This window comes from Coenobita brevimanus, unplaced genomic scaffold (genome assembly GCF_032717465.1).
Source record: "Coenobita brevimanus isolate Jiangsu-jjx unplaced genomic scaffold, ASM3271746v2 jjx.HiC_scaffold_2567, whole genome shotgun sequence".
Taxonomy (NCBI): Eukaryota; Metazoa; Arthropoda; class Malacostraca; order Decapoda; family Coenobitidae; genus Coenobita; species Coenobita brevimanus.
The window spans coordinates 96,736-168,824 of NW_027643508.1; the positions used below are offsets into that span (position 1 = coordinate 96,736).

The following is a 72,089-nucleotide window of genomic DNA, read 5'->3' on the forward strand; positions in this document are numbered from 1 at the left end:
ACCATCTCAATGTACCTCTCCCAACACCCTCCAGCGCATCCACATCAACACCACAGCGTATCTTTACTTTTTCAGATTAATACAGACGATTTGGCGCAGCGGCGAGAACTCGTAGCTATCAAAGAACGAATGAACAGTATCCTCGCTTACCCTTCTGTACCTCAAGAAGACGGGGAAGCTGTTTACACACTATAATCCTATCACTGAGTTAATACACACACAACACCTGCGTACTACGCCTTTCTCGGTTAGAGGGTGACTGATGGGATTCGGAACTTCAAGGGTTCACAGAGTTCCAGTTAGAGACAGAAGACTCATTTCAATCATGCTCGGTAACATTTGCTTTACTGTATATTTCATTTTAACTATACTCTTTTCACTTATGTGTTATATACTTAAACATTATCATTATCTATACATTAACCACTTCACTCTGAGAACGTCTCTTTGCCTCTGTTCATATTACTGTCAGACGATTTTAATTATCTAGAGTAAAACCTGTCGAAAATGATCGCTTATAGCATCATCATCCATTAACCTCTACGTAAGATGCGCATTTTTAATTATATCTGCCACCGAGTCTCAAGATATTAATATATATATATTTTTTTTATTATGACATGCATATTAACATCTGACTGCCAGAATATATCTCAGCTGAATGAAATAATCTTAGTAAGTATTTAGGTGCGTTTACGCTACCCATAAGATCCTCTCAGTATCCCACACATCATCTTGGCTCATCATCATCATCATCATCTTATCACCGTTATTATAAGATTACCCATCATATGACTACAACATGTGTGCCCATGCGTGTATTACTGCATGTGTCTGCAGATATAAGATGTGTGAGTTAGAGAAAGAACAGAGGAATTAGTTGGAGAAGAACAGGGAGGCTTTAGGAAGGCAAGAGGTTGTGTAGAGGGCCGGTATTAATAAAAACTTCTAGGAGTACTTCTAAACTTATTACTAAATGTGGTTGTAGATGAGAGTTGCTTCTAAAAGTTCCTCCTAGGAGGACTCGTAGTAGTAATTTCGCTCCTACCATGAAGTGTTACCAGCACAAAGAATCTATCTATCTATCTATATACCTAGGCTGCTTCCCCCAAGGAAAGGGAGTAGCCGAGACAGGACGACACACTCCCCATTTACTCATCCATTCAAACACAGTCATTCGCATCTTAGCCCCAAAGGGGAAAAGGGACAGATCCTCACCGCACCACACCACACATGGGTCAACTGCGCAGTGCAATCAGTGACATCCGCAGCAGGGCCCGACGGCAGAGCTGGTTTGCCCCTGCCACATTATAATAGACCCATCTCTTTACTCGCACCTGACCTGACTAGCTGATCAGACCAAATGCGGGAAAATATTCCCTCAGGGCTGCGTCATCATATATTCATTCACAATTTCTCTCCATTTATTTCTGTCACGCACAGCCACTCTTCCTTGCTCAACAAACATCCCTCTCGCATCCAGCGCTCTGATCACACTGTCCATCCATCCTATTCGTGGTCTCCCTCTCAGCCTTACACCTCTCACATCAGATCTAGTTATCTTTTTCACCAATCGCTCATTATCCATTCTCTCCATATGCCCAAACCATCCCAACACCCTCTAATCAACTCTACCAGCCATCTCCCGAACAACTCCAGTTCTCCTTCGCACTTCATCATTTCGCACCCGATCCATACGCGTCACTCCACACATACTCCTCAGACACTTAATCTCCATTACATTCAAACTTTTCCTCTCTGCTACACCCATATTCCATGTTTCAGCCCCATATAACGCAATCGGTACCCCAACACCCTCATACAGCCTTCTCTTTACATCCATTCTAAGCGAACGACATCTAAACACTTTTTTCATTCCTCCCAGCACCTTTCCTACTTCATTTATTCTAAACTTCACTTCTGCATCTATTCTTCGATCCATAGCAACATGAGATCCTAAATATTTAAAACACTCCACCTCCTCAAGCAACTCACCATTCAAAACTATATTCATCCCCCTACCATCTATCAACCTACACTTCATCACTTTACTCTTATTCTCATTTACTTTCAATTTCCTCCTTTCACACACCCTTCCAAACTCCTCTACCTACTGTCTTAATCTCTTCACTGAATCAGCCACCAGTGCAATATCATCTGCAAACAGCAGCTGCTTAAGATTCCACTCTGCTTAATATATTTAATAAATTACCATTAGAAAGCCTTAGAGTATCGGTAAGTAGTTTAAAAATGAAAAACTACTTTTCATATATATATAAACAACATCTATTTGATCATATATTATAATTCTTTACGAATGTCGATAAAATGGATAAAATGTAAACATTATCGTGTTGGTTTAGGCGACGTAAACAGAACCTGCCCAGCGAGGCGTGCGTTATGTGGAGTCCAGCATCCAATGTGAACAGTACGAGGAGTGTTATGTACAGGATATTAAGCCCCAAAAGACTGTTATTGCTGTTCCCAGAAGTGTGATACTGTTCAGAAAGGACTGTAGGGAGTGTAAGAGGTAAGCGACATGCGGAAGTAAAGCGGTTGCTTGCGAGAGGTGTGGTATCACGTGGCGTGCGAAAGACCAGTGGAAAAAGGAAAGGGGTGATAAAGTGAAGGATACATAGGATGCTGAGACCCCAGAAATTGTGATTGCTATATAGTGGCCTAGAGAACAGAAGACATGGTGGGCAAGAGAAGGAGAGGGAAGGAGAGCACGACCATTCCTATGCATGAAAAGAGGAAGATATCAAAAAGAAGAGCCAGAGGAGAAAGAAGAGGATACCCAACAACCGGTAAGCTAAAGAGAAAGTTGTGGTTGTATGGAGACAGCATCCTGAAAGGAGTAGGCAGGGAGATCCATTTTTTAACAGATGGTTATTATAGAATTATGGACAGAACAGAAGGAGGAGCAGGCATTAATGATATTAAAGAGATTGTGAATGAGCATCTTAAGGAAATAGAGCCAGATGACTATGTTGTAGTGGAAGGGGGAGGTAATGGACTTATAGAAGTGCTGAGGGAGATAGATCAGATCAGATCAGATGATTGTCGTAGGTAATGCCTTTTCAACGGCACCTCCTGAACTCTATTCCTTTTCAGTCATTCACTACGTTGTGTTTTGCTCCATTAATTTCTTTTTTCTTATTTCCCAGAGGTTATATAGGATACTTTTTTTCTGTTCAGTGTTTATGTCACTAAATAAATAATTTCCAATTATTTCTTCTTTATTTTCAATGTAGGGTTTTTGTAACTCCACAGCATTCAATCTCTGTTCATTGTACACTGTGCACTCGAGCATAAAATGTTCCAGATTTTCTTTTTCTGCACCGCATAATCTGCACTCTGTATTTCCATTTTCATGTCTCTTTCTATCGAATAATGGCAGGCAGTTTGTTCTTGCTCTATAGAAGATTGTTGATGCTGGTCTGTTATCATATACTTGTTCTTCTCTGATATTCTCTTTCCATTCTTTATATATCTTCAGGCTTGTTTTCCTAGATACTTCCTCCTTCCATTTCTGTGTGTCCCAATTCATTGTTTTCTCCTTTAGTCTGCTTTTTGTCATAATCATTAATTCTCTGTCAGCTATTCCTATTAATTCCTTGTACTTATTGGTTTCCTTCATCCAGTTCATATTCTGTATATTCATCATTTCTAGTATAGTTTTTAGTAATTCATTTTTGCCCTGAAGAATACCCCTGGTGTACTCTAATCTACCTGTGATTATTCTTCGTTTAACTAATAATGCTCCAATCTCTCCCCTTAGTGTGCAGTTTGCTGCATACTTGGGTGCTCCTAATATTTGTCTGTTTACTCCGTTCTCTATCCTCTGTAGCTTTTCAATTTCTGCTTCCGTGTAATTTATGATATTTGACCCATGAAGTATTGTAGGTACGGCTACATTTTTCCAGTAGGTTTGACCTATCATGACTTTATTACAACTCCTTGCTATTACCGAGTATGTAATATTTGCCATCTTTTGAGCTTTCTGTGCCATCATTTCCTTCTGTGTTTTGAAGTAGTTTCTTTTGTTATCTATCTGTAATCCAAGGTACTTTATATTATCAGTTACTTTTATCCCTTCTATTTCATCTGGCTGGTTTTTCATATTATGGATGATGATATTACTTTTGGTTCTATTTATGTTTAGACCACATTCTTGACTATATTCTATTACTGTTTTTAGGCTGTCTTTTGCATCTTCTGTCGAGTGTGCCATTAGCAGTCCATCATCAGCAAAGAATAGTACTCCTATTTTCAGTTTCTCATTAATGAATCCAATAGTTTGCCCTTCCAATTTTTCTATTATCAGGTTGGTTATTAATTTGAATAATATTGTTGAACCTGTGCAGCCTTGTCTAATCCCGCTAGTTATGTCCATTTCTATTTCAGAATCACCTACTTTTATTTTTGTTTTGTCTTCTTTATATATGTTAACAATGGTATCTATTATCTTTGGGTGTACCTTGTATCACATTAGTGCCTGTACTATTTTCTCTCTTTTAATTGAGTCAAATGCTTTTGAGTAATCAATGGATATTATTATAAGAGGTTTTCCCTTCTGGTAGCTATCCTCTATGCAGTATTGTAAGGTTAATAAGTTGTCTTCTATTTTAGCTCCCTTTGTGAAGCCTGCTTGTGTTTCTTTAGCCTCGTTATTTATGGTGATATGGCTATCCACAAAGTTTCCTATCAGTGACATACATATTTTGTACGAAACATTGGTCAGCGCTATTGGTCTGAGCTGGTCTGATGTAGGTTTAGTTGTTTTCTCTATCATTTTTGTATTTGACCATACCCATTCCTTAACTTCTGTCCCATCATCTATAATGTGCTGAAAGCAGTTTGTAAGGCTTTCTATACACTGCTCACTTTTTATCAGGACTTTGTAGAGTTCAGGCTTCTTTTGATCTGGTCCTGGGGCTTTTCTGTTTTTTTAACTTTTGTATGCAATGTTTTACTTGGTCTTGCGTAATATTTGGATATTCCATGGGTTTTATTTTGCTTTGTACTTTGCAGCACATGTCCATATGTTCTCTTATACTAGGAGGGAATTCATATGTTCTCTATATTGTGTCCTATTGGTATATCTATATTCATGACATTCAGATTACTTTCTAAGTCCAGCTTGTTAATGTATTCTTGCCTTGTGTCACTATTCCATGCTTCATTTATTTCATGCTTTTTATAGATTTTGTCCCAAAATTTTATTATTTCCTCACTAGCCTGTATATCATTTAGTTTGTTACCTTCTTTGCTGTATATTGCTAACTTGTCTAATTTTTTGTCTATACCTCTTAGTTTATTAACAGCCTCCCACAATTTTTTACCCTTTTCATTGCTTTCTTTTATTTCTTTTGTGAGCTTTTGTTCATGTTTAAACATCTCCTTTCTAATGAGGATTTGCACCTTCTGTTTTTGTTCCCTATAGAGCTCATATACTCTGTCTCTTTCATCCTGATTTTGTATGTTTCTTTTTTGCCTATTCAATCTTTTCCTCTCTTTTATTTCCTTTCTTATTTCATCGTTCATCCAAACAGGCTCCCTTATTTTATTTTCCCTTTCAATTACCTTTCTTCTATATCTTGTTTTTAGCGTTTCGCTGGCAGCTTCTTCTATTAATGTATTCATCTGTGTTATATTGGAAACTCTGACTTCATTAAGTTTTTCTTCCACTCTATTTGCATACTGTTGTAGTGATATCTCATCTGTCCTATAATACTCCACTGATTCCCACTTTCCTTGTTTGTTGAAGTTTGTTGAAGGTGACATTTTAACTGTAAAGATTACTGACCTGAAAGAAGAATGGTGGGTGACGATAGTTTACATGGGAGTGGAAGGAAAAGAAAACTATGAAGAAAATAAAAAGTTGTATGAAGTACTAAGTGGATAATAATGGGGGACCTGAATGCCCATATTGGTTTAAATAATGAGAGGGTGAACAAGAACGAACAGATGGCATTGGACTTCACAGAAAAGACCCAGCTTAAGATAAAGAACTGGGAGCTGGAAGACCCAGTAACATGGAGTGACAGAGGTATAAAATCAGCAATTGATTATATAATAATAAGTCATGAGGTTGAGACATATGGATGCAAGATATGGAAAAATGAGAATGTTGACATTTCTGACCATATAATGATTGGGATTACATGTGGAAAGACAAATAGGCGAAAAGAAATAAAAAAGACACAATGGAGAAAGAAATAGGATATAGCTAATGCGAATTGGCAGAAATACAGTCAGAATCTAGATGACCAGATACGTGAGGAAGAGAAGAGAGGAAGGTCTATTAATGATTGGGAGGAGAAAGTGTGAGAGAATGGGAGTATGGATGGGGTATATGTGCAGGAGTAGGTGAGAATGAGAGGGCAAAGGAAGGAGTATGTATAGTTGTGAGTAAAAGATGGAAGAGGAGCATAAGACAGTATGGATCAGTTGGGTCAAGGATTGTGTGGGTAAAGTTGAAAGTTGGAATACAAATGTGGGCGATTGTGTGTGTGTATGCGCCAACGCAAGATCGTGCTAGAAGAGTGAGAGAAGAGTTCTGGACAAATGTAGAAGTGTGCATGGAAAAGTTTGGAAGGAAGGAGAGAGTGTTTTTGATTGGTGATATGAATGGTAAAGTTGGGAATGTGAAGGTGGATGGAATAGTTGGTGAGTGGGGTGTGCCTGCTGAGATGGATGAGAATGGGAGTGCATTAGTGGACATTTGTGCTGGGAGGGGGTTGGTGATAGCCAATACCCTCTTCAGGCATAAAATGATTCACAGGTATACATGGCGAGTGATGAGAAGGGTGGGTGGTGAACTGAATGAAAGGAAGGCAATGATTGATTATGTGTGTGTGGATGAAAGGATGCGAAGATGTGTAATGGATGCAAGAGTTTATAGAGGTTGGGGGAGTGGACTTTCTGACCACTACTTGGTGATGGCCAGAATTAAAGTTCAAGTAAGTTGGAGGAACAGAAGAAGGGAAAGACGAGAGGAAGGAGTAGATGCAAGGAGAGTGGAAAGGTTACAAGAGGATGAGAAAAAGGTAGAGTATAAGAGAGAAGTGGAGGAACGATTGGGCAAATATGAATTGGAGCAGATGGGAGACGTGGAAGGTGTGTGTAGAATATTTACAGAAGAAATATGTGCAGCATGTGATGTGGTGTGTGGAAGGAAGAGAAGACGGAGGGGGGTGCAAGGAACAGCGTGGTGGACTGAAGAGGTGAAACAGGCTGTGGCACAAAAGAAGAAAGCATACAATGAATGGATGAGAAATAGGGGCGTGGAAGAGGTTGAGAGGCGGAAGAGAGAGTTATATGTAGAAAGGAAGAGAGGTGAAAAGATTAGTAAGAGAGAGTAAGAAAAGAGTGGATGAGGAATTTGGAAGAAATTTGAGTGTAAAGTGGAGGGACTGTAAGAAAATGTTCTGGAGAGAGGTGAAAAGAGTAAGACAGGGTGGAAGTGAAGTTAGCAGGGGAGTGAAAGATAAAAATGGTAGATTACTAGTGGAGAAGGGAGAAAAAGTGAGCAGATGGAGAGAACACTTTAAGGAATTGTTGAACGTAGAGGATGGAAGTAATGCGAGTATAAGTGGCTGGGGAATGGCTGGGAGAAGGAGGGAGGTGAGAAGACAGGAAGAAATCAGTAGGATAGAAGTTGTGGAAGCAATGAAGAAAGTTAAATTGGGGAAAGCCCCAGGAATTGATGGAGTGTGTGGTGAAATGCTGAAGCATGGGGGAGAGATAGTAGTAGAATGGATGTGGAAGATGTGCAGATTAGCCTGGGAGGAAGGTAGAGTCCCGGAGGATTGGAAGTCAGGTATAATTATTCCCTTGTACAAAGGAAAAGGGGAAAAAGAAGTGTGTGGTAATCATAGGGGCATTTGTCTTCTGAGTATAATAGGAAAAGTGTATGGTAGGATACTTATTGACAGAGTTAGAGAGAGGACAGAGAAATTAGTTGGAGAAGAACAGGGAGGCTTTAGGAAGGGAAGAGGTTGTGTAGATCAGATATTCATTCTCAGATCCTTAGTTGAAAAATTTTTAGAGAAGGGAAAGAAGTTGTATGCGGCATTCATGGATTTGGAGAAAGCATATGACAGGGTGGATAGACAAGGATTGTGGAAAGTGTTAAGAATATATGGAGTAGATGGAAAGTTGTTGAATGCTGTGAAGAGTATGTACGATGGTGCGAAGGCTGCAGTGCGTGTGGATGGTGAACTAAGTGAATTTTTCTCTTTGAAGGTTGGGTTGAAACAGGGATGTGTCATGTCTCCATGGTTGTTCAATCTGTACATGGATGGGGTAATAAAAGAGGTTCAAGGTAGGGTAGTGGATGTTGGAGTGGCCATGGTGAGAGAGGGTAGTGTTTGGAAACTCCCTGCACTGTTGTTTGCAGATGATACTGTGTTGTTGAGTGAAGATGAAGGGGAGCTGCAAGGCTTGGTTGATGAGTTTGAGAGAGTGTGTAAGAAACGGAATCTAAAGGTGAATGTAGGGAAGAGTAAAGTGATGGTCTTTGAGAGAGGTGAAGTCAGTGAATGTACAGCGAGGTTGGATGGTGAGGAATTGGAAAATGTGAGTACGTTTAAGTACTTGGGTAGTGTGATGAGTAAGGATGGAGGTTTGGAGGGTGAAGTGCTTGAAAGGGTACAGCAGGGAAGAAAGGTTGCTGGTTCCTTGAAAGCAGTGATAAGAAACAGGGAAGTGAGCATGGAAGTGAAAAAGTTACTGCATGACAGTATTGTGATCCCAACTCTAATGTACGGAAGTGAAGCTTGGACATTGTTGGAAGGACACAAGTCAAGAGTGAGAGCAGTGGAAATGAGTTATTTAAGAGGAGCCTGTGGAGTCACATGGAGAGACAGGCTGACGAATGAGGATATAAAGGAGCGTTGTGGTGTTGATGTGGATGTGATAGGAAGCGTTATGAGGAACATACTGAGGTGGTTTGGCCATGTGGAGAGGATGGAGAGTGAAAGACTGACGAAGAGAGTGTATGTGAGTGAGGTGGAGGGGGAAAGAGGGAGGGAGGCCGAGGTTGAGATGGTGGGATGGGGTGGAGAGGTATATGAGAGAGGGGGTGTGAGTTGGGAGCAGGGGAGTGAAATGGCGGGGGACAGGGCGACTTGGAGGCGATTTGTTTGGAGAAAGGGATGTAGAACAGTGTATTACGTTAAAAATAAAGGGTAAAGAAACAGAACATGAGGAAGAAATTCAGGAGGCAAGAGGGACAATAGGAACAAAAAAATTGAAGATAACAACGACAAGATTAAAAGGCTGGTGGGACAGGGAAGTAGAACTAGCAATTGAAGACAGGAAGAGGGAAAACAGGGTACAGAGAAAATGGGGGAAAATGATAAATAAACATGGAAAACAATATAGACAGGACTGGGAAAGAGCATGGAAAAGATACACAGAGGCAAAACAGACAGCAAAGATAATAATCTGTAGAAAAATAGGAAAGTGGGAAGAAGAACAAGCTCAAAAACTAAATGATATGCCCTGAAGGGAAAGAGAAAGAGAAGGGTGGAAAAGGTTGAAGAGAAACCTTGGAGAAAGGGATGTGGAACAGTGTATTAAGTTAAAAATAAAGGGTAAAGAAACAGAACATGAGGAAGAAATTAGATCCATTGTAGAAGGATACTGGAAGAAAGTAATGCTAAAAGACAATGAGGAAGAATCCACAGAGAATATTTGGATATATAGTGATAGCAAAGAAATGGGGAATGTAAGGATAGAAAGAAAAGATGTAGAAAAGGCTGTTAAAGCAATCAAGAATGGAAAGACAGGAGGAACAGATGGAATAATAGGTGAACTTATTAAATATGGTGGGGAAAAATTGACAAAGGCATTGACAAATCTGTTTAATCGTATCCTGGAGGAAGGGGAGGTACCACAGGACTGGAAAAGAAGTAGGGTGACACTTATACATAAGGGTGGAGGAAAAGCTAAGGAGGAAATTGGAAACTATAGGCCCATTAGTGTCATGAATGTATTAGCTAAGGTGTTTGGGATGATAATAAATGAAAAACTAATATCATGGGCAGAACAGTTCAAAATATGGGGTGAGGAACAGAGTGGGTTCAGGAAGGGTAGGGGAGGCCTTGAAAATGTTTTTGTAATGAAAGAAATCATAGAGAGGAACAAGAAGCAAGGAAAAGAGTTATACCTAGCATTTCTAGACTTTGAAAAAGCTTACGATACCGTTGATAGATGTAAATTGTTGAAACTATTGAGACATATTGGGGTGGATGGCAAGATAGTAGAAATAATAAAGAGATGGTATGAAGAAAATAAAGTGAAATTCACAACAGGAAATATAAGCACAGGGTGGGTTAACAATAACATCTGGGTGCGTTAAGGCTGTGTGTTGTCCCCTACGTTGTTCAACATTTACTTGGAAGAACTTTTAGTAAGAATCAGGAAATCAGGCAAAGGAGTGAGGATTGGAGATTGGAAATTAGGATGCCTGGCTTATGCAGATGATGTAGTACTCTTGGCGGAAAACAGGAAAGACACGGAAGACCTTATGGAAATAGCTGACAGATTTGGGAGGGAATGGAACCTAAGATTCAGTGCAGGAAAATGCAAGGTGATGGAATTTAATAACAGGGAGAAGAACCAGTGGGTGATGGGGAACAACGTAATGGAAATAGTAGATAAATATACGTACTTAGGTATAGAAGTGAGTAAGGAAGGAATAGGAGGGGAGAAACAAAGAAAGATTAATGAAGGGAAAGCTCGGAAGATGGCAGGCATGATTATAAATGGAGGGTGTAGAGTGATTAACAAGTATAACGTGGGTAAGAGTCTGTGGAAAGGAATAGCAGTGCCTTATTGTCTCTATGGATAGTAAATAACAAACTACCGAGATGGAGTTATCATGAAACTGGAAAAAGTACAAGACATAGTGGGTAGATGGGGCCTGGGGGGCCCCAAGAAGTACGGCAGTAGAAGCCATAAGGGGAGACATGGGCTGGAGCACATTCAAAGAAAGAATTGTGAAAGGAAAATTGGGGTTCACAAAGAAAATAGAAAAACTCAGTGTGGAAAGATGGGCTAAGAGGGTGCTGGAGGAAATAGGGGCAAGATCATCATGGGGGAGAGAAATTAACAGATGGGAGAGGAGAGAAAACCTGGCAGAGGTTTGGAGTCATATAGAAGGCAAACATATTAAGAAAAAGATTGAAGAGAACGGATTGAACAGATGGAAAGTGGGGTTAACAGGAAAAGTGACTCTGAAATGGTATAAAAGAAAGCAAAAACCAGAAGGGTTAAACTGGCATGTAGGAGACTGGGGAAGTAGACTGTTAGTTAAAGCTAGGACAGGTACTCTGGAAGTGAATGGTAGAAATAGAGAGGAACAGGACAAGAACTGCAAATTTTGTGAGGGGATAAAAGAAACAATAGAGCACCTAATTGTTGAATGCAGCAACTACAAAGAGCAAAGGGAGAAGTTAATAGCATCAGTAGTAGCGGTGATAGGAATGGAGGAATGGCAGAGAAGACTTGAGGAAGAAGATGGGGGGATTTGTACAGTACTGGGACTATATGGGGATGAGGAAGAAACAGGGAGAATAATGAAGTTTGCTAAAATATTTCTAACACAGTGTTGGAAGAAAAGGCAACAGCAAGAAGGACAGTAAATAAACATATAAAAAAGGTAACGAAAATTGAAGTGTGATCAAGAAAAGAGAAGAGGATAAGGAGCAAGAAGAGAAGGAGGACCTACGAAGCGATACAAAGCAACAGAGGTCACAAGAAGAAGAATAAGAAGGACCGAGAGGCTGAGGCAAAACGCTATTGTTTTTGGAAATTAAAGATGGAAGGAGAGGAGATAACAGGTAGAGGAGCAACGAAGAAGAACTGCAAGAAATGTGGATTTATTGGGAAAGTGAATTACAAGGAACTCTGCAGAAGGAGTGAAGAAGAGGAAGAAAAAAGGAGGGAAGTATGTCACATGCAAGAAGAGGGTATAAAGGTATGATGTTTATCTGTAATGCCTGCAAACCCAGGGTAAGAATTAACATGGACCAATGTGAAGAACTGAGGGAAGAGACCCAAGCTATGAAGGAAGAGCTACAGAAAGTGAGAGAGGAGCAGGAAGAGATGGGAAGGAGAATGATATATGAAGAAGGATTGGAATGAAAGAGAGGGAAAGAATGAAAGTACAGTGGGGATGAAAGAGAAGTTGGATGAGGTGTGGAAGAAGCACATAGAGCTGCAGGAAAAGATGAATGCCATTTATGGAAGATGGGAGGAAAAGGAGAAAGAAATGAAAGAATTGGTAACTAATATTACTGAGAAGGTGCTTAAGAGTGTAATGGAAAATTTAGAAGAGAGGGAGGATAAGGTAAAGAGAAGGAAGAATTTAGTTGTGTTCAATGTGCTAGGAAGTGATAATAGGGAGGCCAGAGAGAGAGAGAAAGAGGGTACAGAGGTATGTGCTAGAATATTTAAAGAAGTATTTATCCTTCTTTTTCTGTGCCTGTCCTCCTCTCTTCCTATTTCTCCCATCTTTCCTCTCACTTCTGACTGCTTTTCTTTCCTTTACAGGTGGCTTTACATTGAGTGACAAGCCTAATGGTTTCCTGCATGCCAAGAAACCATTTACAACCCTGGGTGGTAACCATATAACCAAACCATACGTGCTCCCTACGTGTCAATAAGTGGGTTGGCGGAGGGTTAGTGCCCCTCCCCGTAAAACAAATAACTCAAAGTCAAATGACCACCCCTTACGGGATTATGGCGTCTGGCAATAGATAGATAGAAGATCGTAAGATTGGACACAGATGATAATGAGAACTGACGGGACCGGAGAAATGAGAACATAAACAGTGAAGAGGGGGAATTTTTATTCAGGGTTATTAACATACAAGGTTTGTCTAAATGTAAAAGTAAGGAAGTAGAACAATTAGTAAATGATAATAGTATGTGATGTGATGTTGTTGAGGTATTGCCTTTACAATGGCACCTCTAAACGATTTCCTTCTTTCTCTTTTCTCCTTCTTCTGTGTCTTTCTGTGGTCACACTTCCTCTTCTCTTACTACGTGTAAGCTATAATCAGTCGCCTGAATTTCCGAGCTCCTTCACTTTCCTTTCTCTTTTTTTCCAGCATTTAAATATTATTAATTTCTTTTTTTCAATACCACTTGTATTAAATAGGAGGTTCCCAAGTATACTATTTCCTCTATATATGGCTGTTGTAATTCTACCAGTTGTGTTCTTTCTTCCATATATCCTGTGCAGTCTAATAAAAAATGTATCAAGTCTTCTGTTTCTGCATTACATATTGGACAATTTGTCTCAGTTCCCTTGAATCTATTTCTGTTTGCTAAATTTAGTGTATTAGATCTGCATTTAAACAGGATTATGGAGGCTGGTGAATTATCATATATTTCATCTACTCCACCTATTTCTTTCTTCCATTTTTTATATACTTCTAAGCTTGATTTATTTTCCATGTCTTTTCCCCACCTTTTTGTGTCCTCATCATATATTTTCCTGGTTAGTTCATCTTTTGTTATATTTTTTAACCCTTCTGTATTTAAGTCAAGATCTTTTAGTGCCTTCTCACATTCCCTCATCCACTTACTCTTGCGTTCCCTCAGCTCTTCTACAATTTCAATTAATAGTGCATTATTTCTTCTCTTTAAAATACCTTGGAGATATTGAAGCTTTTGCCCTCTTTAATTTTGTTTCCATTAGTGAGGCTCGTACTTCGCCCCTCAGGCAGCCTACTGCAGTGCTCATATTACCTCCCAGCATTGTTCTATACACTCCATTTTCTATTTTCTGTAGTTTGTCTATTTCTTCTTTATTAAAATCAATTACTCCTGCAGCATACAGAACTCCAGGGAGTGCTAGGCTCTTCCAGTAAGTTTTACTGATTAAAATTTTATTGCAGCTCCTAGCCATAACAGAGTAGGTTAAGTTTGCTGGTCTTTGTGCTTTCATAATGATGTTTTCTCTATGTCCTTTAACCCGCCCAGTCCCGGCCACTTTTTGACCACTGGTACCCCCCAATCCCGGGCAATTTTTGACCTTTTTTTTTTTTGCTAAAACTTTCGCTTTTGGTGAGAAACATCGAAAATTCATAGAGAAATCGCTCACCTGAGGTTTAAAATACTCATTACAGGTAGGAGAGCCTCCTTACTTTACTGGGTTTTCTATCAGGCTGGCACCAAAGAAAACGAGTTCTATGGGAGGATAACTATTTCACACCACTCATAAACGGTATTTATTTATCTACTGTTACGAATTTATATGTAGTACAAAAGTATATTGGTTTTCAAGCAGTAATATAGGCATTATAAGCATTGTTTCACTCGCTAATACCTGACCTTTTTTTGCCACATTACCTGATCATCATTTCTAACTGTTTCTTCCTCTAATGCTATGTAAAGTTTGTCCTCCACATTGTCATTGATTGGGGAATCACTCTGGCCCTGAATTTCGTACCGTGGCATGACATGGCTATACTGGCCAGGTCACTGATAACAGGTGAATTGCTGAGAAAAGGGCATGCAGGGGGGGGGAGGAGGTCATGCTGGGTAAGGCATTCTCTCTGCCTGGCATCTTGTTGAGGCAGGTGTCCCGTGTATACGTACCAAAAATGACTCGCGAAAATTGAAAATTGTGGAAATTATGAACCTTGCAATTGCAGGACGTTGAAGTACGTCCTCGGGATTAGCTGTGACAAAACGTGAGGACGTGGAAGTACGTCCTCGGGACGGCACGGGTTAAAGCAGTCTTTAGAGTCCACTATTGTTACCCCCAAATACTTAATTGAATTTACCACTTCTATACCCTCTATTTCTGTTGGTTTCTCCTTCATATTGAATATAATGAATTGACTTTTGGCTTTATTTATTTCTAGTCCACAGGTTTTACTAATATTTATTAACCTTCTAATGTTAGCTTTGGCCTCGTGTGCCTAACAGAAACACAAAAGAAAATTAGCAGTATAATATTTAGTCAAAATATATGTGTTGTAGAAAATATGAGAGATTTAGAAGAAAAGAAGGGAGGGGGGATAATGATTCTGTACAAGGGAAATCAAGGGATAGAAGTCAGTAAAGTCTATCTATCTATCTATCTATTGCCAGATGCCATAATCCCGTACAGGGTGGCCATTTGACTCTGAGTTATTTGTTTTACAGGGAGGGGCCCTAACCCTCCACCAAAGTAAACACTATAAATACTGATATGATACATGCTAAATGTTCAATAAGAGGTTGGGAGATGAAACTGATAGTGGTGTATTTTGCTGTACATGATAAGAATAGAAACAAAGCAATGAGGGAAGAAATAGAATCTATCATTGAGAGAAGTGAAGAGCCATTAATGATAGCAGGAGATTATAACAGGCATGTAGGGTTTAAAGGGGAACAAAGATTAGATGATAATGGAAGGATGATACTAGATTGGATGGACAAATATAGGCTCATAATGTTAAATGAAGATCAGAAATGTCTATCTATCCACATATCTATAGCCCGACGCCCTAATCCCGCAAAGGGTGGCTGCAGACAAAACGCCTCCAAGTCGCTCTGTCACCCACCATTTGACTACCCTCCCCCTCCCTCATATACCTCTCAACTCCATCCCTCCACCTCATCCTCGGTCTACCTCTCCCTCTCCCTCCCTCCACCTCACCTACATACACCCTCTTAGTCAGTCTTTCATTCTCCATTCTCTTCACATGTCAGAAATATACAGGAGAATTTGCATGGTGTAGGGAAAAACGAAAATGCACTATAGATTATACCTTGGTCAATGATAAATTATATGATAAGTATATAAGTATGAACATTGATGAAGGTAAAGAGTTTTTTGATTTGTCAGATCATAATTTAATGGATATAAAAATAAAAGCAAAGAAACGAAAAACAATTCAGAAATACGGAATGGATAGTAAGAGAATATTACAAGTCAGATAAAAAATCAATGAAAAAGTTTGAAGAAGAATTGGAAAAAAGAATAAAAAGAGAGAATATCAGAGACATAAAAGATTTGGAAGAAAGGATGAAAAACTCCCTGTACTGTTGTTTGCAGATGATGCTGTGTTGTTGAGTGAAGACGAAGGGGAGCTGCAAGGCTTGGTGGATGAGTTTGGGAGAGTGTGTAAGAAACGGAATGTAAAGTGAATGTAGGGAAGAGTAAAGTGATGGTCTTTGAGAGGGGTGAAGTCAGTGAATGTACAGCGAGGTTGGATGGTGAGGAATTGGAAAATGTGAGTACGTTTAATTAAGTACTTGGGGAGTGTGATGAGCAAGGATGGAGGTTTGGAGGGTGAAGTGCGTGGAAAGGTACAGCAGGGAAGAAAGGTTGCTGGTTCTTTGAAAGCAGTGATAAGAAACAGGGAAGTGAGCATGGAAGTGAAAAAGTTACAACATGACAGTATTGTGATACCAACTCTAACGTACGGAAGTGAAGCTTGGACGTTGTTGGAAGGACACAAGTCAAGAGTGAGAGCAGTGGAAATGAGTTATTTAAGAGGAGCCTGTGGAGTCACATGGAGAGACAGGCTGACGAATGAGGATATAAAGGAGCGTTGTGGTGTGGATGTGGATGTGGTAGGAAGCGTTGTGAAGAACACACTGAGGTGGTTTGGCCATGTGGAGAGGATGGAGGGTGAAAGACTGACGAAGAGATTGTATGTGAGTGAGGTGGAAAGGGGAAGAGGGAGGGGGAGGCCGAGGATGAGATGGAGGGATGGGGTGGAGAGGTATATGAGAGAGGGGTGTGAGTTGGGAGCAGGGCAGTGAGATGGCGGGGGACAGGGCGACTTGGAGACGATTTGTTTGTGGCCACCCCAAACGGGATTGAGGCGTCTGGCAATCTGTACTGTGATTCAATCAGCCATACAAGTCACAAGAGTTAGCAGTGATTATAATGACTTTGTAAATGGCAGAAACCCAACTTTGGTTGAAGTTCTTTATCTCTCATGTACATTAAGATCTTAGACTCATAGTGTCTTTCTCCAGGTTATTCATGTTGTCTCACTAGGAGCCATATACTTTCAAACTAAGGAGAGCCACAACACCTTCCTTTTGCAAGTTTACCTTGTGTATTGTGCATTAGTATAATCATTTATGTTTGTCATGTGGAGTTTTGATATTAAAAAGGTATAGGATATAATAAAAAGGCAGTAAATTATTAAACCTTTTTTGGGCAGGGAACTCCTTCAGCAAGAATAATTCATGAGGTGATAGCCAGAATCCCTGTGAGGATTAATTGAGATAGTTTTATACCCAGGTGTTGGACAAGGATCTCCTTCACTTGAAAGATTGTTGGCAGTGACTAGAATTAAATATTTAAGTGTCATCCTGTCCCACAGTGGGTTAAGCTTCAATATGCAAAGTAAATGGCTAAGGAAGAGATGTTGGGGAGCTCCTAAGAGCCCCTGGTACCTCACATTGTCTTGCTATGCAGTCTTTGCAGTTAACTTTTACCATGCCTATGATGTGATTTTTTTTACTCTTTTTTTTTTCATTTCCGTGTATATATACATAACAGCCCATTCATTAAGACCCAGTGGCCTTCCCATAGCCCGGCAAACAGCATGACATACCTTTACATATCACAGTTTGGTAACACAAGGCTGTTTTGATATATGCTAGAGGTATCCCATGCAGTACTGATGTGATGGAATTAGCTGGGATCTGTTCATGAAATTTCATTAAGTTTTAATCTACACAAAGAAGAACTGTCTTTCCTACTGTATATTCAGATCTTCAAACTACAGTATTAGCAGTGACTGAACCTAACAAAGGCAGTTTTATTCGAATTAGAAAAAGGCTCATGTACTGGTGAATTGAGTGAAAGGAAGGCAATGATTGATTATGTGTGTGTGGATGAAAGGATGCAAAGATGTATATTGGATGCAAGAGTTTATAGAGGTGGGGGGAGTGGACTTTCTGACCACTACTTGGTGGTGGCCAGAGTTAAAGTTCAAGTAAGATGGAGGAATAGAAGAAGGGAAAGACGAGAGGAAGGAGTAGTTGCAAGGAGAGTGGAAAGGTTACAAGAGGATGAGAAAAAGGCAGAGTATAAGAGAGAAGTGGAGGAACGATTGGGCAAATATGAGTTGGAGCAGATGGGGGACGTGGAAGGTGTGTGTAGAATATTTACAGAAGAAATATGTGCAGCATGTGATGTGGTGTGTGGAAGGAAGAGAAGACGGAGGGGGGTGCAAGGAACAGCGTGGTGGACTGAAGAGGTGAAACAGGCTGTGGCACAAAAGAAGAAAGCATACAATGAATGGATGAGAAATAGGGGCGTGGAAGAAGTTGAGAGGCGGAAGAGAGAGTTATATGTAGAAAGAAAGAGAGAGGTGAAAAGATTAGTAAGAGAGAATAAGAAGAGAGTGGATGAGGAATTTGGAAGGAATTTGAGTGTAAAGTGGAGGGACTGTAAGAAAATGTTCTGGAAAGAGGTGAAAAGAGTAAGACAGGGTGGAAGTGAAGTTAGCAGGGGAGTGAATGATAAAAATGGTAGATTACTAGTGGAGAAAGGAGAAAAAGTGAGCAGATGGAGAGAACACTTTAAGGAATTGTTGAACGTGGAGGATGGAAGTAATGCGAGTATAAGTGGCTGGGGAATGGCTGGAAGAAGGAGGGAGGTGAGAAGACAGGAAGAAATCAGTAGGATAGAAGTTGTGGAAGCAATGAAGAAAGTTAAATCAGGGAAAGCCCCAGGAATTGATGGAGTGTGTGGTGAAATGCTGAAGCATGGGGGAGAGATAGTAGTAGAATGGATGTGGAAGATGTGCAGATTGGCCTGGGAGGAAGGTAGAGTCCCGGAGGATTGGAAGTCAGGTATAATTATTCCCATGTACAAAGGAAAAGGGGAAAAAGAAGTGTGTGGTAATCATAGGGGCATTTGTCTTCTTAGTATAATAGGAAAAGTATATGGTAGGATACTTATTGACAGAGTTAGAGAAAGAACAGAGAAATTAGTTGGAGAAGAACAGGGAGGCTTTAGGAAGGGAAGAGGTTGTGTAGATCAGATATTCATTCTCAGATCTTTAGTGGAAAAGTTTCTAGAGAAGGGAAAGAAGTTGTATGCGGCTTTCATGGATTTGGAGAAAGCATATGACAGGGTGGATAGACTAGGATTGTGGAAAGTGTTAAGAATATATGGAATAGATGGGAAGTTGTTGAATGCTGTGAAGAGTATGTACGATGGTGCGAAGGCTGCAGTGCGTGTGGATGGTGAACTAAGTGAATTTTTCTCTTTGAAAGTTGGGTTGAAACAGGGATGTGTCATGTCTCCATGGTTGTTCAATCTGTACATGGATGGGGTAATAAAAGAGGTACAAGGTAGGGTAGTGGATGTTGGAGTGGCCCTGGTGAGAGAGGATAGTGTTTGGAAACTCCCTGTACTGTTGTTTGCAGATGATACCGTGTTGTTGAGTGAAGACGAAGGGGAGCTGCAAGGCTTGGTGGATGAGTTTGGGTGAGTGTGTAAGAAACGGAATGTAAAGGTGAATGTAGGGAAGAGTAAAGTGATGGTCTTTGAGAGAGGTGAAGTCAGTGAATGTACAGCGAGGTTGGATGGTGAGGAATTGGAAAATGTGAGTACGTTTAAGTACTTGGGTAGTGTGATGAGTAAGGATGGAGGTTTGGAGGGTGAAGTGCTTGAAAGGGTACAGCAGGGAAGAAAGGTTGCTGGTTCTTTGAAAGCAGTGATAAGAAACAGGGAAGTGAGCATGGAAGTGAAAAAGTTACTACATGACAGTATTGTGATACCAACTCTAACGTACGGAAGTGAAGCTTGGACGTTGTTGGAAGGACACAAGTCAAGAGTGAGAGCCGTGGAAATGAGTTATTTAAGAGGAGCCTATGGAGTCACATGGAGAGACAGGCTGACGAATGAGGATATAAAGGAGCGTTGTGGTGTTGATGTGGATGTGATAGGAAGCGTTATGATGAACACACTGAGGTGGTTTGGCCATGTGGAGAGGATGGAGGGTGAAAGACTGACGAAGAGAGTGTATGTGAGTGAGGTGGAGGGGGAAAGAGGGAGGGGGAGGCCGAGGATGAGATGGAGAGATGGGGTGGAGAGGTATATGAGAGAGGGGGGTGTGAGTTGGGAGCAGGGGAGTGAAATGGCGGGGGACAGGGCGACTTGGAGGCGATTTGTTTGTGGCCACCCCAAACGGGATTGAGGCGTCTGGCAATAGATAGAGATAGATAGACTTAGAAGGACAATACCTCTTCATAATACGTCTAATTTTCATTGAGGGCAGGAGAGTGGGCATACACCTCTGCAAGATGTTGAGGCAGCCATCAACCATGTGGGAGTGAGGGTGGTGGCCTTGTAGGCAGTGGCAGTCTTTTTGGGACGTGGCAGGAAGGGGTGGAGAATTTGGCTGGCTACACACTCGCGCCGTCCACTTGACCAGTTGCTCCTTCTCCACCGTAAAAAGGTAAAGACAAAGCATGTCATTATCATCATCATTGTTGTCATTTTATCATCAGCCTCGGCATTAGCATCACTGTTGTCATCACCTATGCCATCATCATCATTGACATAATCATCATTACCCATATTATTATTAACTATACTGTATATGGTTTACTGTGCACACAGATAAATAAATAAGTAATTAAGTAAAAAATAGATAAATAAATAATAAAACAAGAAAGCTCACATAATGAAGATGCTTTAAAATGAAAAAGACACGTACAGTATTTGCACTGAAGGAGTTAACACCACCTACAGATCTCAGTTGACTCTGGAGTGGACATTGCCGAGGTGGGAGTAAACACCTGCGTCAAACCAGCACTAAAGCAATAGGACGGCTCTGGTTACTCCTGTGCTCGTGACATCAAGAAGCACATGCGCTTGCCTCACCTCACATGTGCAACTGTCACCCCACCCTCAGGCCTCACCACCAGCTGAGGCACAGCCCAGTGTGGCAGCCATCACACACCCTGTTTCTTGCAGACCCAACCCCTGTCTTAATGGAGGACGCTGTATATTGCATAATAGACGTCCCAGGTACAATTTGCAAGATTTTTTTGTTTTCCCTTTCAGTCCAAGGATGTTAAAAACAGCAAGTGTCAGTACTGTTTTACTTCATTAGTCGTGTAGGAGCCTGAGACAAGGTTATCATAATCTATCTATCTATCTATCTATTGCCAGACGCCATAATCCCGTAAGGGGTGGCCATTAGACTGTTGAGTTAGTTGTTTTAAGGGGAGGGGCACTAACCCTCCGCCAACCCACTTATTGACACGTAGGGAGCACTTATGGTTTGGTTATATGGTTACCACCCAGCGTTGTAAATGGTTTCTTGGCATACAGGAAACCATTAGGCTTGTCACTCAATGTAAAGCTACCTGTAAGGGAAAGAAAAGCAATAAGAAGTGACAGGAAAGATGGGAGAAATAGGAAGAGAGGAGGGCAGGCACAGAAAAAGAAGGATAAATACTTCTTTAAATATTCTAGCACATACCTCTGTAGCCTCTTTTTCTCTCTCTCTGGCCTCCCTATTATCACTTCCTAGCACACTGAACACAACTAAATTCTTCCTTCTCTTTTCCTTATCCTCTCTCTCTTCTAAATTTTCCATTACACTCTTAAGCACCTTCTCAGTAATATTAGTTACCAATTCTTTCATTTCTTTCTCCTTTTCCTCCCATCTTCCATAAATGGCATTCATCTTTTCCTGCAGCTCTATGTGCTTCTCCCACACCTCATCCAACTTCTCTTTCATCCCCACTGTACGTTCATCCTTTCCCTCTCTTTCATTCCAATCCTTCTTCATATATCATTCTCCTTCCCATCTCTTCCTGCTCCTCTCTCACTTTCTGTAGCTCTTCCTTCATAGCTTGGGTCTCTTCCCTCATTTCTTCACATTGGTCCATGTTAATTTTTACCCTGGGTTTGCAGGCATTACAAATAAACATCATACCTTTATATCCTCTTCTTGCATGTGACATACTTCCCTCCTTTTTTCTTCCTCTTCTTCACACCTTCTGCAAAGTTCCTTGTAATTCACTTTCCCAATAAATCCACATTTCTTGCAGTTCTTCTTCATTGCCCCTCTACCTCTTATCTCCTCTCCTTCCATCTTTAATTTCCAAAAACAATAGCGCTTTGCCTCAGTTCAGTTCAGTTCAGTTGAATGGTGGAAGTCTTGCCTTGGTATCGGCACTTCCTGATGCAGTCTTATTGTGGTCTTTTCGTGGTCTGGGTCTTTTTCTTATGGCATTGAGTCCTTTATTTTCTTTTCCCTTATTTTCCAAAATCTGTATAACATTGATTTATTTTCTTCTGTGTTGCTGTTATCGAATAATAGTGTTCCAATAATATTCTCTTCATCTTGCTGGTACGGACGCTGTAATGCAGGATGTTTTCTCTTTCCTCGTTGTAGGCAGGGCAGTGTAGGATGTAGTGGTTCAGATCCTCGGTGTTGTATCCACACATAAAGCATTCTGTTGATTCATTTCGGAATCTTCTTCTGTCTCTCAGGTTCATGTTATTACTCCTACACCTGAAGAGAATGACTGATGCTCCCCTGTTGTCATATACTTTCTCTTGTCCACCCATCTCTTCTCTCCATTTACTATACATTCTCAGGCTCACTTTTTCTTGCATCTCTTGCTTCCAAACTTTTGTATCCCAGGCTTGCACTTTCTTCTTTATCTCATCGTTTGTCACATTGCTTCCTCTTATATCCAACATTCTTCCTCCCTCTATTAGTCCTTTTATCCATCCATTCTTTTTAACTTGCACACTCATCTCTCCCACAACTCTTTCAATCAGGTCATTCCCCTCCCCTCTCAAGATATACTGTAGATACTTCAGCTGACTTTCCATAATTCTTGCTCTCATACTTGATATTCCTATTTCTCCCCTTAAGGCTGCTTGTTGTGTATAGCTTGGGGCTCCTAATATCTTCCTACACACACTGTTCTCTATCCTCTGAAGTCTATCTATCTCCTGCTTTGTGAAATCTACTACACTGGAGCCATACAGTATTGCTGGGAGGGCTACGCTCTTCCAGTATGTTTTTCCGATTAACAGTCTCGAACAGCTCCTTGCAACTATTGAGTATGTCATGTTTGCCATTCTTACTGCCTTCTTTATCACTGACTCTTTCTGCGCTTTGAAGAAGTGTCTACTATCATTAATTGTAATTCCTAAGTATTTCAGCCTATCACTAACCTTTATACCAGCTATCTCTGTTGGTTTATCTTTCATGTTGAATATTATGATATTACTTTTCTAGTCCGCATTCCCTGCCTGTTGTCATCACCTGTTCCACTACTCTTTCTGCATCTTCTACATTGCTTGCCAACAGCATCCCATCATCAGCAAAGAACAGAGATGTTAGTTTAAAAGCCTCATCTTTAAAGCCCCTATCTAGTTCTTCTAGTCTCTGAATTATTTTGAAGGTTATTAACTTGAATAAAGTGGTTGAACCTGTACAACCTTGCCTTATACCACTACTTACTGGTATCGTAAGGTCTTCTCCCTCATCCAACTTCACCTTGGTTTTGTCCCCCTTATATAGTTTTGTAATAATATCTATTGCTTTTTCACTTATCTTGTAATCCTTTAGTAACTTTACCATCAAGTCTCTTTTAACACTATCAAAAGCTTTGGCAAAATCAACTGATTTAACTATTAAAATTTTTCTATTCCTATATGTCTGTTCTATACAGTACCGGTACCTCAGAACAAGAATGTTGTTTTCTACTCTACCTCCTGTTGTAAAACCTACTTGAGTATCTTTTCCCCATCCATTTCTCTTTACGTGTTCTTCTATGCTCATTCTCAGTACTGCCATCATTAGTTTGTAACCTGGATTTGTTAGTGCTATAGGCCTGAACTCATGAACTTTAGGCTTCTTAGCTTTAGGTATCATGACCGTATTTGATTCCTTCCAACCTTCTGGTATGTCCGCTGTTTCCAGTGTTTGTTTCATTGTGTCGATTAATGTGCGTAATAATACATTACTTTCTAGGAAAACTTTGTAAAATTCTGGTTTTCTTCCATCTGGGCCTGCAGCTTTCTTTGTCTTCATTTTTCTTAGACAGTTTTTCACATTTTCCTCATTTATTATCTCCTCTTCCATATAGGACACATCACTTTTAATTTCTAATGCCATGTCTAAGTGCTCCCTAATTTCTTCTCTACATAGGCCTATATACTCCATGCCTCCATTTTCCTCACCTCCTCTTCTAACTACCTGGCACTGTTTCCCTCTCTCTATCCTCATTTTCATAGCATCCCTGTCTCTAATATATTCCTGCCTTTTTTCTCCATTCCACTCCTCTCTAATGTTATTTAGGTATTTTCCATATACAGCCCTCCAGTATGTCTCAACTTCTTCTTTTACCCTTTCTCTGTCTAATTTCTTGTTATCTTCATCATATACATTGTCCAATAGACAGGTTCTGTTCTTTTCCTTCTCTCCTTTCAACATCCGTATATATTTCCATGTGTTCTTACCATTGCTTTTATCTTCTTTTATTTCCTTGGCTACCTTTTCTTCATGTATGCTCATCTCTTTTACGATTTTTAACTGTACTTTTTCTTTTGTTCCATGTACAGGTTTCTCCATTTCTCCTGCTCTTCTCTATCAACTGCATTCCTACAATTCCTATTTAATCTTCGTCTTTCCTTAATCTCTTTTCTAATTTCTTCTGTGAACCACACTGGTTCTTCTTCCCTTTCTTGTTTCCCTATATTCTTCCTCTTATATTTACCTTTGAGAACACTCTTTGGGATATTAACCATCCTCTCTTCCAAATCCTTTATATTTTTCACCTTCTCATTTACAATATTTTCCTCTAATTCTATCTATCTATCTATCTATTGCCAGACGCCTCAATCCCGTTTGGGGTGGCCACAAACAAATCGCCTCCAAGTTGCCCTGTCCCCCGCCATTTCACTGCCCTGCTTCCAACTCACACCCCCCTCTCTCATATACCTCTCTAATTCATCTCTATATTTCTTCAAAGATTCTTTATCTGATTTGCAGTAGTCTCTGCATACCCAGTCTTTCCTATCATAGGTTTGCCCTGCTTGTCTAACCCTAAGTTGAATTTCCATTAAATTATGGTCTGGTATATCTATTTGCTCCTGCTCTTCATCTATCTTCATACTTACATATTTATCATAAAATTTATCTGAGACAAGTGCGTAATCTATCACACTTTTTGGTTGTCCCTTGTCCATGTGTATTCTCCTTGACAATATATGTCATCATTAAGCATTATTAATTTATATTGCTCCATCCAATCTATGATCATTCTACCATTATCATCCATCCATTGTTTTCCTTTAAATCCAACATGACCACTGAAGTCCCCTACTATCAACAGTGGCTCTCCTAGGCTATTTTCTAATGTATTTTCTATTTCTATTCTCATGGAGTGATTTCTCTGCTTATTGCTAACACTAAAATATACTACTATTATCTTTAATTCCCATCCTCTAATAATTCCTTTACATATAAAATGTCTCTATTTTTTGTATTTACTTTGTTGAAGGATATTTCTTTCTTATCTTGGTGCAGCATCATTATCCCTCCACCCTTCCTATCATTCGTCTCTCTCATTTCTTCTATGATATTTATTCTGTTACTGAAGCTTACATCTCTAATTTTCTTTTGTGTTTCAGTTAAACAGAGTATAGTTCTGCCATCTGCTAATGCTTCTGCCTCTTTAGCCTTTACCTTTGATAATCCTTGAATGTTAATCACCTTAATCACGATCATAATCCAGTAAATTTAAAGGTAGATTGCCAGCCTACTTTCTATTGTGTGTGGAAGGTGGAGTCACCCATAATCCATTCATTTGATGTGCTGCCTATTTCTCCCTTCAACTTTATCATTACTTTTCTGTGTCTGCTCTCCTCTATACATATTTCTTCCCATCCATCCTGTTACCTCTTAATTTTTCTTTCACTTCAGGTAACTGTACACTGAATGACTAGTCTAATGGTTTCCTGTAACCCAGGAAACCATTTACAGTGCTGGGTGGTAACCATACAGCCATATAACCAAATAGTGGGGCCTACTATGATGCCTCCTATAACTGGGGTGGGTGGGATGCAAATGCAGTGTCCATCCAGGAACCAAACCTCCACTCTCATCCCTACACCATGCTGTGATGAAGTTCTTAATGGAACATTGATTTGTAGCATGGGATGACCCTGCAGGGCCAGTTGCTTGCCTATGGTTGAGGGTTTACTTGGCCAGACAGACCAGGGTTACTTAACAACAACAACTTTCCTTTGTAACATTATCTGATGGAAAAGCATACAGTCACCTCTTGGGGTTCATACCTATGGAATGCCATCCTTCTGGTTCAAGTGTTCTAACTCCTCTCTAGTCATTCAGTACAGTGACACTTCTTCATATTATTATTTACTACCACCAGACAGTTATATTTACTGTAGAAGAAACTTTTCAGCCAGAGAGGTAAGATATCATTTTTTAACTCCTACACTACAAGAGATCTGTCTTTACTAAACAGTAGTCATCTTGCATTAAATATGATAAAATTCATTGACAAAAATGTACTGAATGAGTTACTTCATCAGACCAGTGATATGTTATTTGTGTTATTTTTGTTACTTTCAGATTATTATATTTGCCTTAGGACACACTTTCTGAGCTGGAGGGGTTAAATATACCCTTCATTGACACTATTTACAGTGGAACTCAGCCAGACTGAATGCAGTTGTCTGGAAGCAGCAAAAAAGTACTGTATTATAAAAAGATGTTACTCTGCAGAAAGGATAAATAGAGATTGTTTCTAGTATAATATTTTAGCTTCTTGCACATTCTCCAGATGTGTCTGCCCAGAGGGAACCAGCGGGTCGGCCTGTAAGCAGCTCAGTCGGAACTTTCGAGGTAAAGGGTGGGCATGGGCAGTTCCTATCCAGCCTTGCACACATGCACACATCTCTGTTGAGTTCCGCACTGGTTGGGCCGATGGTCCGTTGCTGTATGCTGGACCAGCAGGGGAGGCAGACCACAGTAATGCAGAAACAACACCCATTCAGGTGGGTAAACAGTAGTAACAACCAATTTTATATTGTATCATTCAAGGCACAGTACTGTACTTTGAAGGGGCCTAAGTGTAGGCTACCATTGTTCTACACAGGTTAGGCTGAAGTTATGTTATTGTATGCCGGATCAACACATGGGGTGGACCACAATGACACAGAAATACCCCCTATTTAAGTAGGTTTTTGGTGATATATTTATGGCCTGATTTGGAGAATGGAAAACGAGTCAGGGGTATTTAGGATAACCAGGCAGCTCCATCATCTGGGTCTGTTTGTGTCACCACATGAAGGTATTCATCTCCAATGCCTTCAGGTAATTAAGAAAGTGATAACAGCAAATCCCATATTACCTCATTCAGGATGCGGGGGTCCAAGGCATAGCTATGCTTGTGCAGTGCATTAAAGAAATATCAGTAATCTCTCAGCATTCCAAATTCCACAACTCCTAAGATCCAGGATCATCGGTACACTTTTCACCAATACTTGGTCACTGCTTCCATCCAATAATCTGAATTTAAAATGTCTCCTTCTCCAAGCATAATTTCTAGACAGAACATCTTTTTTGGGGATACGAAAGAGAGAACGTTCAGACAAATTATGAGTTAAAAAAAAAAAAACTTTAATAGGTGTTAAAGCAAAACTTTTTCAAAATATACACTGGCAGATCTTGTTACCACTTGCCTAGTTTACAAATACCTAACACACCTGTTGTGATACTGAGGTAAATGAATCTCTGAGTCCAGAAATTCAATTTTTTATTTGGGATTGATTATGAATTGTTCTGAGGCATAAGGAACTTGCATTTAACATCATTTGCATTGTCTCGGCGTATTTTGATCTGTACTTATTAATATTGTATTATACAATTGTTCCTTTTTTTTTTTTTTTAGGCCATTCAGTTCTTGTATTTAAATCTCAAGTGATATCTTGTGTTCATTTATTTCTTTCATTTTTATTTTTAATGAAGCAGCCACACACATTATTTCAGTTCTAGACTTGTTTATGAAAGTAAAAATTTTTAAAAATGCTATTTGTATTGAGTCTGTCTTTTTTTGGAATTCTGAAATATTTGACAATGAGAAGTTGCTGAAGCACTTTTTGCATATTTTATCACTGCTTAATATCATCATTCAAATTTTTATTCACAAACTTCCTCCTACTCCTCCTCCTCTACATCATCATCATATCATCATCACCAGGAACTTCATTCCTTAAAGTAGTGCTTGCTACAGGAGGATGTTGTGAGTGTGCAGCTGGTGGGGGGACGGCCTCAGGTGTTACTGGACTCAGGCAGTGGACCCGTGTTCCTGGCAGGTCCACACCTTCCTTCACTGGCAGACTGGGAGTGGCACAGGCTGGATCTCATTTGGGGACCACAGGTAGGATATCGTAATGGCTTACCATACATTTAACAATCATAGATAGATGAGGTACCAGGAAACTGAGTTAGGATGATGAATGAAAGATTTTGAAATACAGATGTGCAGTATATTACAGTAATCCTTTGATTATCTGACATAATAGAGCTAAAGGCATGTCCGGGTAATGGTTCCATCAGGATAATGGACTTCTCCCCTGACCCCCTTTCGTACATAACCTAATTTTGGAAGCCAGTGATAGGTCACTTCAGTACATCGTACAACACTTGTTCATGTTGTTTAACACTACTCAGTCTGGTCGAACAGACCTAAAAATGCAGTGTGCACACAAAACATAATGGTAAAATGAAATAGAATCATGGAATAATAGAACAAGAGCATGGTACAGTATACTGTAGTAAGCTAGAAAAAAAAATCGTCAACACTCATGATTCGACCATCCCACATCAGTCTTACCCAGGATCTCCTGCTTCTAAAGAGTCAGCACTACCCTCTTCCTTTTCCTTGGTGAAGGGGCCATCATCACACACCCTAGGAAGAGGCATGCAAGGAACGACAAGGCCTGAAGCAGGTAGGGAACAACCACAAAAACCAACATGTTCACTGCCAAAACAACTGTCTGGGAGGAGCTGTTTACTACACAATCGCCACCTAGCAACAATGATAGCACCACCAGGCTATTCCTGCCCAGTCAGATGCAAAAATGTTCATGCAGCCATAATTTCCATCTGGATGCAAGCATTTTGTCTGGATATTATGGAAAAATGTACAAATAATGGTTTCTAACAGCCAGATCACAACATCCAGGAAATGGATTGTCAGGGTAATGGCCGTCCGGATAATCAAGAGATTACTGTATTTATTTATTTAGTTATTATTTGCTTATACAGTATTTATTTCTCATTTTCAGAAGGTAGAAATTGTTGTAGATCGATGTGAGGGTGGTGGAGAATGCAGAGTGGCTGGTCCACTGCCACCACAAGAACGCGCCTTGAGTGTGTCAGCGCCTCTGCAGGTGGGCGGCCTGGCTCACCCTCCCCCAGAACACCTCCAGCATGCATGGGCCAGCACGAGTCACAGATGCTGCATTCCTCGGCTGCATTAGGAACTTACGAGTCAATAGAGAGGTAACTGGTGCAGTCTGGTAATTTAGCTTTACTGATAACAATGGACTTAATGGCTAATTCAGTATTTGTACATCATTTATTCTGGATCGTACTCCACCCCATTACAGTATTTAGCAGTAAAAATGATGGTGATGATGTTGATGTGAGTGTGAGATGAATGTTTACAATCAGCAATGAATGGTAGTGTACTGTGTGTTTCAGCTGAGAGACCTTGGTGAAGGTGTGTTGGGTGAGGACAGTTCCCCAGGTTGCCCTGGCCAGGACGCCTGCACACTTGCTGGACACCCTTGTCAAAACAGTGCTAGGTAAGTTATTCATAAATTAATTGAGTATGTATACCATCTATGAATTAACCATTAACCTCTTTGGCATATATATGGATAAGAAAGTCTACAGACATACTTTGAAAATTATGTGATTTCAGAATGAACCTTTGCATTAGGGAACTTGAGGAGATTTGCTTTGGAAGACTTTGTAACTAGGAGTGCAGCCATAAGGTTAACAAGGTTGAAATTGGCAAGCCTGGAATACTGTATTGCCTTTCAGAGTGTATGATAATAATTTATATTGGCTATGCATGTACTGTACTGTACAGTAGTAGGTAAATATGTGTATGTCCATTGTGCCAGACAGCACAAGGTACTATGTGTCTATGACGTACAAGTAATCAGTAGGTAGTATTCTTTTCCCTGGGATATGGGAGTACGTTACAGTTTAGTCCTTGTTGTTTATTATTTATTCCAATATATCCCAGCTTTTTCCATACATTTGGTAATATAAATTGAAGGATACAAGCATATAAATTTTATAGATAGCATGGAAGATTAATATATATATTTTTTAAAATTACTGTGACATGACAGCAAAGAGGAATGCAAAAATAGGGAACATATGGCGGGGGTTCTTTCTTATACACAGCTGAAGACAGCTCACTGTCCCACCTTGTGATTATATAAGATTTGATACTGGCATTAGTGTAAAGTATAGTTTCATTGCTCCCTTCTAAATTTGTCTTTTCAACAGGTGTGTTGGTGTGGGTGGAAAGGGGTCATGTGAGTGTGAGTCAGGCTGGGCGGGTGAAACCTGCATGCACCGCACTCAGCCTGTCTTTTTTGCACACAGCAGTTATGTCAAGATGGCACTCACCTCTGTTCCACCTCCACATACCACCTTCCTCCAGCTCAGGTGAGATCAACTGGCCTTCAGTCATAGTCCCTTCCTTACTAGAACTACACTTGATCATTACATACCCCCTCACACTTGCCCATATTCCCACACTCTTAACTTTATCACCTGGAACTACAGTACACTATATAGTCCATTCCAGATTAGAATGACAGTTACCCATATGGGTGATGTAGTTTGAGTGAGAAATATGAGTAAAATTCTGATATTGGAATGGACTGTGTTGTTGCCTCAGTCCTTGCTCATTGAGCAGTTGAGGAGCTTTTTTACTAGGTCCTTTTAATTCATGCAAAAATAAGAAAGCAGTGATTAAAACTCTAAAGATATTGTTCCATAAGGAGTCAGATATGTGATAGCCCTGTTTACTACACAACATAAGAAATCTTTTGACATAGCTTATGTTGTTTTAGCCCGCTGCACCTTGCTTATTGGCAAGTTAAGGAGCCACAGCATAAGAACCCAGTTATTTGTGCAGAAAATATAAACAAAAGGTTCAAGCTCTACTCAAAATTGTTTCATCCATAACTTATCAAATGAAATGAAATCCTAAGAACTACACCAACCATTTGATTTATGCAGAAGTAGAACCCAAAGACTGAATCCTTTCAAAAAATAATCCTGTTAAAGAAAATGGAATTAAGAGAGCCTTTGTGTTTAAAAAAATAATTCATTCAGAGAAAGTAAAAGAAAAAAAAAGGTCTCTTTTCTTTTTCTGTAACTCACAAGTGCCTGTAGGATAAAGCCAGTTCAATTCATGTCAGGTTAAAAAAATGGGTGACATCTGTGTTATGTTCATCTTTATACATTTCTTTTCCTCACCAAGTCATTTGTTTCATGAAATTTCTTTTATTTCTCCCTCTCATGCTCTCATTTACCATATCCAGACATCTTTTTGGCCTTCCTTGCCTCCCCTTGTCCTCAGACTCACACATATATGCAATACCCTCCTCTCCTCCTAGTTCATAATCATTCTGTCTTTATGACTATACCATCAAAATGCTCATCTACTCACTGATCAATAGAAGGGCCATGCAGACAGTCTTCATTATTAAGTCACGGATGTGTTCCAGACTGTTACAACATTTTCCACGTAATTGGTGATGAAAATTGGGGAACCAGGGGAATTAAGATTTATAGGTTATAGTGGATTTCTGATTGACAAATTAGTTTTCCATCCATCCATCCATCCATCATGCAATCCTACATTGCCCCATGAGGAGTGTAGGAGCCAGGGGTTAGGCAAGTTGGTCCTGACATTTAAGATGAGAGTGATGTTTTACCATTATTTACTGTAGACCCATTCAGCCAGAGGAGATGCTTTATATTTTATTCTGACAAATACCTAGTGATTTATTCAGCTAAGGAGAGATGCCTTGGGGTGGAAGGGTTAGAAAAAGTCTCCATTATCCTGCTGTTGGATAATGTCAACTGTATTGTATTCTAGCCAGAAAATATGTTATTAATTTTTAAAGAGACATGTAAGGATGAAGAGGTCCTTACTGTATAATAACATGAAAAGAGGCAACATACAGCAAGGGGATATGGTAAAAATATTTTTTGTAAGGTTGTGAACATGGGAACAATAAAAGCAGAGGACTTTAAAAATGTTATTTACACAAGCAGGTCCTGTTATACAAGTATCTGCTATACAAGAAACCAGTGATATGAGAATGGGCAATTTAGACCCGATCTCAGTTATGCGAGCAGGGTCAGTTAGCCTAACCCTATTTTTCTCTTAATTTATGTACTCTGTTATATGAGTTTCACGATCCTTTTATTTTGTTTGATATACAAGTGTCTGCTCTTTTGCTATCCAAGCAGTCTTCCATCAACACATCCCACTCATTTAATGGGACCCAGCTGTATTGAGGACTCACTGTTATATATTTGTAAGGTTTCGTACGTGGGAACACTCTGGTCAGCTGGTGTGGGTGGGGTCACAACATGGGCGTGACCTGGCAGCGCTACACCTAGTCAGTGGCCGGGTGTGTCTGAAGCTGCTGCTACACCTTGCTGCACTCACACACCTCTGCCTCACCCAGGTCGTCCTTACTGATGGGCAGTGGCACACCATATATATCCGAAGGTACTGTGTAAGGTTTTAATTTCAAAATTATAATAATGTGGTATTATTAATAATGATAAATAATAATAATAATAACTAGGAAGCACTCAAAGAGCGCATACCTCCGCCAATGCATGATCCAGATTTGGATCCACCCCAAAATTTAATAAATTCTTCCTTGGCCCATGGCCCACCCTTCCACTAAACTTCATTGATATAATTGAGAACTTTTGGAGATACTGTCTGGACAGACAGACAAATGTAGGTGAATATATAACCTCCTTCAACTTCATTGGTGGCGGTAATAATAATAACTTTATCATCATTGTTATCCTCATGTTTTTTTCACTTAAAAATAGAATGAAGTAGGATGCTGATGCAAGAAAAGAAGAAATATGAAATTAGGAGAAGTACCAAAAGCATGCTCAGTGAAATGGGCCGGACATCCATAGAATAATAATATTATTATATGAATAATATTAATGTTTTTGTGAGGGCAGAGTGTGTGAGTGAATAGTGATGATATAATGAAAACAGTGCCAACAACCAGAATAATGGTGTTACATTTGTGAGGATTGTAAAGGAGGTACAAGGTAGGGCAGTGGATGTGGGGGTGGCCCTAATGAATGAGGGTGAGATTTGGAAGCTTCCTGTGTTGCTGTTTGCTGATGATACAGTATTGTTGAGTGAAGATGAATGGGAGTTGCAAGGTTTGGTGAATGAATTTGGGACAGTGTGTAGGAGGAGGAAGCTGAAAGTTAATGTAAACAAAAGTAAAGTTATGGTGTTTGAGAGGAATGAAGTCACAGAGTGTGCAGTGAGGTTGGATAGTGAGGATATGGAGAATGTGAGTGCATTCAAGTACTTGGGTAGTGTGATGAGTAAGGATGGAACTTTGGGGGATGAAGTACATGAAAGGGTACAGCAGGGAAGAAAGGTTGTTGGTACACTGAAAGCAGTGATGAGAAATAGGGAGGTGAGTATGGAAGTTAAGAAGTCACTGCATGATGGTATTGTGATCCCTACCCTGACGTATGGAAGCGAGGCGTGGACATTGCAAGAGGGGAACAAGTCAAGAGAGAGAGCAGTGGAAATGAGTTACTTGAGAGGAGCATGTGGAGTGACGTGGAGGGACAGGTTGACGAATGAAGAAGTGAAGGAACGTTGTGGGGTAGATGTGGATGTGGTTGAAAAGATTAGGAGAAATACACTGAGGTGGTTTGGACATGTGGAGAGAATGGAGAATGAAAGACTGACTAAGAGGGTGTATGTAGGTGAGGTGGAGGGAGGGAGAGGGAGGGGTAGACCGAGAATGAGGTGGAGGGATGGAGTTGAGAGGTATATGAGGGAGGGGGGGGTGAGTTGGGGAGGGGAGTCAAATGGTGGGTGACAGAATGACTTGGAGGCGTTTTGTCTGCGGCCACCCTTTGCGGGATTAAGGCGTCGGGCTATAGATAGATAGATAGACATTTGTGAGGATAGAGTTTGTGAGTGAACAGAGATGGAAGTGAACCAGAGTGACTAATTATGATGATGATGATGATGTTGGCTATGTGGAGAGGATGTAAACTGAGAGACCAATGAGGAGAGTGTATGTGAGTGAAGGAGAGGGGAGGAGAGGGAAGGGGAAATGGAGGATGAGATGGAGGGATGAAGTGGAGAGGTATATGAGAAAGGGGGGTGCGTGGGCTGGGGGGAGGGCAGTGAAATGACGGGGGAATGGGGCAACACGGAGGCAATTTGATTCTGGCCACCCCTTATGGTATTAAGGCTTGTGGCAGTTGATAGATCGATAGAGAGATAGATGTTGATGAGGATGAGGATGATGATACTGAAGACTACAATAACACATCCAACAATAATAATTATGTTTTTGTGAGGACAGGGTAGGTGAGTGGGCAGAGATGGAGGTGGACCAAGGTGATGGCCCACTGTACAATGCTACCCCAGCCCCTGCCTCCCCCCAGGGATGGTCCACACCCCTCCTGGGGGACCGACAGGAGGGGGTCTACGTAGGAGGCTCACCAGAGTATGTAGGAGTGAGCCTCTGTGTCGTTCATCATGACTTCCATGATGGTAAGATCTTTTTGCCTTTTGTTCTGCATAGCTCTCTTAATGGTACGTTCTTTTAACCCATTGTTCATGATGACTGCCTTGATGATAAGTCCTTTTTGCCTTTTGTTCTTCACAGTTTTCATGACATTAAGGTCTTTTTGTCCTTCGCTGGCCACCATTTCCATGAGTATTAGCATTTTCCACCATTTTTATGAATGTCGATATTAGTGTTTGTTATTGAGGCAGTTGTCAGTTCAATCACAAGATTTTTTTTTTCAATATACTGTATCTCAAAGTTCTCCATACAACTGGTACTATACTACAAGTTAGGGAAAACTAGTAAAGCTCCTTTATAGGTAGCAGTGGATCTGTAATCAGTAATTTTTATATAATTTACTGATAGAAATCCAGTTAGAGAAAGTTGTGTGAGGCCAGAGGTTTTTCTTTAATTTGTAATGTTGTCAGGGATGTAGGATGGTTTCTTATGACTTAAATTAACTAGATTATGGAAGTGTAGTTATTAACCCTACCAAGCCCTGAACTCTGTGTGGCTTGCAATGGGGCAGCAAATATGAGGCTGTTACCAATTATTTTTTACCTAATAAAGACTATTTATAACTAGGACTTACTGTCCAGAGCTTTCTTTTGTAATATATGATGTTTGTCAGGCTGCCTCAATGACCTGCAGGTGTCTTGAGTGCCCAGACGCATGTTCTCTCTGTCTCTTCCAAAAATTTAGATGTTTAAGTTCACTGATAATTAGCCTTTTTTTTTTTTTTTGTATCTCACTCATGGTATGTGTCCAAGTGTCTAGACATACAATAAGATCTCCTTAATCTCTTTTACAGTGTGGATCTGTTTGAACTGTGTCACACAGCCAAAGACCTCTTCTCTTTTGATGGAGCAGTATTATATTATGGTTGTATGACTAGATCCGTGTGTTTGGTAATTTGGACCTTGTTTCTTGTTATATATGTGTTCCTCCAATGATGTTTAAGGTTGCCTGGATGACCTACGAGTGTCTGGAGTGCCACTGCCCCTGCCACGTCTGGTTAACACATCAGCCCTAGCCCAAGCCACCATGTTCACTAGTGTGTCTGCTGGCTGTACTGCCCCACCAGCCTGCAATAATGTCACCTGCCTCACCACATTCACCTGTATTGATGTCTGGTGGAGGCATGAATGTGGGTTAGTACAGTACTTTCTTTATCACTCTTTATCTGCATGTCTCATTCTGTCCACATCTGTTAGTTTGTAATATATTCCACACTAAGAAATACACAGTGTGAGGAAATTAAGAGGAAGTTCCACATTAAGAAACAAACATTGTGGACAAATTAAGAGATTGCATGGCTATTGAGAATGTTAGTGGGGTAATGCACATGGACAGGTCAAAGTGGTTTGAACACATGGTGAGAATGTGTGAGAGCTATTGGATGGGAGAGCTGAATGTGGGAGGGATAGCCCCCATTGTTAGACCAAGGAAGATGTGGAATGAAACTGCATGAAAGGGCCTCATGCTTAGAGAACTTGACCAGAATTCTTTACGAACAATGAAAGAAAAGGTTGACTTTGGCGAACAAGGAACACTGGATTACAGAATGTGTGAATGTACAATATTTCTTAGTCTGTCTGTCTGTCTGTGTCTCTTCACTAGCATGATACTGTTTATACTTTCATCCTCGCTCATAGGGTTATCAGACACCAGAAACCAAACCAGAGTGAATTAAGTATTGTATTGCAGGAAAAAATATGACAAAGCAAAATTATTCTAGAATATAATTAACTGTGAAGCTACATAACGTGGTGAATGTTTTTGGCGTATCCGATAGAGCCAGGATTCCGGGGCTTGAATGATGAGTGAATGGAAGCGTGGCCCATTGGATTGGGCAATTTTGGGCTGTCTGGACATTGCTACTCCTCACCCTGCCTTTGGGTGGGAAAGGAGGTCCGGATGATGATGATGATGATGATGATGATGATGATATAATTAACTGCTGTGAAGATTTATATGTCCTGCAGAGTAATTAAAATAATTGTTAACCATGGACCTTCAGGTGCCTAGAGGGATCAGAGGTTACACGAGAGGGTGGGCACTGTGAAGACGTTGATGAGTGTCAGTGGTCACCCTGTCTTAATGGTGGAACCTGTGCCAATGCCAGCCCAGGGTATTTTTGCCACTGTCCTTCCTCCTACATTGGTGAGACCCAAAATACATGCTGCTTATTGCTTTATTGCTGTGTTTCTCAAGTTTTGCCAACTCTCATGCTTCCCAGTCTTTTGACCAAAAGAGCTTGACCATGTTTATGTACATTTACGTAGAGTGTTTGTGGTCAGTAAACTCTAAATAATATAATCCATGTGGCCAGTAAATATATAAAAAGACATGAATATATTTAAAATACAGTTTCTTATAATTTCATTAAATATTTCTTAATAAAAAAAAATCATGTTCTGATATGAAGCTGTATTTATACTGTATATGCAAAGAGAAAATTAATAGGTATTCAAAGGTATACCAAATTGTGAAGGAAGAGGTACTACAGGGTCCTTTAAGCTAATGATAACACAGCTGCTTCCCAAGAACAGAGGCAGTGACTGATGTGTATTGCAGGGCAGCACTGTGAGGCAAAGGTCAGTGGTGGAACATGGCTTCACCCTCTCCCTGGCGACACTGGTGGCTTCACTGGTATGGTTCTTCATACTCTTAGGTCAGTACCAGGTTTAATTGCTCATGAGTTACATTTTGTCATCATAATCAACAGTAACAATATTAGCATCTCACTCTCACAGTTATAAATATGGTTAGTAAGATTCATCATAATAATTGTCTTCATCATCATAACCTTTTTTTGCTGTCACTAAAAGGGTGATTTGAATACCAGTAAGCATCATGATCCTTATCATCACCCTGTCTTCACTACAGTAGTGAGATGGATAGGCTTTAAATATGAATCATCATCATCATCATCAAATAGGTATTTTAGAATAAAGGGGATACAGTATTCTCAGACTGTGCATATTTTTAACCCTTTCATATCAGATGATACTAGCCCTTTCTTTTCCAGAGGTCTTCCTTAAGCAAAGCATAAATGATCTGGGAGTAGCAAGAATAATAGTTAAAAGATGTGCTTTTACTGGAGTGGTTAAGTTAGATTTATTTAAATTCCCCTATTATCAAAGGCCTTTCTCTCACCATCCACTGCTCTCGGGTGACTGTAGCCCTTTTCTCTCTTCCTTCCTTCTTCTCTTCCATGCTCTTCTGTCTTTCTTTCCTTCATTCCTTCCTCTTCAGTCTGTCTACAGGTGACTCTGCACTGAGTGACAAGCCAAATGGTTTCCTGTACTCTAGGAAACCATTTACTACACTGGTAACCATATAACCAGTACGGTACCACATTATGGCTTCGGGTAGTTTAGTGGGTAATTAAGGCGCTCCAGTCTAATTGAGCCTGTAAAGATGTATAGCAGGGATGAGTGAGGCTGGTCGCACTCATCTTAAAAGTCAGGACCAACTTGCCAAGCCCTGGGCTCCTACACTTCTCATGGGGCACCATAGGAATGGATGATGAATGATTGATGATGATCAAAGGCCTTGCTGAAGCTTCACTATTAAAAGTTTTCCTTAAAACTCAATAAATTAGCTGACTAAACCAGGCTTAAAATATAAAACACAAAACTGTACAGAAGGAAACAAGGGTCCAGCTGTCTAAAACTAGAACCTGCTGGTATTTTCAGACTTTCATTTATACGGCTGGTCAGCTCAGGAACTTCTTTCCTCAGTCTGTCCTTCCCATTGCCTGTGACCTCGTCTGTTACATGTCCAGGTATCTCAGAATGAATGTATATTGATTTGGTTTCTTTTTTTCTATTATCCTTGGAAGAAATAAGTCTTGTAGGTTCTCAACTATTTGCTTTTTTTTATTCATGGAAAGATGTATGGATTCATAAGAAAAGCAGAGACTGAGTATCCATATTTTTTTAATATAATCCTATTACCCCGCTGTATCCAAAAATAACTAGCTAAGGGCTAGGGAGCTTGCTTAATTGATGAGAATACAAGCCATGTGTACAGAAGCATGGCTCACCTCAGTTTGAGGATTCCTTCAGAAAAAGGATGGCATCATCATTTTGAACTGAGTGATTAAATCCTTCAGCATCTAGCTTCATGTATTGTTTTCACTTCACTCAGCTAGATATGAACTCAGGGGACTGGTGGTCAGCATCCCCTGAAAGGAGGATGGTGATCTGCTGCTGAGCACTTAACAAAATGCTCCTGTAGACAAGAATACAGGATAATTGATCAGGTAAATGAGAGAGCCTTCGTTAGTAGTGGACAGTGGTGTTTAGCACAGGAGGCATTTTAGCACCTGAGTCCTAGTGATGTGTTTTGCTGACCTTACACAACTCTTCTATTACTGCTGTATGAATGGTGGCAGTTTGTTTGTGATCATAAACAAGGGAACATTGATACCAACCCACTTGTTGACATGTAGGGAGCATGTATGGTTTGGTTATATGGTTACCACCCAGCGTTGTAAATGGTTTCTTGGCTTACAGGAAATCATTTGGCTTGTCACTCAATGTAAAGCCACCTGTAAAGGAAAGAAAAGCAATAAGAAGTGACAGGAAAGATGGGAGAAATAGGAAGAGAGGAGGACAGGCACAGAAAAGAATGATAAAGGCTATGGAGGAAGTAGGCAGCAATACATCAAGTGAGTGGATGATAGTCGCCACCACCTACCACGATACAGAAATAAACTGGTAAGAAAGGTGGCTGGGTGCTTCCCCAGCCAGTGGGATTATGACATTCTTTTATTTAGTCACACTTGTGTAGGAGCTGACTAGCGTGGGCCAGCTGGTCTATTGTCATATAGTACTGGTATTTCTTTGATGGGTGACGGGAGGTTGGGAAACTACAAAATATAAAGGTGGAACCGGCAAAGACCTGCGGTAAGTGAATATGGAGGTAACTGGAGTGAGGTAAGTTGCCTAAAGAATTTAATAATGCTGATCCAAGAGTAGCCCCATACAGCAAGAGAATTGGGCACTACTTGACAAGTATAACTAAAGAAGGTTTAAGGTGTTGCAAACACCATAATATGGTGTTCAATTGCTCTGTTTGGGAAACTGAATTTCCTTACGTCTTTATCACCTCTCTTCTTATGCAATTTTTTGCAGTGTCCTCTTGCTAATGCTTCTCCATATGTTAAGTAATCATTTATGTCTATTTTCTCCTTTCCTGATATGCATTTATATAGCATTATCATGACACCTCTTTTCCTTCTCTCCTGTAGTGTTGGTAGATTCAGTTTATTTAGTCTTTCTTCGTAGCTTAGGTCCCTTAAGCTTGGTATCCATCTTGTAGCGGCCTTTTGAACTTTTTCAATCTTGTCTATGTGCTTTTTTAGATGAGGACTCCAGACTACTGATGCATATTCCAGGGTTGGTCTAATGAATGATGTTATTATCCTTCTCAGCATGTCTTCATTTATGTATGTGTGTGTGTGTGTGTGTGCGTGTGTGTGTGTGTGTGCGTGTGTGTGTGTGTGTGTGTGTGTGTGTGTCTGTGTGTCTGTGTGTCTGTGTGTTCTTACCTAATTGTATCTACAGGAATGAGTCGTACTGTCCCGTGTCTTAAACCATTTTTATCGTACATATCCTTAAATTTATGAATTGTTTTGGCACACACTTTCATCCGGTAGTGAATTCCACTGACCAATTGCCCTATTTGGGAAACTAAATTTCCTTACGTCTTTATTGCCTCTCTTTTTATGCAGTTTTTTGCAGTGACCTCTTGCTGATGCATCCCCATAGGTTATATACTTATTTAGGTCTATTTTCTCCTACCCTGATATGCATTTATATAGTATATATAATATACAGTATAATCATGTCTCCTCTTTTCCTTCTTTTATAATATAAGAGAAGGAAAAGAGGAGACATGATTATACTGTATATTATATACAGTATACTATATAAATGCATATCAGGGAAGGAGAAAATAGACATAAATAAGTATATAACCTATGGGGATGCATCAGCAAGAGGACACTGCAAAAAACTGCATAAAAAGAGAGGCAATAAAGACGTAAGGAAATTTAGTTTCCCAAATAGGGCAATTGGTCAGTGGAATTCACTACCGGATGAAAGTGTGTGCCAAAACAATTCATAAATTTAAGGATATGTACGATAAAAATGGTTTAAGACACGGGACAGTACGACTCATTCCTGTAGATACAATTAGGTAAGAACACACACACACACACACACACACACACGACCCGGTGAATTACACACACACACACACACACACACACACACACACACACATAAATGAAGACATGCTGAGAAGGATAATATCATTCATTAGACCAGCCCTGGAATATGCATCAGTAGTCTGGAGTCCTCATCTAAAAAAGCACTGATACACACAGGCACTGATACACACAGGCACTGATACACACAGGCACTGATACACACAGGCACTGATACACACAGGCACTGATACACACTGGCACTGATACACACAAGCACTGATACACACAGGCACTGATACACACAGGCACTGATACACACAGGCACTGATACACACAGGCACTGATTCACACAGGCACTGATACACACTGGCACTGATACACACAGGCACTGATACACACAGGCACTGATACACACAGGCACTGATACACACAGGCACTGATACACACAGGCACTGATACACACAGGCACTGATACACACAGGCACTGATGCACACAGGCACTGATACACACTGGCACTGATACACACAGGCACTGATACACACAGGCACTGATACACACAGGCACTGATACACACAGGCCCAAATACACACAGGCACTGATACACACAGGCACTGAAACACACAGGCACTGATACACACAGCCACTTATACACACTGGCACTGATACACACAGGCACTGATACACACAGGCACTGATACACACAGCCACTTATACACACTGGCACTGATACACACTGGCACTGATACATACAGGCACTGATACACACTGGCACTGATACACACAGGCACTGAAACACACAGGCACTGATACACACAGGCCCAAATACACACAGGCACTGATACACACAGGCACTGATACACACAGGCACTGATACACACAGGCACTGATACACACAGGCACTGATACACACAGCCACTTATACACACTGGCACTGATACACACTGGCACTGATACACACAGGCACTGATACACACTGGCACTGATACACACAGGCACTGAAACACACAGGCACTGATACACACAGGCCCAAATACACACAGGCACTGATACACACAGGCACTGATACACACAGGCACTGAAACACACAGGCACTGATACACACAGGCCCAAATACACACAGGCACTGATACACACAGGCCCAAATACACACAGGCACTGATACACACAACCACTTATACACACTGGCACTGATACACACTGGCACTGATACACACTGGCACTGATACACACAGGCACTGATACACACAGCCACTGATACACACAGCCACTGATTCACACAGCTACTGATACACACTGGCACTGATACACACTGGCGCTGATACACACTGGCACTGATTCACACAGCCACTGATACACACTGGCACTGATACACACAGGCACTGATACACACAGCCACTGATACACACAGCCACTGATACACACTGGCACTGATACACACTGGCACTGATACACACAGCCACTGATACACACAGACACTGATACTCACTGGCACTGATACACACTGGCACTGATACACACTGGCACTGATACACACAGGCACTGATACACACTGGCACTGATACACACTGGCACTGATTCACACAGGCATTGATACACACAGGCACTGATAAACACAGGCTCTGATACACGCAGGCACTGATACACACTGGCACTGATACACACTGGCACTGATACACACTGGCACTGGTACACACAGCCACTGATACAAGCACACACCGTAGCACACATTACTGCACTTACACACATGCATATCCACGTTAGACACACACACACACACACACACACACAAACAATACTCTCTAATGGATCTTGGTGTGGAAATGTGTTTATGTAACTGGTGGTGTGGGAGGTTGCCGTGGTAACACACAGGACATCGCACCAGTCAAGCAAAGATTTTCTTAACAATATATTTTTGCATAAGGCTGGTTAATATCCTTTTGTTCACACACACACACACACACACACACACACACTCATTTACTAACATCCATACCCAAACCTCCATTCACACAGGCTTTGTGATCTTGTCCATCCCTCCACACCCTGTATCCCTCCCCGACACAAACACAGGCTCACCTACGTACACACAGACAACTCAACACACACACACACACACACAGGTATACGAGTACACTGAACAGGCGAAACTTGGAATTTGACATCCGTAGACTTTTTTTCAGGCAGCAAAATTTATTAGCGAATATATAGCCGATCGAAAGTTAGGTTAGGTCACTTTGGGCAGGGTTTGGTCTGATTAGGTAATTTTTGGTTGGGTTGGCTTCAGTTCGACTAGATATAGACGGATTAGGTTAGATTGCTTTAGAATACGTCGGTTTTGATAGGTTTTGGGATGGGTTTTATTTAGTTGGGTTAAGCTGGGTTAGGTTCGGTTGGATTAGGTCATTTTAGGCTTGACTGGGTTGGGTTAGGTCGGGTATGGTATGGTTAAGTGAGACTGGGTAGGATTAGGTAGGGTTAGATTCAGTTAGGCTGCTTCAAAATAGGTTATGTTAAGTATGGGGAGGTTACGTGAGATTGTGAGGTTAAATACAATTAGACTGGGTTAGGTGAGGTTAAGCTAGATTAGGTTGGGTTGATTTAACTAGGATGTGAGGCCTGGGGGGCTGGTTAATGACTGAAGAGTTGAGAGAAAGGCTGGGACTGAGGTGTATTGGTGTTGTGGTGATGAGGGGTAGATTGAGATGGTTTGGGCATGTGGAGAGGGTGGAGGATGATAGTTGGGTGTGGAAAGTGAGAAGTGTGAACGTCGGGGGTAGGATTGTGAGAGGCAGACTGTCACATTTATAATAGCACGTAAGTTAAATGAGGAGGGAAATACCACTCCTGAATGTGTGCTGCTTTTTTTTTTTAAACCTGAAGTACCTGTACTGATGCTGTATTACTTGATATATTGTATGTCAGCATCTGTTGTGCACTAGTTTAAACCTGAGTATAATCATGTAGTGTTTGCCTAAATATAACTTTTAGATGGATCAGTTACAGAGAAAGAGTTTATTTCTAGTTAGTTTTCATGAGCCTGTGACTGCTAGTAACTGTCATAGTTTTATAAAATACTTTGGTGTTAGCTTGAATAAAAACTGTGTGCATCAGGTCCAGTCAAAGGGTTAAATGGTGTAGGGAGCATAGGTGGCTTGATAGCAGCCCTTCCTTAACAACCTATCTGTCCATCTGTCTATCTGTTGCCAGATGCCTTAATCCCGTAAGGGGTTGCCACAAACAAATCGCCTCCATGTCGCCCTGTCCCCCATCATTTCACTATTGTGTTCTCAGTTCACATGCCCCTCTCTTGTATACAACCCTTTCTCATAACAACCCTTTTTGTATATTACACCTCAGCATTATGCACTGTTATTTATGGTGCTTGTACAGTGACAGTGTTGGCATCAGTAATATACAAAACCACACTGAGATGAAATGTGCACAGTGAATGGCTCAGAAAAGAGGTGCTGAGATATATCCAAATCCACCAAGAATACAACTGTAAATGGCAATGTTGTACTGATTATGATAATTGATTTTGCAGGATGAAGGAAGCAGAAGGGAAAAAGATGACCAAAGAGAAGAAAGATGTGGCTAAGGTGATGAAAGAAGCTGGTGGTCTGAGGAGTAAATTGAAGAACAAGTTGAAGCTGGTGCAGAGAGGGAGCCAGGATACAAAAAGCCATCGTTACAAGTAAGGCACATTACTGTATTTGGAATGATCAGTCAAAGGTCACAGTCACAGGGCAAGGGCTTGGTGATTGAAGGGTTTAGGTGTTGTGTTCTCCAAGTACTCCATGTCTTGGTGGTTTCATTGTTAAATTGATGGTGACTTAACTGTTTACTTAAAAGATACTCATGGTTCATTATAAAGCTGCATTGAATTTTTAAAATATAGGAAGGTTGGATAAAATGATTATGTCCATCACTATCTTGTTACTTCCTCTTCCTTGCCTTCTGGACCCCACCTAACCCCACTTGCAGGTGGGGAAAAAAGACACGATGATGATGATAATCCTGGTGGTGGTGGTGATGGATAACATTTTGCAGATACCAGTCTTTAATCTGCTGCCATTCCCAACAGAACCTGAGCATAATAGATGAGAAATTAAACCCATGTTGATACAGCGATTCTTAACTCAAAATTGTCCCAAGAACAACTTGCTGAAGTTTGTCAAACATTTCATGCAACACCCTGTATGGGAAATTTGGATAAAATGTTGGTGATATTATTCCCTAACTATGTGCCATTCCCAACAGAACCTGAGCGGTCTAATGAGTCCACGCCAGATGTTCTCCTCACCAGGCACTCCCGGCAGTTCCTCCTGCAGTCACAGCCACAAGTGTTTGAGGGAGACAGTGTAACACCTGACGCAGGACTTGCCATCCACCCTGCCCACTGCACCACCAGCAAGGTATGGTAGGTAATGTTAGACATATGTTAGGCTACTCCATCATGTACTAAAGTAGGCACTGTAATGTTAGACTACTACTACTACATACTGTAATCTACAGTACTCTGGCTTATATTAAACCGCACATGTATATATTAAGTAGGTAAAATTAGACTACTGCTACATCTACAGTATTCTGGCAAATGTTAGACTGTTACATATTCTACAATAGGTAAAGTCATACAGCAACAATATACTAAATGCATCACAGAAGTGGAGGGGTTATATATTCTCGTATAAAAACAAGTGCTTTGATGTGTATTCAGTACTATATGGTGCTGTTCAAAGAGTAATAGCAATGTTAATGGGCCAGTTCCATCAGGTGAAGGACAGACTACAGTATAGCTAAGTGGCAAGATTATTTTTTCCTTGGTTAAGAAATCTAAGTGAGATGGAAGCACTGATTTTAGCCCATAAATTGGTATAGCTTTTTGTCCTTTTGTGGAGGGATACAGCTTAATGCCAGATTGACATTACCTTGCCTGTACACCTTTCCCATAGCCCAGAGGTCAGCAACCCTTAAAGCTACAAGAGCCATTTAAATAAATAAATCTTGCTGTGGTGCTGCTTTTGTTAATTGCCAGTTGGTTGCAGAACTGGCCTCAGTAGGTGTTAGTCAAAATGCACTGCAACTTGTGCTTAAATAGCTGAGGAAGCTAAAGTTGCAAGAATCATGCAGAACATTAAAAACTCAATTTTGCTAAGTGGAATTATTTGCAGTAAGTGTGCTGCAGTTAAATTGGCAGTGCTAACAACCATATCCCAGGAAATGATCACTGCCACCCCTTGTGCCTTAGGTTTCATTCTTAAATTTTCCATATAGTTTTAAGTCTTTGGAGACTTGCAACAGAAGACAGATAGCCATTGTTACCCCATCAGTAAATAAAATATCCCCAGAGCTGGATAAAACCATTGGCTGTGGCAGGAGTGAATTAACACACAACAGGAAGCTCCCTGACATCTCTTCTGTAATGATTTATTTTAGGGGTTAAACTTAAGTCAGTTGGAGACCCCTGCATTCAAAAGGAAGCTCCCAAACACCTCTTCCTTAGCTATTTATCTAGGGAAATCAGTGGTGTGATAGTAAAACCTTGTCTTATATGCAGATTTGTAAGTTCCATTGGTACTTGTTCTTCTCTCAAATGCCTTGATTTTATTTTTAATGGAGAGTAACAGTTGGGTGCGGAAGGTGATAAGTGGCAAGGTTGAGGGTAGGGGTGAGAGGCAGACTGAAAAAGACCTGGGAAGAGGCCATAGGGTGTGACCTCAGGGCTAGGACTGAATAGGGAGGCTGCCAGAGATATTTGACCATAATTGTGGCTTCAAACAGGTGTCCTGGCTTTACCAATTAGTGCAGTGCTGGGAACAAAATTGATGCAGTATAAGAATGCAGCCACAAGTACTTAGTGTGTGTGTTGTGAAATGATTGGTGATGGAAACTACCATGTATGACAAATTTGACAGTTCTCAGTGCTGTACCAACTGAAACTAGAGTAAATAACTCATTGCAGGTGTTGTCAAAGATAGCGGTGGTGTTAAACCTGACAGTGTATGACATTACAAAGCAGTGTGATAAGGTTTTTAAGTTTTGGAGTGGAATTATGGTAAATATTCCTTTATCACACAACACCATGCAACACCACTTGTCAGACATCAACTGATTTTATTCACTTTTGACTGAAGCATGATTGTTGGTAGGCAGCAGTCTTAGTGTAATTCTAATAGATCATTTGCATCAGTGTTAAACCACTGTGCAATCTATTTTTGAGCAGATATAAACCACCACCGTCATCGTCCATTTTTTTTCACACACACACATGTACTTAAGTATTTCATCACTGAGATTGCAATATTTCTGCAAGATTATAGTAATGCAGACTGGCAGTAATTGTACGTATCATAAAATGTCATAAAATAAACTGTGTAATCAGTGCACAATATGTGAAGTGTAGCATCACGTATGTGTTGGTTATATGGTTACCACCCAGCATTGTAAATGGTGTTCTGGCTTACAGGAAACCATTAGGCATGTTACTCAATGTAAAGCCACCTGAAAAGGAAGGAGTAATAAAGATTGACAGGAAAGATGTGAGAAATAGGGAGAGGAGGACAGAAACAAAAATAATGATGGAGATAGCGGGCAGTGCTACATCAAGGAGTGGATGGTGGTTGCTGAAAGATGTAAATATTCATGTTCAGTACTGTAGTTTTTATGTAAATAAATGAATGCATAATTACTGTCCCTTGCAACTTACTGATTGATGTTAAATATGAATAGAACTGCAAAGTGTTTTAGAACAAGGGGACATACACAAGATGAGGAAAGGAAATGTGAAAAACACTTCATGGTTTGTAGCGATTATTGTACTGATCCTTGAGTTAAGAGATGAGATAAATGGTAGTGTTAACAATGGAAAATAGGATGCCTGAAGCCAGCTAGTTAGCCCAGACAACAAAGCTTGTGTCAAAAGCATGTCTAAACCATGAGAATTAAGACAGCCACAGAAATGCTTTATTAAAAGTTCAAATTTTTCAAAAGTATCAAAAGGACACAAGAACTTCGAATTTAAGAGGTTGCACTGTATATCAAGTGAGTGGATGATCACAGTCACCTACCACCTGCAGGACTATTAACCTAGGAGACACATGAAAGCAAGCCTCCTGTACCTGTAAAGTGTATTGCTATAGCACATTGATATGACTAGTAGCCATAACCAAGGAGACTGCCACCTCATGAAGGCAACTTTCTCCATTGTCTGTTAAATTTGTTATAGCATGTTATCAAACCTGACAGATCCCTGTTCCCTGTCTCAGTTGATGGCAGTGTGTAGTGTGATTGGAGGGTTGATACAACTAGTAACCAAGGGTGATGGTATCTAGGGCTGGTGGTGGTACTGTCAAAGCTGAGGGAGTGTGGCCATGTGTGGATTACCACTAGGGTGTGGGAAGGAATTACAACTTGTTCAGTGTTGGTGAGAGGCTGTGTATGTGGTGTTAGACTGTGAAAAATGCTGACATGGTGTGTGCAGTGTGTGGGGGGGAGCATATGGAGATTTCAGGCATGAAAGGATTAGTCTTGCTGTTGAGTGTGTAGAGGATTTTTTTTTTTTTTTTGAGGACATGCTATGTACTGGAGGTGGAGCTGGTATTAGCTGTGTGGCTAGGATAAGGAGTGGCTGGAGGAAGTTCAGGGAGCTGTTGCCTCGTGACATTGAGAGGGCTCTCCCTCAGTGGTAAGGGATCTTTGTATGTGGCACGTTAGACCTGGGCAGTGAAGGATGAGGATGTTCATAGGCTTAAACATACAGTAATGACAATGATTAGATTTGTTTGTAGTGCATCCTTGAATGACAGGCCTTGGGAAGGGTGTTAGGACTGCAGTTGAAGAGTTGAGAAGAAGAATGGGACTTGTATGTATTGATGTAGTGATGAGGAGGGGTAGGTTGAGATGGTATGGACATGTGGAGAGGATGGAGGGTGAGAGCTGTGATTGTTTAGGGTCGAGTTGTGAGAGGCAGACTAAAAAAAAAGACCTGGGATGAAGTCAGAGTGAGACCTCAGGGATAAGGGACTGGACAGGGAGACTGCCAGAGATCAAGTAGTATGGAGAGATGCCATTAGGTGACCAAGGCTAACTTATGCAGGCATGTTGAAGCCTTTGTAAGCGATAGGAAAATAAACGAAGTAACCAAGGAGACTGTCATACCTCATAGTTAAGGACCATCAAACAATGCAACCCCTCTCCCACCCCTCTATCTATTTATTTATTTTTTCAAACAATGCAACCCCTATTCCCCCCCCCCCTTTTTTTTTTTTTTTTTTTTAGTGGTTCTGTAAAGCTTAGTTAGGGTTTTCTTCCATGGGCGTAAAGAGGGTTGAGAGAGAACTTACCAATGGTTATGAACAGGATGTTGGGAGAACCTGTGAATGGTAATGGATGGAGTGTTAAGAGATACCCTATGAATGGTAATGAATAGGATGAAGGATAAAATGCTATTTGTCACACTGTTATAATAAAATAGTGAAATATTTAAATATCTTACCCTATTTTTCCAATCCCTCTCCTATTAATTTCCATATTTTTTCTTTCACATGGTTATCGTTGTATTTTCTGTTGCCCATTTCATATAGTTCCTCGTAGCCTCTGACCAGTTCTAATAACTTCTCGTCATTCATGACTGCTTATAGTACTGTTCACGGCCAAAAGCATTGACAGGCTGAAGTTGTCCTCTGTTTTCTGTAAACACACCGTGACTGATACGTATTGATGTTCACAATGATCGGTGGAGGTACGGAGCGTTTCCATACGTATACGTTTCGTTCATTAGAGATTTCTTCCAAACGTAGGCGATCCGTACGATTGAAAGCCGCACGAAAGATGAACAATAAACGGAAAATATAGTGTGAACAGCCCCATTGATTTCGATAAAATAATTAACGTACGAAAGCCGTACGGAGACGAAGCGTGTAGTGTGAATCGGCCCTAATGTGTGAGGTGGAGGGGGGAGGAGAGGGAAACTGAGGGATTGAGTAGAGGATGTTGTAAATTGAAATGGGAAGGAGAGGGAAACTAACTAGGAGTGTATGTGAGTAAGGTGGATGTGGGGTAAGAGGGAGGGGGAGACTGAGGATGAGATGGAGGGATGAGTGGAGGTATATAGGAGAGGAGGGTGTAAGTTGGGGGTGGAATATGAGAGTGAGGTGGAGGGATGGAATAGAGGTATGAGAGGGAGGTGTAAGTGGGGGGGAATGGAGAGAGAGACTAAGTAGGGGTTTGTGTGAGTGAGGTGGAGGTGGGGAAAGTGGCAGGGGGAGACTGAGGATGAGATGGAGGGATGGAGTGGAGAGGTGCATGAGAGAGGAGGGTGTAGGAAGATTAATTCTGAGAGTGTATGTGAGTGAGGTGGAGACTGAGGATGAGATGGAGGGATGGAGTGGAGAGATATATGAGAGGGGGGTGTAAGTTGGGGGAATGGAGAGCAGGAAACTTCATCAGGAGGGTGTATGTGAGTGAGGTGGAGGGAGAGGCAGGGGGTGTAATCTGGGGGGAGGGCAGGTAGATGGCAGTGGACAGGGAGGAGATATGTACCCTCACAGGATGAAGGTGTCAGGCTATAGGTAGATATAGCATGTCCACACCTTCACATTGTTATAGTAATATGGCCATTATATTTTGTTTTATTTGCTTACTTGAGATTATACTCTGAACTTTAGCTTAGCCAAAAATTTTAAATCTTTCCAGCCTGAATTATAAGTTGTAACTTTCTTAAAACAGGATAGTAGGCACAGTGTGGAAAGGATTATGAGTAATAGCATTGCCTTTCTGTGCCTCGAGTTACTCTTATGTGACACAGCTGGAAAAGACTGAAAAATTGGGCCAAGTTAGTGAAGAGTAAATATTGTTCAGTGGAATGTGATTTTGTTGATATTTAACCTGCATCACAACCAGTCCATGTTGGTATTTTTGAACCTCTTCAGTACTGTTACATCTTTTCTCAGTGTATTGTTGCTGTGTCCCAGATGATTTTATTCTTGCTGCTGCCAGACGATTTTACTCAGCTTAGGAAGGGGGTCTCTGTGATGGGAAGCTTGGTTGGAAGTGATGATGATAGGGTGAGGGGTGTTTAAGTCATCCTATGACTTTCTAGGATAGATGTGTTTGTCTCATTTATTCTTGCCATTAAAATTCTGTATCACATAATCGTGCTAAGGTTTTTTGCTTGCTGAAATCAGCAAAATTAAAACTGTGTGTAATTTGATAACATTTTCTTAGTGCATACAGGTGTTTGTGTACAGTGTCTTGCTTTCATTGTGATCATTGGGGGTTGTCTTGCAAAGGCTGATGTTTTCTTTTATCTGTATTGTTTTCTTGTTAGGTCCAAGGTTATACTGTATCTTGCTTGTCACCTTTAGTTATATTTTATTGCAACAGTTATACAATTGCTTACCTTGTATCAGAGTATTGACTTTTTATTTTTTTATAGTTAAGTGTGACAGGGTTTAACAATGAATGCCCTCAACTTTTCTTTCATTGATAAAGACAAAATCTGCTTAGGTATATTTTCATTTTAACCAATGGTACTAAGTGAAATAATGTTAATATGTTTCGCTGTTGGGTATGTTAAAAATATTAGAGAATAGATTTAAAGAACCATCTGTAACCATTTCTTTATTTCAATCCTCAGATGCAGGACAAGGTGTGGCCACCAGTGCCTGCTTATGGTGGCTGTGGCAGCAAGAGGTCTTGACACTGTTCATTTAGACAAGAAGGACCCATTTACCAGAATTGCATCTCTGTTGTTCCATCATACGGTAAGCAGTAATCTGTACAGCATGTAATAACTACACTTTTGTAAAACCTGTTGGCCACCACTTGATGACATTACCAGTGCAGTAAGCATACACCGCAGTAAACCTTCTGTATTGACTTCCATACTCACCTCCCTATTTCTCATCACTGCTTTCAACAGCAGCAGCAGCAGCCTGGCAAAACATTAATTTTCCAAGTCAGGATGGCTGGTGTAGTTGTACAAGGCCACTGTCACTCAGTATTACTGTCAAATTTGGTGATCCTGATGGTGTTGTGTGTCATTTGTTCACTTGTGGCAGATGTTGACATTCTTTTCTATTACCTCTTCAGAACTCCAAGTTTATTAATAATCTCACACCAGTTTGCAAACGAAATGCCATTGTATTGTTCATTATATCATTTATAAAGGCTTAAACATGCTTACATGTGTTGGCTTTGGTCACCTAATGATGGCTATCCATGCTGCTTGATCTCTGCACCTGATGGTGGCTCTCCACGCTGCTCAGTCTCTGGCAGCCTCCCTGTTCAGTCTCTTATCCCTGAGGTTACACTCTATGATCTCATCCCAGGTCTTTTTCAGTCTGCCTCTCGCCAACCCCTGACATTCACACTTCTCACCCTCCACACCCTGTTGTCATCCTCCATCCTCTCACATACAAGAAAAGTCTTGTTGATGATTGCTGCTGACAGGAGCAAAACAATTATCAATATCTTGTGAGAGTGGCTTTGTACACTAAACCCAGATGGGTTGGGTTGGGTTTGCTGGAATATTATTTTAGGTTGGGTTAGGTTCTGTACTGCATCTTTTCTGGGTAATAGTGGATAATAATTAACTATCCTCCACTCTCTTTAATCTGTCTATCTATCTATCTATAGCTGGATGCCTTAATCCTGTAAGGGGTGGCCACAAACAAATTGCCTCCATGTCACCCTGTCCCCTGCCATTTCACTCCCTTCCCCGAGCTTACACCCCCCTTACTCATATCTCTCTTTGCTCCATCCCTTCATCTCATCCTCAGTCTCCCCCTCCCTCTTCCCCTCCACCTCACTTATTTACACTCTCCTAGCTAGTCTCTCACTCTCCATCCTCTCCACATGGCTCTCCTCAACTAGGTGTAAAATTTCCATCATTCTACCTTGCATATTTAGCAGTAACATGGGATTAACAGGGAATATGGTACTCTAGTTCTTTCACCTTAACTTGGCCCAGATTTTTGTTCTTTTGCAGCTTATTTCACATAGCTGACTAGCAGGACAAGATGCAACACACCATCCATTCCATAGCACTTCTTCATGACTAGCATTATAATCTAGCGTTAATCTATTATTACATCTCAGCATTCAAGGTGGAGAGATGGTAATTTTAGGCCAAGTTAGAGTAAAAATAAATTCTCTGGAAAGGATGGTAACCTCTCTCTTCCTTGCTTCTTCGCCCTCGCTTTCCTTCCATACTTCTTTTTCTCTTTCCTCCTTCCCAATTTCCTTTCTGTATTTTCCCTTCTCTCTCCTCTCTCTCTCCTTCATACATTTTCGTTTCTTCTCCCTCCCCTCTCCCTTCCTTGCGTCTTCACATTCCCTTTCCTTCCTTCCTTTTTTCTTTCCTGCTTCTCTATTTCCCTGCTGTATTTTTCCTTTCTCTCTTCTTTCTTTCTTTCATTCATTTTCATTTCTTCTCCCTCCCTTCTATCTCTTCCTTCTTCCTTCCTTCCTTCCATCTCTTCCTTCTCCCTTCCTTGCTTCTTCACATTCCCTTTCCTTCCTTCCTTTTTTCTTTCCTCCCACCCTATTTCCATGCTCTGTTTTTCCTTTCTTCTCCCTTCCTTTCTTACTTCATTCTCTGTCATTTCTTCTCCCTCCCTTCTCTTCCTTCTCCCTTCCTTGCTTCTTCACTTTCTCTTTCCTTCCATACTTCCTTTTTTCTTTCCTCTCACCCTGTTTCCTTGCTGTATTTTTCCTTTCTTCTCCCTTCCTTCCTTACATCATTCTCTTTCATTTCTTCTCACATCCTTCCTTACTTCATCCATCCATCTCTCCATCATCCAATCCTACATTGCCCCATGAGGAGCATAGGAGCCCGGGGCTAGGCAGTTGGTCCCGACATTTAAGATGAGAGTGACCAGCCTCACTCATCCCTGAGTGCCATTACATGAGCAATCAACCCCAACCATCCCTTGGATATAAACCTTCACTGGCTCAATCCAATTGGAGTGCAATATTTACCCATTAAACCACCAGGTGCCAAAATCTGGTTATATGGTTACCACCAAGCATAGTAAATGGTTTCCTGGTGTACAGGAAACCATTTGGCTTGTCACTCAGTGTAGAGTCACCCACTGGCTGAAGGAAGAGGAAAGAATGAAGGAAAGAAAGACAGAAGAGGGAGTGTAAAGTTACCCGTAGGCAGAAGGACAAGGAAAGAATGAAGGAAAGAAAGACAGAAGAGAATGGAAGGAAAGAAGGATGGAGAGGAAAGGGCAGACACCCGAGAGCAGCACTGTATCGAGTGAGTGGATGGTGAGCGCCCTTACCTACCACAACCTTACTTCATTCTCTTTCATTTCTCCCTTCCATCCTTCCTTCATTCTCTTTCATTTTTTCTCCCTTCCTTCCTTACATCTGTTTCATTTCTTCTCCCTTCCTTCCTTACATCTGTTTCATTTCTTCTCCCTTCCTTCCTTACTTCATTCTCTTTCATTTCTTCTCCCATCCTTACTTCTTCATTCTCTTTCATTTCTCCTATCATCCTTCCTTCTCTTTTCATACACAGTTATATTGCACAGTGTAAAAAATCCATTAATTTACTGTTTTTCAAGTTTTCCAGTTAAATTAGGTCTTCCCATCCACTATTTCTGTATCTGTCTATCTGTCTGTCCATCCATCCTTCTGTCTGTCTATCTATCAATGTCTATCGATCTTTCTATCTATCTATCTACCCATTGCCAGATGCTTTAATTCCTAAGGGATGATCATAAACAAATCACCTCCATGTCACCCTCTCCACTACCATCTGGTTGCCCTCTCTCTGACTCTAACTCCCTACCTTCCTATACTTCTCCACCCAACCCCTCCACCTCATCCTTGGTCTCCCTCTCCCCCTCCTCCCCTCCCACATCCTCTACATATACAGCGTTCACCTATGAGAGGGCACACAGCACCCATCTGGCAGCAAACTCTCATCCCTTTTCAGTCCAAGTCTCTAATGCAAGAATTACCTGTTACTCCCAGTCCTTCATGTATACAACAGCTCAGCTCTGCAGCTGTCTTCCTGTCTCTATCGCCTACTGCCTGTGTATTTCCTACTGCCTATGACCTCCAGTGTAGGTAGGTAGGTAGGCAGATGTGTAGGTAGGTAGGTAGGAGGTAAGTTAACCAGTACTTCCAGTCGTACATGTCTGCAGTAGGTCAGCTCGCAACTGTCTTCCTCTCTCTGTATTGCCTACTGCCTGTGACCTCCAGTGTAGGTAGGTAGGTAGGTAGGAGGTAAGTTAACCAGTGCTCCCAGTCCTTCATGTATATTTACAACAGGTCAACTCTGGAACTGTCTTCCTCTCTTTCATTCCTACTGCCTGTGACCTCCAACCTTTTAAATGCAGTGTGTCCAGGGATCTCAAGATAATGAGTCCTGAATTTGGCTTTGTTATTTTTATGTCTTTTCTTGGCAGGAACAATCTTGCAGGCATCAGGCCTTTGGTTCCTTCTTCCTTGCATCAAAAGTCAGTGTCTCGTTCTCCATCTCTTTCCACGGCCATAACATTTATAAATTCATCCATTTTCCCATCTTATCATTCATTTCATTTTGTTTTGTTTATAAAGGCTCTGACATGCTGGCATACATCAGCCTTGGTCACCTAATGGCACCTCTCCATGCTGCTTGATCTCTAGCAGCCTTTCTTCAGTCCCTAGTCCCTGAGGTCACAGTGTGTGGACCTCATCTCAAGTCTTTTGGTCTGCCACAAACAGCTCCACCCTCAACAGTCATCCTTGTCAGTCCAGTAGTACACCACCATCCTGAATATAATTGTTTGTAGCTTCAGACTGTAAATGGTAACTGCCCAATTCTGTATTCTGTTTATGTATCTACAACCTGATGCCCTAATACCGAAAAGGGTGGCCACAAACAAATCACCTCCATGTCACCCTGTCCGCTGCCATTATACCCCTCTTCCCCCAGCCTACATCCCCCTCTCTCATATACCTCACTACTCCATCCCTTCATCTCCTCAGTCTTCCCCTCCCTCTCCCCCACTCTACCTCACTCTTATACTCTCTCCTAGTTAGTCACTCACTCTCCATCCCTCCAGCTCACACACCCCTTTCTCATGTACCTCTCCATCACTCCATCTCATCTTCGGTCTCTCCCTCCCCCACCCCCCCACCACTTTTCTCTCATACAGTCTCCTAGTTAAAAAAGACAAACCAATTCCATTTTTTGCCATCACAGTGTAGGGTGTTGAGGTGAGGCTGATTAGTCCACAGTATGTAAGGCTGGCAGAGTCTGTGGTCACCCCTGGGGCTTGAACAGTCAGTGTAGTAGTAGTAGTAGTAGTGGTGGTAGTAGTAGTAGCAGTGGTAGTTGTAGTAATAATAATAGTAATAATAATAATAATAATATCAGCCATAGTAGTGGTGGTAGTAGTAGTAGTAATAGTTGTAGTAGTAATGATAATGATAATAATAATGTATATTATAATGATCTGATTTCTGTATGTTTGTTTATTACAGTAACAGCAAAAATGGCACATGTAGTGCAAAGTTGTCTTGGAGCAAGGCACTGTTAGATTGCATTAACATGAAGAATAAGACAATTTCCAGTCCAGTTGGGCCACCAGTTCCTGAGTTATGACTCATTTCAGGCCTTATGTTTGTAATTTAGTGAACCCAGTGGACTGCAGGTTGAAGTTACCCTCATCCAACAGTGCACCATCCAGGGGTAGGGAGGGAGGTGAGGGACATTTGCCTTTTCATGTATAAGATGTAACCAGATTATTAGAGTAATAGGTCTTGAAGAGTTGTAATATATATGATTGTTAGGTTACTATGTAGTGTATAGAACCTCATCAGTTTTACAAACACTGCCTAATTAGACCCAACCCTGCTGTTGTTAGTGATGTTGTGTTACCAGTAAATGCCCTATTAGGTCACATTTGATGAGTGCCCTGACTCACTGAACCACCAGGCATCCATCTGGCTTTACTTTATCATGCTTTCACAGTACTATATAATAATAATGTATTAAACCTTGGCCTACATGCAGTGTTGATTTTAAGACAGGTGTGTCTTCCAAAATATCAGTTCATTTAATTCTTTCAGATGAGTGGAAGTGAAAGTATAAGGAAGGAAGAAAGGAGATCAAGAAGGTTTGGACATGCTGAGAGAAAGACCTGAGACCCTGGGTGAGGATGTGAAGAAGCTACGGCCATCACCAGAGAGGTGGACAGTGAATGACATGGCATGAGGTGGTGTGTGCTGAGTGCTGACCTTATAGTGAGCTGGTTCACAGGTATGAGTGCCAACCTTAGTTATATAGAGGTACAGTGTTGTTAGTGAGCTGGTACACAGGTATAAGTGCCAACCTTATATATATATAGAGAGAGAGAGAGAGAGGTACAGTGTTATTAGTCAGCTGGTACACAGGTATTACTGGAGTTATTACTACAGGTATTAAAAAGACAGTCTACACACAGGTAGTAATAGTTGTTACTGTATGAGAAGAATTGCTGTAAACCTGGCACAGAGTTATTACTAGAGGTACACTTGTTGTTAATCCCAAGCTGTCTGGTCCAGCAGACCCATCAATCACAGGCAAGCAACTGCCACTGCAGGGCCTGCCTGTGAAGTGAACTGATGTTCCCATGGGGTGGACAGCACCTCACCACAGTAAGGTGCAGGGAAAGGTTTTTTTTTTTTTTTTTTTTTTTTGTCCGACTCTGGGCATAGGCTTCACAGCCTGCTATCAAGGCCCAGCAGTCCTCCTACATACCATACACCTCCACATGTCACCACTTTGGCGCTAACACCCACCGTCCATATTGAATACATGCTAGGGCTGTCTCATACAGGACTGGTGTATTGGTATTAGTGGGGGTATTTTTACAACATGTCGGCGGGTCTTCTGATAGATCAGTAAAGCCTGATTTAATGAAATTCAAATCCTTAAACTGTTCCCTGCCCCAGCCGGGATTTGAACCTGGGTCCAGTAGGACTGCATGCCACCTCTCTACCAATTGAGCCACTGCCTTCCCCATAGAGATCATCATCATCATCATCATTGGTTCCTGGATGGATGCCACATTTGCATCTTCACTCATTTAACATGGGCACCATGGTATGCTCCATGTCACCTTGTCATTTGGTTATGGATACCACCCAGCATTATAAATGGTTTGCTGGGTTACAAGAAACCATTTGGCCTGTCACTCAGTGTAGAGTCACTTGAAGTGGAAAGAAGAGTAATAAGAAGTGACAGGATGGATGGGAGAAATATGAAGAGAGGATGGCAGGCAAAGAAAAAGGGTGATAGAGATGAAGGACGAAGTAAGCAGTGCTACATCAAGTGAGTGGATGATGGACTGCACCACCACATACCACTACTAGAGGCACAATGTTACTAGAAGGCAGGTACACAGGTATTAATAGAGGTTATTATTAGAAGTATTACTAGAGAGCTGGCATGGAACACAGTGAGGAGGAGAAGGAGGAGGAGGGGCAGTGCTGTCAGGTGAACCCATTGTTTAAAATAGATGTAACACTGAAAATGTGATGATGATGATCAGGGTTGCCAAGTCGCACCCTGCTCTGCCCGCGGAAACCCAACTGAAAACCAGCCCAAAAGTAGCCCAACACCAATAATTATTTTAAAAATCCTCTATTTATGCGAAATTAGTGTTTTATATTAATAATTCATATATAGGTCCCTATTAATGCCTGAAATGATCACTTGATTCACTTAAACTTTCCCTATTTCCCATAAAAACACTATTACCCATAAAACAACAATGATTCTGTTGAAATATACTTATCATTACACTAGGTAATACAACATGCAAGTGAAGGTATTTTCTCTCCCTCTGAGTCAACTTTCCATCACACTTATATTATTCAAAAATCTATATGATCATCATCACTGTGTTTCGATGCTGTGTACGTCATATGTGAAATTTGCTAACATAATTTTGTTTGTGAAATCATTACAACAGATTTTATGTCCGCATATTGCTCTAACATGAAGAGTGTTTTCAACTGTTTCATGTTGCTGTCTGTTTCTTCATTTACTTTTCACTAAATTATACTGAGAGAAAATCCTCTCTACTGCAGCAGTGCTTGCTGGCAACGATAATTGGGATCAAACAAAACTCTCTCCGGAGTCTCCGCACTGGCTGCATCCACTGGTCCCTGTGGGAGTATTAGGGGGTCTCTCTCCGCCATATGTTTAAACTCTCTCTCTCTCTCTCTCTCTCTCTCTCTCTCTCTCTCTCTCTCTCTCTCTCTCTCTCTCTCTCTCTCAGTATATTGTCGTGATGTGGTTTAACTCCATACTAGCCCAAACAACCGCGACAGTTTTCAAACCAGCCCAAAAAACCGCAACCCGCGACCGGTAAAATCTGCCCGCGGAAGAGCTTCAAAACGAGCCCAATTTGGCGGGAAAACCGCGACCTTGGCAACCCTGATGATGATGATCTTTATGGATTGTGTAGTGTTTTGTCATTTTAGTCTGTCTGTATGTTTTATGAACGTGTCTGAGGCCCATTCACTGGACATGCTGTTAATTTGTCTGCTCTCTCTTGTATTTTTTCTTTTCTTGCCTTCTGGATTCCACCTCACCTCATCCTTAAGTGGAAGAAAAGAAGGTAGGATGATGATGATGATGATCTGACTATGTATCCCTAACCAGATGCCATAATCCTGTAAGGGATGGTTGTTGGCTTTGATTTAGGTGTTTGATGGGAAGGGACACTAACCCTCTGCCAACCCACTTGTTGACATGTAGGGAACAATATTTAGGTGTTTGATGGGAAGGGACACTAACCCTCTGCCAACCCACTTGTTGACATGTAGGGAACAATATATGGGTTGTTTATATGGGTACCACCCAGCTTTGTAAATAATTTCCTGGCTTACAGGAAATCATTTGGCTTGTCACTCAGTGTAAAGGCACGTCTGGAACTGTCTCCCTCTGTCTGTGTTTCCTGCTTCCTATGATCTCTAGCCTTTCAAACGCAGTGTGTCCAGGCATCTCGAAATGATCGGATCTTGAATTTGGCTCTCTCTTGTATTTTGTTCTTCTCTTGGAGGGAGCAGTTTTTGCAGGCTCGTGGCCTTTGGTTCCTTCTTCCTAGCATAAAGAAAATAAAAAAATTGAAAAGGAAAGAATACTAATAAAAAGTGACAAGAAAGATGAGAGAATTAGGAAGAGAGAGGGCAGACACAGACACAGAATGATAAAGGTGAAGGAAAAGTAGGCAGCACTATATCAAATGAGTGGATGATCGTCACCACCACCTGCTGATGATAATGACGGTGATGAAGGGTGTGGTGGTGGTTCATGAAGTATGTTATGTGGTTGATGGTTTTGTATGTCTGTGATTCAAGGATGTATATATGTGTCTGTGAAGGGTAGTGTTGGCTGGAGGGGAAGGGATATTGTCTGAATACTTCCCTTTTTGCAGGAAGAAGGTGGAGAAAGGAGGACCACACAACCCATACGAATTTGGTTGAACTCTTGCCCCCGCCGAGGAAGGAGGAGGAGGAGAAGGGATGGCCAGAGGACCCTCTCAGGAAGAGGCATCTGTACACAAGAAGGACCCCTCCCCAGGCCTCTCACCCACAAAACACAGGCAAATTCTCTCCTATAGCTTGTAATGTCTGTTTTTTCAGCTGTTGTATTCTTTATGCCCCCTACCTTTTACCCTTTCACAGAGATGAAGAAAATAAATGGGTGCATAAAGGATGTGGGATGTGGTAGTATTAGAGGTAGACTGCGAGATAATTCTCATTTCATGTGTGTGGTGTGTCAGGGAGAGAATATAGAGATTGTCAGGCTTGAAAGGATTGAACTTGCTGGTGAGTCTCTTGGGTGTGTGGAAGAATTTTGTTATTTGGGAGACATGTTGTGTGCCGGAGGTGGGGCTGGAGCAGCTCTGTGGCTAGGGTGAGGAGTGGTTGGAAGAAGTTCAGGCAGCTGTTGCCTCTCCTGACATTGAGAGGGCTCTCCCTACGTGCTAAGGGGTCTTTGTATGCGGCATGTATTAGGAGTGTAATGCTGTATGGTAATGAGACCTGGGGGCATGTTGAGAATATGAGGATGACAGTTGGTTGTGGAAATGAAAAGTGTGAATGTTGGGGGTTAGGGTTGTGAGAGGCAGACCGAGAAAGACCTGGGACAAAGTCATAGAGTGTGACCTCAGGGACTGAATAGGGTGGCTGCCAGAGATTGAACAGGGTGGAGAGCTGTCCTTTGGTGACCAAGGATAATGCATGCAAGCACATTGGAGCCTTTATAAACAACACGATAATGCGATACGACAAGAGACTGAATGGAGGGCAGGAGTTTGAGTGTATCCATCCATCCATCATCTAAACCTGTGTTGCCCCACGAGGAGTGTAGGAGCCCGGGGCTAGGCAAGTTGGTCCCGACATTTAAGATGAGAGTGACCAGAATACTCATTGCTGAGTGCCATAACTATCTATCTGTCTATCTATTGCCAGATACCTTAATACCATAAGCGGTGGCCACAAACAAATTGCTTCCATGTCATCCTGTCCCCTACCATTTCACTGCCCTGCTTCCAGCTCACACCCCCCTTTCTCATATACCTCTCCACACCATCCCTCCATCTCATCCTTAGCCTCCCCCTCCCTGATCCCCCCTCCACCTCACTCACATACACTCCTAGTCAGTCTCTCATTCTCCATCCTCCCCATGTGGCCAAACCACCTCACTGTGTTGCTCCTAATGCTTCCTATCACATCCACACCACAACGCTCCTTCACTTCCTCATTTGTCAGCCTGTCTCTCCATGTGACTCCACAGGCTCCTCTCAAATAACTCATTTCCACTGCTGTCACTTTTGACTTGTGTCCTCCAACAACTTCCAAGCTTCACTGCCATACATTAGAGTTGGTATCACAATACTGTCATGTAGTAACTTTTTCAATTCCATGCTCACTTCCCTGTTTCGTATCACTGCTTTCAAAGAACCAGCAACCTTTCTTCCCTGCTGTACCCTTTCAAGCACTTCACCCTCCAAACCTCCATCCTTACTCATCACACTACCCAAGTACTTAAACGTACTCACGTTTTCCATGTCCTCCTCATCCAACCTTATTGTACATTTAGTGACTTCACTTCTCTTGAAGACCATAACTTTATTCATTCTTACATGCACCTTAAGATTTCATTTATTACACACTCTCTCAAACTCATCCACCAAGCCTTGCATCTCCCCTTTGACTTCACTTAACAACACAGTATCATTTGCAAACAACAGTACAGGGAGTTTCCAAACACTATCCTCTCTCATTAGGGCCACTCCAACATCCACTGCCCTACCTTGTACCTCTTTTATTACCCCATCCATGTACAGATTGAACAACCATGGAGACATGACACATCCCTGTTTCAATCCAACCTTCAAGAAGAAAAATTCACTCAGTTCACTATCCACACGCACTGCAGCCTTCGCACCATCGTACATACTCTTCACAGCATTCAACAACTTCCCATCTACTCCATATACTCTTAATACTTTGCACAATCCTTGTCTATCCACCCTGTCATATGCTTTCTCCAAATCCATGAAGGCCGCATACAACTTCTTTCCCTTCTCTAGAAACTTTTCCACTAAAGATCTAAGAATGAATATCTGCTCTACACAACCTCTTCCCTTCCTAAAGCCTCCCTGTTCTTCTCCAACTAATACCTCTGTTCTTTCTCTGACTCTGTCAATAAGTATCCTACCATACACTTTTCCTGTTACACTAAGAAGACAAATGCCCCTATGATTACCACACACTTCTTTTTCCCCTTTCCCTTTGTACAAGGGAATAATTATACCTGACTTCCAATCCTCCGGGACTCTACCTTCTTCCCAGGCCAATCTGCACATCTTCCACATCCATTCTGCTACTGTCTCTCCCCCATGCTTCAGCATTTCACCACACACTCCATCAATTCCTGGGGCTTTCCCCAATTTAACTTTCTTCATTGCTTCCACAACTTCTATCCTACTGATTTCTTCCTTTCTTCTCACCTCCCTCCTTCTCCCAGCCATTCCCCAGCCACTTATACTCGCATTACTTTCATTCTTTATGTTCAACAATTCCTTAAAGTGTTCTCTCCATCTACCCACTTTTTCTCCCTTCTCCACTAGTAATCTATCATTTTTATCTTTCACTCTCCTACTAACTTCTTTGCCACCCTGTCTGACTCTCTTTACCTCTTTCCAGAACATTTTCTTACATTCCCTCCACTTTACACTCAGATTCCTTCCAAATTCCACATCCACTCTCGTCTTACTCTCTCTTACTAATCTTTTCACCTCTCTCTTCCTTTCTACATATAACTCTGTCTTCCATCTCTCAACTTCTTTATGTGATCAGTAAACCTCAACATGCTCATAAATCTACAGTAAAGTGACGATTTCTGTGGCAGGTGGCAATACTGTCAAAACAGCAGGAGTGTGGCCGTGTACAGGTTGTCACTATGGTGTGGAAAGTAACTCCATTTTGTGCAGTGTTTGTGATAAGAGGCTGCAGAAGATATGTAGTGGTATCAGAGGTACATTGCAATATATTGCTGATTTTGAGTGTGATATATAAATTACAGAAAGAGAGAGGTGGGACGGGATTAATCTTGCCATTAGAGATGTCCAAGAAGGCTTGGATGAGTGGAACTATAGCAGCAGAGTGGAAAAAGGCAGTGAATGTACCACTGTGCATGAATGAGGGAGGTGAAGTGAGTACAAAAATGATCATAAGTCTCTCTGGGTGTTGAAGGAAAGATGCAGGGAAGAATTGTCATTGAGGAAGTAAGGGATGTATCAGACTGTCTGCTGAGTGATGAACAGGGTGGCTATAGGAGTGGTAGAGGATGTATGGATCAAATATTTGCATTGAGACAGAGTAGAGAAGGCCTTTGAGGAGGAATACAAGTTATTTATTGCAGTTATAGACCTGGAAAAAGTGTACGACAAGGTGATAAAAGGACTTTGGAAGATTTTTGTATGTATGATTTTTGTTTACATTTATAAAGACTGTCAGTATGCCTGCATTCACCTGCCTTGGCCACCTAATGGCGGCTCCCCATGCTGCTGTCTCTGGCGGGCTCCCAATTCAGTCCCTTATGCCTGAGGTCACAGTCTGTAACCTCGTCCCAGGTTGTTTTTGGTCTGCCTCTTACAACCCTACCCCCAACATTGACACTTTTCTCCTGCCACACCCTATTGTCATCCCCCATCCTCTCCACATGCCCAAACTATCTCGGTCGGCGACTCCTCATCACAACACCGATACACTACAGTCCCATTCCTTCGTCTCAACTCTTCCATCGTAAACCTAGCCCCCCCAGGCCTTGCATTCAAGGACACACAGCACATCCACCTAATCATTGTCATATCTGTACATTTGAGCCAGCGAATATCCTGTTCCTTTACTGCCCACGTATCACCACCATACAGCATTACACTCCTAACACATGCTGCATACAAAGACCCCTTAGCAAGTTTACTTATTTAACTTGATGGGTGAATAAGAGTTGAGATGAATTGATGTAGTTATTTATTTATTTGTCATACACTATATCTTTCCCAACAATTCCACAGCTGTGTACTTAGTGAGGTCAGTGGCTGCTCTGCTCAGCTGGTGCATGCACTAGTTGGTGGAACATCACCCTCATCGTCGGCATCAACCAATACGTCATCCTGGTCATCAACCAAACCATCTTCAGCATCATCCAGGTCACTGGGGTCATCTGAAGGCTGCAGCAATGAGAGGAGAGAAGAGGACAATGAAAATGGGTTCACTGCAGATGACAATTGTATACAAGTACCTGTCTGTTGGAATGCCCCAAGCCATACCCAACCCCCTGGCAGCACTACAGGTGATATTTATTATATTTTGTCAGTGTAATTATTATGTGCAAGTACCTTCCTGTTGGAATGCCCCAGGCCATACCCAACTGGCTGGCAGCACTACAGGTGATACTGATGTTTTGTCAGTGTAATGCACAAATCCTGCACCAGCACCACACAGCATATGTAGTAGTGTCCTAAAGCACTTCTGAAATGTGAACCCAGTGAACTGTGGGCTGCAGCTGCCCTCCTCCTGCAGCTCACCATCCACTTTTCTGGGGATAGAGAGGCAGTTGAGGAATGTTGTCAAACCTGGCAGTGGAGCTGACTAGTACACCACATGAAGGCATCCCTCTTTATATACTTTACTGACCAGTACACCACATGAAGGCATCCCTCTTTACATACTTTACTGACCAGTACATCACATGAAGGCATCCCTCTTTATATACTTTACTAAGCTTATATTGTTTGTAAAATGGCTTGTGTACTACATCTGTCTTCACGAAGTGTTAACAAACACTTCATAATGAAGTCATTTAGATGGAATATCAAAGTGACAAAAACCAAACCAGTTTTGTTAATAGTAAACTTATGGAGGCTTGTTCCTGCTGTTATTTGGGTAGGGACCATTATAAATACTTGCCAGTGTATCACCTCAGACATTACAACAACTGGGACAAAATATCAAGTATCCTGTAGTTTGGTAACATGTTGGGAATAATTTTCTGTGAACTGGTGGGTTAATCAAGGACATAAATTACTAGCCATGTGGGGAGGATGAAGAACGAAAGACTGGCTGGGACAGTGTGTGTGCATGAGGTGGAGGGGGAGACCAGGGATAAGATGGGAGGATGAACTGGAAAGATAAATGAGAGAGGAGGACATGAGTTGGAGGGAGGGCAGCCAAAAGACAGGACAATGTGGGAGCAGTTTGTTTCTGGTCATCCCATACAGGATTAAGGCTTCTGGCAATAGTAAGATAAATTATTGCTATGTATTGCCAGCAGCATTAATCCTTTAAGGGTTACTTCACTCGTCTTTATAATTGTTGTATACAATCAGCAGCCAGAGTCAGGAGTTTGAGGATGTAGTTTTAATTCCAATAGCTTTGCTTGGGATATTTATGCATCCATTACAATGTAGTTTTAATTCCAATAGCTTTGCTTGGGATCTTTATGCATCCATTACAATAGATGTGCATTATTATGTCATACGTTAATTTGGTTTGTGTGTTTTAGATATAACTAACCTATACTCTTGTTTATAATTGCTTTATACTTATAGCATTATAGTGTAAGTTGGTGGTGGTTAAACACCCAATCCTCATTTTTGCCCATAGCTTTAATACTGTAGTGATAGGTGGTGGCAACCATCATCCACTCACTTCATGTAGTGCTGCCTACTTCTTCCTTAACCTTTACCATTCCTTTTCTGTGCCTGCCCTCATTTCTTCCTATTTCTCCCATCTTTCCTGTCACTTCTTATTGCTTTTCTTTCCCTTACAGGTGGCTTTACATTAAGTGACAAGCCAAATGGTTTCCTGTAAGCCAAGAAACCATTTACAACGCCGGGTGGTAACCATATAACCAACCCATACGTGCTCCCTACATGTCAACAAGTGGGTTGGTGGAGGGTTAGTGCCCCTCCCCGTAAAACAAATAACTCAAAGTCAAATGGCCACCCCTTTCGGAATTATGGGATCTGGCACTAGATAGATAGATAGTTATATACTCTTTCATACGAACGGATTTCCATAAACATAACTACTCATACCATCAGGAGTCCTTTTGTATTAGGCTTTTGTATGAGTAACCACAATGTCATTTTGAGTACTGCATGTGTGGATGGTAGAGAAAAAGTAGAGTGATTACCTTAATAGTTTATAAGTGTAGATGTTACAGGAGTTAAGAAGTGGTGAAGGGAAGATGATTAACCAGGTTGTACTTATAAGGTGGAACCATTACTTCAGATTGTTAGGTGATGTGTGTTAGTGCATGTGTGGATGGTAGAGAAAAAGTTGAGTGGTACCTTTAATACTTAAAAAGTGTAGGTGTTACAGAAGGAGTTAAGTGCTAAAGGGAAGATGATTAACCAGGTTGTACTTATAAGGTGGAACCATTATTTCAGATTGTTAGGTGATGTGTCAATGACTGTAGTGTTTGATTGTTATACTCTCTCTCTGGTGGGGAGGAAGGGGGATCCTACCTCATCCCTTTTCTTAGGTAGGAATTGGGGGAGAAATATTTGATGCTGTGTATGAACAGGCAGTTCTAGTGGTGTGTATGACCTCTCCAGTTTGTTATATTTACTCAAGCAGAATATAGTCGTGTGTATATAGCAGGATTATACAGTACTGAAGATCCGTATAACTGCAGAGAAGGGGTTAAAGTGACTTGTTATCCCACAGGGCATTCAGCAAGTATCAGATCTGAGCCAGTGGGCAGGACTGTTAGTGTGGCCGGCAAAACTGATCAGCTGGGCCACCCACTTCCTCCACCCTGTCACCCCTCATTCTCTGGCCCTCCCATCATCCACGGTGGAGGGGCAGCAGCAACACACAAGACCTCCAGTGTTGCCCAAACAAGCACTGTCTCATGGTAAATGCCTCCAGTCACTCACCAATACCTGGATGATGCAAGGTTAGTCATATCTGCCTGGGTTTGCTGTCACTGTATGCAATTATCTTTGTTTGTCTGTATGTGTCCAGCTGTGTATTTATCACAAGGTTAACGAAACTTCACTGATATATCTAGATGCAGTGTTTGTCAGGTGGATTGATATTACTGACAAGTCTGGCATGTCATTTTTGGCATAGTTGTTACTATTATTATTATTATCCATCCATCAACCAATCCTGTCTTGCCCCATGAGGAGCATAGAAACCCAGGGCTAAGCAAGTTGGTCGTGACATTAAAGATGAGAGTGACCAGCCTCACTCATCCCTGAGTGGCATTGCATGAGCAGTAAGCCCCAACCACCCCTTGGATATAAACCTTCACTGGCTCAATCCGAATTGAGCGCCTGAATTACCCACTAAACCACCAGGCGTCATAATTTGATTATGTGGTTACCACCCAGCGTAATAAATGGTTTCCTGGTGTACAGGAAACTATTTGGCTTGTCACTCAGTGTAGAGTCACCCATAGGCAGAAGGAAGAGGAAAGAATGAAAGAAAGACAGAAGAGTTATTATTATATAATTATCTTAATTGGTTCATCCTTCCTCTTCAGTCTTTCCTTCCTTCATTGTTTCCTCTTTCTTTTGCCTACGGGTGACTTTACACTCCCTCTTCTGTCTTTCTTTCCTTCATTCTTTTCTCTTCCTTCTGCCTTTGGATGACTCTACACTGAGTGACAAGCCAAATGGTTTCCTTTACACCAGGAAACCATATACTATGCTGGGTGGTAACCATATAACCAAATTATGGCACCTGGTGGTTTAGTGGGTAATTATTGCGCTCCAATTGGATTGAGCCGGTGTAAATTTATATCCAAGGGGTGTTTGGGGTTTATTGCTCACATAATGCCACTCAGGGATGAGTGAGGCTGGTCACTTTCATCTTAAATGTTAGGACCAACTTGCCCAGCCCCGGGCTCCTACGCTCCTTATGGGGCAACATAGGATTGGATGATGGATGGATGGCGTTTTGTCTGCGGCCACCGTTTGCGGGATTAGGGCGTCGGGCTATAGATAGATAGATAGATAGATTATTTTATTAATTTATTTTTTCACCAGCCAAGATTTCAAGAGACATAACTGGAGGAGTTACATATGGCTTTCAGACACCTCATCAGTAGAGGTTCATATAATTCTGAAGTAAATAATCTGGCAATAGTGAGGGTATATTTCAAGAAACTACTGACGTTTAACCTTTTGTGCTTTGGATCAATCAAACCTTTCAGTATGATGATGTATTTTACTTCTAAAATTTATTCTTATAACAATTTTATTGAACTGTGACAAATCACCTATAGACAAGATGCAAGTACTCTTAAAAAATACAGTAAATTTAAGCTGTCTGTGGAAATGTTTTGTGATTTGGACCTAAACCTTTCAGCTTTTGATACAGTAGATCATAAAGTATTGTTGGATGATCTGTATTTTTATGGCGTTCGTGATAGTACCCTTTTGCTCCTTAAGTCGTATCTGTCGGACAGATCTCAGAGAGTGTTTGTTGATTACGCTAGCTCTGATTCTGCTCCTCTTCTATTTGGAGTCCCTCATGGATCAGTTTTGGGTCCAATTCTATTTACTATCTACACAAGTAGTTTATCGTCTCTACTTGATGCTCATGATGTGTCCTATCATTTTTATGCTGATGACACCGAGCTCTATGTTAAGATGTCAGATATCAACAATACTAAGACAAAGTTTGAATCTCTAATGTCTGATATTAAGATTTGGATGGCTAAGAGGAAACTTAAGCTGAATGATGGTAAATCTGAGATCATCATCATCAGAGGAAACAGAAAGGGTGATGACACTGACAATGCCCTGACTTTGAACATTGGTGTGTCACAGCTTCACCCAGTCAGTTCTTTTTGAAATCTGGGTGTTTATTTTAATTCTAAGTTTAATTGCCAAAAACATATTAATCAAGTTGTCAGAGGGTGTAACTTGCATATCAGAAATCTGTACTCTGTGAGAAAATTCCTGAATAGACAGTGCCTCTTAACATTGGTCCATGCAGTGGTCTTGTCTCGTGTTGATTATTGTAATTCACTGTGGGTTGGTCTTCCAAATAATATACTAACAAGAGTTCAGTCTGTGTTGAACAGGGCAGCACGGCTTATCTTTGGTCTCCCCTCGAGAACCTCGACTACCCTGTTCCTAAATGAGTTGCATTGGTTACCAGTAAAGGCTAGAATTGAATTTAAACTGTGTCTTATTACATTCAAGGTTCTTAAGTTTGGTGAACTGAAGTATCTTGCTGAATTGTTAAAACTCCCATTGGCACGCCCGGGTGTGATGTTACCCAGTGAAGATTTTTTTTTTTTTTTTTTTTTTTTTTTATGTATCTGACTCTGGGCATAGGCTTCACAGCCTGCTCTCAAGGCCCAGTAGTCCTCCTACACACCATACACTGCTCTACTGTACATGTCTTGACCAGCCAGGAGCAATTCACCAGTCATCTTTCTCAGATTGTTCTTTTGTGTATAGAGCCCCTAGATTATATAATAGATTGCCATTGTCCATGAGACAACTCTCTTCTGCTGAATCCTTTAAGAGACAGCTGAAAGCCTTTCTTTTTTAAAAATGCTACGTCCTGAAGAGAGGTATTATGACAGATGATTGTAGGGTTTAATTATTGCCCCTTTCTTTTCCTCTTCTTTTTTTTTTTTTTTTACTGATGAAGTTTGTATTGTATATGAGAGATGTCACAATTCTTGTAACTGTAAAAATAATGTATACGTGTTTCCAGAGCTAGAGAATTCCCTATGGAAGGACTGGTGCTTTTGAGAAACAAAAGACCAGATTATTACTGTATTATTATTATTATTATTATTATTATTATTATTGTTATTATTATTATTATTATTATTATTAATTTGGGAGACATGTTATGTACTGGAGGTGAGGCTGGAGCATCTCTTTGGCCAAAGTAAGGAGTGATTGGAAGAATTTCAAGGAGCTGTTGCCTCTCCTGACATTGAGAGGGCTCTCCTTCCATGCTAAGGGATCTTTATAGGCAGCATGTGTTAGGACTGTAATGCTGTATGGTAGTGAGACCTGGGCAGTAAAGGAAGAGGATGCTGTATTTGTTGGCTCAAACATACAGAACTGACAATGATTAGATGGATGTGTAGTGCATCCTTGAATGCAAGGCATGGGGGGGCTAGGTTTACAACTAAAGTATTTAGAGGAAGGATGGGACTAGAGATGTATTGGTGTTGTGATGAGGAGGGGTAGACTGAGATGATAAGGGCTTGTGGAGGGGATGGAGAATGACAGTTTGGTGCAAAAAGTAAGAAAAGTGAACTTCGAGGGTAGGGTTGCAAGAGGCACACTGAAAAAGACCTGGGACAGGGTCATAGTGTGACCTCAGGGATAAGGGACTGAACAGGAAGGCTGCCAGAGATCAAGCAGGATGGAGAGCTGCCAATAGGTGATCAAGGCCAATGTATGCAAGCATGCTGGAACCTCTATAAATGATATGATATGTTATGAATCTCATTATGCCTTTACTTTCTCCACCTCACAGGTAACAACGCCTGAGAATACATAGCAGAATTATCCACCAAACAGACCTAATGGCCATCGACGAGACTCATCAGAAAATATGACTGGAGAAGGTAAGAGTTTTAAGATGTAGTTATTCATTGTCTTGTTTGCACAGTCTTATGGTTCTAGGTTAACAGATACATCCTGTAGTTTTCCTATAGTTTTTGTCTATTGATGTTATGATTACTGGTATATTTTCAGCATATTCATTTACATAAATGTGGCAAACTGCTTTGTACATTCTCTAAATCATCCAAAGGAAGTTTTGTGTATGGGGAAACTCACCTTACAGTATGTGTTTGGTGTTCGCATTATGTTTGGGTACACTATTGAAATAAGATATTGATGTAATGTGTAATAACATTTACTATTAGTTGTGTATTGATTTATTATTGTAATTATGGGAAGGAAGAAAGATTTGTATATCAGGACGCATCTAGCTAGCATTTGTTTGTGATCTGCTTCCTGGCCACTCAGTGCTCATTCTCAGGTCAGTTCCATATAGGCAGTAGTGACTGACGGTGCCTGGTGAAGCTCCGGACATAGGAGTAGATTGCGGCACTATCGGTGGGTTATAATACTTGACAGAGTTTTTAGTTGTCATGGTAGAGTGTGCTTAATATTTGATACAATATTTTTACTATTCAGTACTCTGAAATTTGAAGACTTGTTTCATGAGTTGTATAACATCTACCACTGAGGTCATGCCCATTGTGATGCAGCATTTATTTCTGTTCATCACATTTTAATTCATCAGAAACATTAGTACCTGTATTTATTATAATATTTTTTGATTTATTATTTTAATACTTTCATTTGCTAAATAATGGTATAAGTTATTACCTTCTTTATTCTTCCATATTTCATCATAGGGTGGGGTGAGGAGTAGCAGCATCCAGACAGCCAGAGTCT

At 41.1% G+C, this 72,089-nt stretch overlaps 1 pseudogene; it reads left to right on the forward strand.

The window, feature by feature from the left end:
- The first annotated feature begins 5,910 nt into the window (after positions 1-5,910).
- On the forward strand, positions 5,911-51,823 carry LOC145389868 (putative neural-cadherin 2; annotated as a pseudogene).
- Positions 51,824-72,089: the final 20,266 nt, after the last annotated feature.